This window comes from Oncorhynchus keta, chromosome 10, assembly GCF_023373465.1.
Source record: "Oncorhynchus keta strain PuntledgeMale-10-30-2019 chromosome 10, Oket_V2, whole genome shotgun sequence".
Lineage (NCBI taxonomy): Eukaryota > Metazoa > Chordata > Actinopteri > Salmoniformes > Salmonidae > Oncorhynchus > Oncorhynchus keta.
The window spans coordinates 76,930,454-76,997,347 of record NC_068430.1 but is presented as its reverse complement, the minus strand read 5'-3'; the positions used below and the strand labels follow the sequence as shown (position 1 = coordinate 76,997,347).

General features: G+C 39.4%; 3 long non-coding RNA genes across 7 annotated transcripts; 2 read left to right on the top strand and 1 right to left on the bottom strand.

Annotated features, from left to right (window-relative positions):
* The first annotated feature begins 5,482 nt into the window (after positions 1-5,482).
* On the top strand, positions 5,483-12,535 carry LOC118371349 (uncharacterized). 4 transcript variants are annotated; one of them, XR_008146377.1, is made up of 8 exons: positions 5,483-5,593; positions 9,659-9,736; positions 9,995-10,324; positions 10,532-10,935; positions 11,168-11,370; positions 11,676-11,939; positions 12,252-12,342; positions 12,496-12,535. It is a non-coding gene; the product is annotated as an uncharacterized LOC118371349 (long non-coding RNA). The 4 variants fall into 4 exon arrangements; XR_008146376.1 differs by having other exon boundaries at positions 9,995-10,382; positions 10,431-10,935; XR_008146375.1 differs by lacking the exon at positions 10,532-10,935.
* Positions 12,536-35,059: 22,524 nt separating this feature from the next.
* Positions 35,060-42,909, top strand: LOC127932406 (uncharacterized). Its single transcript, XR_008145150.1, has 3 exons — positions 35,060-35,284; positions 41,727-42,788; positions 42,870-42,909. It is a non-coding gene; the product is annotated as an uncharacterized LOC127932406 (long non-coding RNA).
* LOC127932405 (uncharacterized) lies at positions 38,429-41,700 on the bottom strand. Of its 2 annotated transcripts, none has more exons than XR_008145148.1 (3): positions 41,145-41,700; positions 39,138-39,225; positions 38,429-38,917 (listed from the first exon to the last, which is right to left on the bottom strand). It is a non-coding gene; the product is annotated as an uncharacterized LOC127932405 (long non-coding RNA). The 2 variants fall into 2 exon arrangements; XR_008145149.1 differs by lacking the exons at positions 39,138-39,225; positions 41,145-41,700 and adding an exon at positions 39,578-40,617 and having other exon boundaries at positions 38,429-38,655; positions 38,788-38,917.
* Positions 42,910-66,894: the final 23,985 nt, after the last annotated feature.

The following is a 66,894-nucleotide window of genomic DNA, read 5'->3' as shown; positions in this document are numbered from 1 at the left end:
CAGTGATGGTGTGTTGTGTTTAGGAGTAGTATTAACATGAGACACAGTGAGGTTGGGGGTATCAGGAATCTGTATAAACACATTAGACTGTACAGAATATAGTTCCCTGTAGCTCCGCTGGTAGAGCAATTTTTGTATTCCTATTACTTCCCAAATGAATGAGGACATCATGGCGAAGACTGGAGGCTGCAGTAATGTTGAGATGCCAGTAGGAGGATCTCTAGTCTAGAAAACTGGAACATTCTAACACTGATGCAGCTGATGAGAGTGATGGGGAATCCAGGTCACATTTTTCCTCTTTAAAAATGTATGGCCCACTCCTCAAATGAAGAAATACAACCTCTTCTGAGATGCTGTTTATGCATGTTAATGTCTTATCTCCTGTTTAAATTCACACTTACAGGAGGATACTTCTTGTTTCTCTGCACTGCCAGTAAGTGTTGTTGGTTCAGATCAGTGGTTCCCAAACTTTTTATAGTCCCGTACCCCGTCAAACATTCAACCTCCAGTTGTGTACCCCGCCTAGCACTCTCAAATATAGTTTTTTGCCATCATTGTAAGCCATATACACACACACACTATATGATACATTTATTAAAACATAGAATTATTATTATTATATTATTATATAAGAATGAGTGTGAGTTTTATCCGGCTCGTGGGAAGTGACAAAGAGCTCTTATAGGACCAGGGCACAAAAATACTATAATATTAGTGAATAATTTTTCTCATTATGTTGCCATCTTTCATGTAAAAACCTTATTTGTTCATTGTGAGTAACTCAGCACAGGTTAATGAGATGGGTGTGCATGAAAGGATGCATAACTCTGCAACGTTAGGTTGTATTGGAGAGTCTCAGTCTTAAATCATTTTCCACACAGTCTGTGCCTGTATTCAGTTTTCATGCTAGTGAGGGCTGAGAATCCACTCTCACATAGGTACAGTTGAAGTCGGAAGTTTACATACACTAAGTTGAGTCATTAAAACTTGTTTTTCAACCACTCCACAAATTTCTTGTTAACAAACTGTAGTTTCTAAGTCGGTTAGGACATCTACTTTGTGCATGACACAAGTAACTTTTCCAACAATTGTTTACAGACAGATTATTTCACTTATAAATAACTATCACAATTCCAGTGGGTCAGAAGTTTACATACACTAAGTTGACTGTGCCTTTAAACAGCTTGGAAAATTCCAGAAAATGATGTCATGGCTTTAGAAGCTTCTGATAGTCTAATTGACATGATTTGAGTCAATTAGAGGTGTATCTGTGGATGTATTTCAAGGCCTACCTTGAAACTCAGTGCCTCTGCTTGACATCATGGGAAAATCAAAAGAAATCAGCCAAGACCTCAGAAAACAAATTGGAGCCCTCCACAAATCTGGTTCATCCTTGGGAGCAATTTGGCCATAATGACCATTGTTATGTTTGGAGGAAAAAGGGGGAAGCTTGCAAGCTGAAGAACACCATTCAAACCGTGAAGCACAGGGGTGGCAGCATCATATTTTGGGGGTGCTTTGCTGCAGGAGAGACTAGTGCACTTCACAATATAAATGGCATCATGAGGAAGGAAAATGTGGATATATTGAAGCAACATCAAGACAGTCAGTAAGTTAAAGCTTGATCGCAAATGGGTCTTCCAAATGGACATTGACCCCAAGCATACTTCCAAAGTTGTGGCAAAATGGCTTATGGACAACAAAGGCAAGGTGGCCATCACAAAGCCCTGACGTCAATCCTATAGAAAATTTGTGGGCAGAACTGAAAAAGCGTGTGCGAGCAAGGAGGACTACAAACCTGACTCAGTTACACCAGCTCTGTCAGGAGGAATCGGACAAGAATCACCCAACTTATCGTGGGAAGCTTGAGGAAGGCTACCCAAAAGGTTTTACCCAAGTTAAACAATTTAAAGGCATTGCTACCAAATACACTCAATTAGTATGTAAACTTCAGACCGACTGGGAATGTGATGAAATAAATGAAAGCTGAAATAAATCATTCTCTCAACTATTATTCTGACATTTCACATTCTTAAATCAAAGTGGTGATCCTAACTGACATAAGACAGGATATTTTACTGGGATTAAGGAATTGTTAAAAACTGAGTTTAAATGTATTTGGCTAAGGTGTATGTAAATTTCCGACTTCAACTGTATATATGGACAACAGGCTACATTAGACCATATATGGACAACAGGCTCCATTAGACTATATATTGATAACAGGCTACATAAACCTACACATGGACAACAGGCTACCTAAACCTACACATGGACAACAGGCTACATAAACCTATACATGGACAACAGGCCTATGGTAACAGGCTACATTAGCCTATACATTCAACACAGAATCACAATGGTGATGATGGTATTGATCCCTCTACTACTACCGGTACTGTACAACGGAGGAGGCTGGTGGGCAGATATATAGAAGGACGGGCTCATTGTAAAGGCTGGAATGGAATAAATGGAACGATATCCCATAATTCTATTCCAGCCATTACAATGAGCCTCTCCTCCTATGTCTCTGCCCACCATCCTTCTCTATTGTACAAAATGCCCAACAGTGTAACAGAATATGATAGTGGCAAATTCTACTACAACAGTGTGTTTGCTAAATTTGGGATGCAATCCCGTTAACGGGATGATATGACAAAGCCAGTGAAAGTGCAGGGCGCCAAAATCAAAACAACAGAAATCTCAAAATTAAAATTCCTCAAACATACATGTATCCTATACTGTTTTAAAGGTAGTCTCGTTGTTAATCCCACCACAGTGTCCGATTTCAAATAGTCTTTACGGCGAAAGCACCACAAAAGATTATGTTAGGTCACCACCAAGCCACAGAAAAACACAGCCATTTTCCCAGCCAAAGAAAGGAGTCACAAAAAGCACAAATTGAGATTAAATGAATAACTAACCTTTGATGATCTTCATCAGATGACACTCGTAGGACACAATACATGTATGTTTTGTTTGATAAAGTTCATATTTATATAAAAAATATATATAAAAAAATCTGATTTTACATTGGCGCATTACATTCACTAGTTCCCAAAGAATCCATTGATTTTGCATAGCCACATCGATTCAACAGAAATACGCATCATAAATGTAGATGATAATACAAGTTATACACATGGAATAATAAATATACCTGTTCTTTTTAAATTTTTATTTTTACCTTTATTTAACTAGGCAAGTCAGTTAAGAACAAATTCTTATTTACAATGACAGCCTAGGAACAGTGGGTTAACTGCCTGTTCAGGGGCAGAATGACAGATGTGTACCTTGTCAGCTCGGGGGTTTGAACTTGCAACCTTCTGTTTACTAGTCCAACACTCTGACCACTAGGCTACCTGCCACCCCATGACTCCTCATTGTAGTTTTTCAATACAAAAGCATTCCCACAGTGGGATTATTAAGGAATGAATGCACTTCCTGTTTGTGAGATTTACCGGAAGAATACTGGTCAGATAGAAACTGCCGCCCCGTCCTTAATGCAACCGCTGTGTCCGATTTTTAAAAAACTTTATGGAAAAAGCAAACCATGCAATAATCTGAGACGGCGCTCAGAACAATCAAGTCAAAATAGCCACCATGTTGTGGTCAACATAAACCATAAATTACATGCTAAATATTCCCTTACCTTTGACGATCTCCATCAGAATGCACTCCCAGGAATCCCAGGTCCACAATAAATACTTGATTTGTTCGATAATGTACATTATTTATGTCCAATTAGCTACTTTTGTTAGCGCGTTTGGTATACATATCCATACGCTCGCTCTGGTCAGCGTTACGTCGGACAAAAACTTCAAAAAGTTATATTACAGGTCGAAGAAACATTTCAAACTAAGTACAGAATCAATCATTAGGATGTTTTTATCATTAATCTTCAATAAAGTTCCAACCGAGTAATCCTTTGTGTCTTGAGGAGTCATGGAACACAGGTCTCTCTATATCATGTGAAATGCACACTTGACCAGGAAATGGCTGACTGTCAGCGACACCTGATTCATTCTGCTGTCATTCAGTCCCACAACACAGTAGAAGCCCCGTTCAAATTTCTATAGACGCTTGACATCTAGTGGAAGACCTAGGAATGGGAACTGTGTTGAATACATACCAACCTCAGATTTTCATTCATTAATATCTCAAGGGGATTCCAATGGGAACTGTGTTGAATACATACCAACCTCAGATTTCTCACTTCATTAATATCTCAAGGGGATTCCAATGGGAACTGTGTTGAATACATACCAACCTCAGATTTCTCACTTCATTAATATCTCAACTGTGGGATTCCAATGGGAACTGTGTTGAATACATACCAACCTCAGATTTCTCACTTCATTAATATCTCAAGGGATTCCAATGGGAACTGTGTTGAATACATACCAACCTCAGATTTCTCACTTCATTAATATCTCAAGGGGATTCCAATGGGAACTGTGTTGAATACATACCAACCTCAGATTTCTCACTTCATTAATATTCCAATGGGAACTGTGTTTGAATTTGATTTTCTCCATTAATATCTCAAAGGGGATTTGGGAACTGTGTTGAATACATTGCAAGGGGATTCAAGACTGTGTTGCCATCAATGGGAACTGTGTTGAATACATACCAACCTCAGTTATAGTTTTTCAGCCTGCCTCTCACTTCATTAATACAGACATCATTCAACGTTTTAGAAACTTCAGAGTGTTTTCTATCCAATACTAATAATAATATGCATATATTAGCAACTGAGACTGAGGAGCAGGCCGTTTACTCTGGGCACCTTATTCATCCAAGCTACTCAATACTGCCCCCCATCCATAAGAAGTTAACTGTAACTTTGTCAAGTAAACAGTTTCGTTTTTCTACTAGTTTATCTAATGTATTTTCAGTTTGTTATGTTGTTATTAACCCAACATTATTGAGGACATTATTATTAGGATGGTGCAGTAATGTTGAGATACCAGTAGGTGGAGCTCTAGTCTAGAACACTGGAATCTTCAGTATTAAGTTGATACAGCTGATGAGGAGTGATGGTCATGGGTTTAAAATGGAATGGGTTCTACTTGAGTGACATCTTGGAAATTTGACCTGTATATACAGAACTCAGAAGGACAAGACAGCACATAAGAAATTGTAAACATTCTAAATAGTATAGAGGGCTTTTGGATACGTCAGAAATCACCTAGCAACCGCATCAAGCCCCCTGTAGTCGACACATTGTTTAAATGGTTCTCTGTGTAGTCAAAATATCACATAGAAAATTTGAAACATTTAGCTAATTTAAAAAATGTAGTCCCACTAATTAAAATGAAGGCAAGTAGATATGCAGTCTGTTGCACAATTTGTATTGAAATACAAGAACATCCCTTTTTCTGAGATGCTGGTCTGGTCATCATCCATGTTAACGTCTTAAAGAGGAAGGAAGGACAGTTAAATATGTGTCAACCACAGAATTCACACTAACTGCCAGTATGTTGACTCCCTGTACAATACCTCTCCCTTTCACTTCACTCTAAGTACTCTTAACAATATCTTGAAATATAGTTTCTGGTTATTTGTTTTCAGTCAAGTCATATTATTGAGGGTAATGTATCATTTTACTTGTTGTTACGTTTTGAGCTGTGGTTGTTACATCAGGGCCAGTATTCATAAAGTGTCTCAGTGTAGGAGTGTTGATCTACGTAGGGATGAGATGATTAACCAGGGTAAAAAAGACATGCAAACAAACATTGTAGCACTGCAGTGTGTGTGTGCATGTGGGCCTGTGTGTGTGTCTGCGTGTGACACAGTTGATTTATCTGAGGGCCCTTCAGGACCAGACTGATAGGGAGTAGAGTTGACATCTATACTGTATAGGATGTGTTTGAACTTTTCTACATCCATAACAACCAGCTCTCTAGACTTTGATACAGACTCCATGGGCTTATTTGCCTTCCCTACACATGGTCTCTCCTACAGATGGTATCCGTGTATGAGCATTATCAGCCAGAAGTCCCCACAAGAATAGTAAACGGACAAAAATGTTGTTAGTTCCCACAAGATCAAATGCATGTTCTAGGGGGTTTAGGGTTAAGTTGAATGAATGAATGAATGAGGTTTAGGAGCTAGGGTTAGTAGGTTTTGGGGTCAAGGTAAAGGAAAATAGGATTGTGAACAGGACTGAATTGTGTCCCCACAAGGTTTTAACACGGGGCGAGACACGTAATACACGGGGCGAGACATGTAATAACACGGGGCTAGACATGTAATAACACGGGGCGAGACACGTAATAACACGGGGCGAGACACGTAATACACGGGGCGAGACACGTAATAACACGGGGCGAGACACGTAATAACACGGGGCGAGACACGTAATAACACGGGGCGAGACACGTAATAACACGGGGCGAGACACGTAATAACACGGGGCGAGACACGTAATACCACGGGGCGAGACAGGTAATAACACGGGCGAGACATGTAATAACACGGGGGGCGAGACACGTAATACCACGGGGCGAGACACGTAATAACACGGGGCGAGACACGTAATAGACATGGGCGAGACACGTAATAACACGGGCGAGACACGTAATAACACGGGGCGAGACAGGTAATACACGGGGCGAGACACGTAATAACACGGGGCGAGACATGTAATACCAAGGGGGCGAGACATGTAATAACACGGGCTAGACACGTAATAACACGGGGCGAGACAGGTAATACACGGGGCGAGACACGTAATAACACGAGCACGGGGCGAGACATGTAATACCACGGGGCGAGACATGTAATACACGGGCGAGACATGTAATACCACGGGGCGAGACACGTAATACACGGCGAGCGAGACACGTAATAACACGGGGCGAGACACGTAATAACACGCACGGGCGAGACACGTAATAACACGGGGCGAGACACGTAATAACACGGGGCGAGACACGTAATAACACGGGGCGAGACACGTAATAACACGGGGCGAGACACGTAATAACACGGGGCGAGACACGTAATAACACGGGGCGAGACACGTAATACCACGGGGCGAGACATGTAATAACACGGGGCGAGACACGTAATAACACGGGGCGAGACAGGTAATAACACGGGGCGAGACACGTAATAACACGGGGCGAGACACGTAATACCACGGGGCGAGACATGTAATAACACGGGGCGAGACACGTAATAACACGGGGCGAGACACGTAATAACACGGGGCGAGACAGGTAATACACGGGGCGAGACACGTAATAACACGGGGCGAGACATGTAATACCACGGGGCGAGACATGTAATAACACGGGGCTAGACACGTAATAACACGGGGCGAGACAGGTAATACACGGGGCGAGACACGTAATACACGGGGCGAGACACGTAATAACACGGGGCGAGACACGTAATACCACGGGGCGAGACACGTAATACACGGGGCGAGACACGTAATACACGGGGCGAGACACGTAATAACACGGGGCGAGACAGGTAATACACGGGGCGAGACACGTAATAACACGGGGCGAGACACGTAATAACACGGGGCGAGACAGGTAATACACGGGGCGAGACACGTAATAACACGGGGCGAGACACGTAATAACACGGGGCGAGACACGTAATACCACGGGGCGAGACACGTAATACACGGGGCGAGACACGTAATACACGGGGCGAGACACGTAATAACACGGGGCGAGACACGTAATAAACGGGGCGAGACACGTAATAACACGGGGCGAGACACGTAATAACACGGGGCGAGACACGTAATAACACGGGGCGAGACACGTAATAACACAGGGCGAGACACGTAATAACACAGGGCGAGACACGTAATAACACAGGGCGAGACACGTAATACACGGGGCGAGACACGTAATACACGGGGCGAGACACGTAATAACACGGGGCGAGACACGTAATAACACAGGGCGAGACACGTAATACACGGGGCGAGACACGTAATACACGGGGCGAGACACGTAATAACACGGGGCGAGACACGTAATAACACGGGGCGAGACACGTAATAACACGGGGCGAGACACGTAATAACACAGGGCGAGACACGTAATAAACGGGGGCGAGACACGTAATAACACGGGGCGAGACACGTAATAACACGGGGCGAGACACGTAATAACACGGGGCGAGACATGTAATACCACGGGGCGAGACACGTAATAACACGGGGCGAGACACGTAATAACACGGGGCGAGACACGTAATAACACGGGGCGAGACACGTGAGACACGTAATAACACGGGGCGAGACACGTAATACACGGGGCGAGACACGTAATACACGGGGCGAGACACGTAATACACGGGGCGAGACACGTAATACACGGGCGAGACAGGTAATAACACGGGGCGAGACACGTAATACACGGGGCGAGACACGTAATAACACAGGGCGAGACACGTAATACACGGGGCGAGACACGTAATAACACGGGGCGAGACACGTAATAACACGGGGCGAGACACGTAATAACACGGGGCGAGACACGTAATACACGGGGAGAGACACGTAATAACACGGGGCGAGACACGTAATAACACGGGGCGAGACACGTAATAACACGGGGCGAGACACTTAATAACACGGGGCGAGACACGTAATAACACGGGGCGAGACACGTAATAACACGGGGCGAGACACGTAATAACGGGGCACGGGGCGAGACACGTAATAACACGGGGCGAGACACGTAATAACACGGGCGAGACACGTGAGACACGTAATAACACGGGGCGAGACACGTAATAACACGGGCGAGACACGTAATACACGGGCGAGCACACGTAACACACGGGCGAGACACGTAATACACGGGCGAGACAGGTAATAACACGGGGCGAGACACGCACGGGCGAGACACGTAATAACACGGGCGAGACACGTAATAACACGGGGGCGAGACACGTAATAACACGGGGCGAGACACGTAATACACGGGGCGAGACACGTAATACACGGGGCGAGACACGTAATACACGGGCGAGACAGGTAATAACACGGGGCGAGACACGTAATACACGGGGCGAGACACGTAATAACACGGGGCGAGACACGTGAGACACGTAATACACGGGCGAGACAGGTAATAACACGGGGCGAGACACGTAATACACGGGGCGAGACACGTAATACACGGGGCGAGACACGTAATAACACGTAGCACGAAAGCCAAAGGAACAATGCACAGGTACTCACAAGACCAACAGACATGGAAACAATACCTGACCAAGACAATGGTGAACAAAGGGCACATTTATATAATTGCTAATCAGAGGAAATGGGAACCAGGTGTGCGTAATTAGACAACTCAGTGATGCCTAGAAAGCCAGTGACGTAGACTTCCAGAACTGGTGCACAGAATGAGCAGCAGTACTGGAGGATCCCTGACATTTAGAAGCCTTTATAAACCTTGAATACACTACAAGTTTGCATTTCCAGGAAGCAGGAAAATTATCGACAACAAAAGAGTGATCAAATTAAGATCCACGTCTGTAGCACAATACAACACAACGCAATATGAGCCTGGTTCATTTTTAGTAATGAGGCCCTGTACCCCATTTACAGTTTCTACTTCAATGTATCAGGTGGAGTTATTCACCAGCTATAGAGTGAGTTGTTGTTTATGTTTCTAAGACTGCAGGGTGGGAGATGCAACAATGTCCTTGAGAACAGCAGGAAGTGTGTTGGTGGTCTTTCTCTGGTCTGTAGCAGGTATGGTCTCATTCTTATCTTTAAGTTGATCTGTTTAATAATCTACAAACACTTATAAAAGGTTAAGAATCATAATGTTATTCTAGTGTGTTCTGTTAGGCGTCTCCACTTCACTTAAATAGTTATCTGTGGTTTCCATTCACACTGAACTCAGGAACTATGGCAACAAAACCTGTGTGAACAAACCCTACAGTCAGTGTGAGCCAAAAGACCCCGTTCTCATTCTGATACCATTGTGTTGTGTGACTTGTGTTTCAGTGGTACTGGGTCAGGATGGCTGGAGTGTTACATACACCACTCAGAGTATCTGTACCTTGAAGGGGTCATCAGTGGATCTGTTCTGCTCTTACACATATCCCAGTGGTCATAAAGTCACAACAACCTTCTGGTTCACTGAAATTGTAAATCTGAGAGACGACCCAGACAACAAAGGTCGTGTGACGTACCGTAGTGATAGGATGAATGGCCACACCCTGAAAATCACAGACCTGAGAGAGAGTGACTCAGCTGAGTACAAGTTCACATTTATAACAGATCAGACTGGAGAGAAATATACTGGTGATCCTGGAGTCACTCTGTCTGTTACAGGTACAGTAACATTCTATATACTGGTGATCCTGGAGTCACTCTGTCTGTTACAGGTACAGTTACATTCTATATACTGGTGATCCTGGAGTCACTCTGTCTGTAACAGGTAACATTCTATATACTGGTGATCCTGGAGTCACTCTGTCTGTTACAGGTACAGTTACATTCTATATACTGGTGATCCTGGAGTCACTCTGTCTGTTACAGGTACAGTTACATTCTATATACTGGCGATCCTGGAGTCACTCTGTTACAGGTACAGTAACATTCTATATACTGGTGATCCTGGAGTCACTCTGTTACAGGTACAGTTACATTCTATATACTGGTGATCCTGGAGTCACTCTGTCTGTTACAGGTACAGTTACATTCTATATACTGGTGATCCTGGAGTCACTCTGTTACAGGTACAGTAACATTCTATATACTGGTGATCCTGGAGTCACTCTGTTACAGGTACAGTAACATTCTATATACTGGTGATCCTGGAGTCACTCTGTCTGTTACAGGTACAGTTACATTATATATACTGGTGATCCTGGAGTCACTCTGTCTGTTACAGGTACAGTAACATTCTATATACTGGTGATCCTGGAGTCACTTTGTAACAGGTACAGTAACATTCTATATACTGGTGATCTGTTTAATGACTCTGTTACAGGTACAGTGATATTATATATAGTGTTGATGTGTTTAATTGGTTCTGGAAAAGTGTCTTGATTTGTATTTAAATAATATAAATATGAAAGTATGCATTTAATAGGAATGTCTGAATTGATGATTGAGAACATCCACTAGACAACAAGTCATTATGGGTTTTATTTATTTTGTTATCTACTCCAGACCTGCAGGTGAAGGTGGCCACTACATGGTGGTCAACTACACTGACCTGTAGCACCACCTGTACTCTGACTGGTAACCCCACCTACACCTGGTACAGGAACAGTAAGATTGTACAAAAGGACCCCTCCCCTCGTACACATTCTACTTTAAAAGTGAAGACAGCTTCTACTGTGCTGTAAAAGGCATCAATTCTCCTGCAGTGTGTGAGTGTGACTAAAACACTTTTTAAAGTCTGTCAAAATTATCCAATCATTGGTTAGTGTTGATATGCAGTGGAACAGATATGAAATCTATCTATTATTTCAATCTTTGTCCAAGTTCCATGATTGTACTCATCTCATTACTGTAGTAACTACAAGTACTTCACAAACACTGTATTGTTACATTAATGTCTAATTTCCACATATTTATATGAATATTTAATTTATTTTAATCATAAATCCAAGTTCCATGATGCTCCTCATGTAAAGCTCTATGTATGAACAATGTGTTACATATTGTCCACCAGACGGCCCAAAGAAAACCTCAGTGTCAGTCAGTCCCTCTGGTGAAATAGTGGAGGGCAGTTCAGTGACTCTGACCTGCAGCAGTGATGCCAACCCACCTGTGGACAAATACACCTGGTACAAGAAGAACGTAACCTCACCAAAAGCATCAGGACAGAGTTACAGCATCACTAACATCATCTCTGAGGACAGAGGAGAATATTACTGTGAGGCCCAGAATACAATAGCTTCTAAGATCTCTACAGCTCAGATGATCATTGTAACAGGTAAAGTTACATCTTCAATACTTCAAAACAAAACTACATGGTTCATTCTAATGTTAATACTTTGAATTTGGCTTTTTTTAAACTTTGGTTTATCATTAAACATTGAGTGTACAAAACATTAAGAACACCTGCTCTTTCCATGACATAGACAGACTGACCAGGTGAATCCAGGTCCCCCTTTATTTGATGTCACTTGTTAAATCCTCTTCAATCAGTGTGGATGAAGGGGAGGAGACAAATTTGACCAAATTATATTTGTTTTTAGTTCATTATATCATGCCATTTACTCATATCATCCATATTTTATTATAGGGAAACAAACCTCAGTTCTGACTGCAGCTGTAGGGATCACAGTGTTTATTCTGGTTCTCATCCTCTTTCTCCCTTGCTTCATGTGGTTCAGGTGACATACATTTTGTTTTACCTTAGCACCCTGATTTGTTATGAATGCATTAATATATTCATTCATTCATTCATTAATGTGCAAAACTGTTTGTAACATGTCAACTTCCACTGGAGGTCAGTAGAGTAGAGCTCACTCTGTCCCTCATTACAGGAGATCCACAGGAGGAAGTGATGTCACAGCAGACACACAGGTGATGATATCAGCTATGCCTCCACACCTGGTGACATGAATTTACTATGTCATGACAGTCTCTCTCATACTGTTACCATGACAACTCTCTCTTTCTCTCTGCACAGAGTGTCCATCCCTGACCCTAACAGTGACTCCAACATGGACACGTACACAGCTCTGAACATGAAGACCAGGTCCCCAGAGTATGACACCCTGGCAGTACGTGTGTGTGTGTTTGTGTTTGTGTGTGTGTTTGTATCCATAAAAATGTTATATAGTGGTGTGTAATGTGACCATTCGTTTTCTTTCAGAATGTGAGGACTCCTCTAGTGACACAGTCCTTCAGATAGATGCTGAGCCCTCAGATTATGAGAACTGTAGAGAACCACCACATAACCTGGACTGAAGAGATCCACCACAGAACCTGAACTGAAGAGATCCACCACAGAACCTGGACTGAAGAGAACCACCACAGAACCTGGACTGAAGAGAACCACCACATAACCTGGACTGAAGAGATCCACCACAGAACCTGAACTGAAGAGATCCACCACAGAACCTGGACTGAAGAGAACCACCACAGAACCTGGACTGAAGAGAACCACCACAGAACCTGGACTGAAGAGAACCACTACAGAACCTGGACTGAAGAGCTTCAGCACCAAACCAAAGCTAGGATTTACACCTCTATTCTCCTATCATACTGCTATCATATCTAGAAGGGTTTCCAGATAATGAGCTTTAACTTTTTTTAAATGATGTCATTATTTTTATTTTCTTGTAAAGTTAAGGAAAGGGAAAGGGGATACCTAGTCAATTGTACAACTGAATGCATTCAACTGAAATGTGTCTTCCGCATTTAACCCAACCCCTCCTAAACTTTAACTTCTGAGTAAATGCTGGAGCTGAATTATCTTTCCTTGTAATGATAATTGTGTATATTGATGAGAAATAAGATCGATTATACTTCTGCTCTTTTCTATGGGATTTGACCATTTGTAGATTCTCTGTAACACATAAAGCTTCTCTGTTTACTCTCTGTAGATTAATATTATGTTTCTGCTCTTTTTCTATGGGATTTGCCTTTTCCAGATTTTACAACAAAAATAGGCCGACATTTCTCAGTGACTAAAATTGATTTACATTTACATTTACATTTAAGTCATTTAGCAGACGCTCTTATCCAGAGCGACTTACAAAATGGTGCATTCACCTTATGACATCCAGTGGAACAGCCACTTTACAATAGCGCATCTAAATCTTAAAGGGGGTGAGAAGGATTACTTTATCCTATCCTAGGTATTCCTTAAAGAGGTGGGGTTTCAGGTGTCTCCGGAAGGTGGTGATTGACTCCGCTGTCCTGGCGTCATGAGGGAGTGTGTTCCACCATTGGGGAGCCAGAGCAGCGAACAGTTTTGACTGGGCTGAGCGGGAACTGTACTTCCTCAGTGGTAGGGAGGCGAGCAGGCCAGAGGTGGATGAACGCAGTGCCCTTGTTTGGGTGTAGGGCCTGATCAGAGCCTGGAGGTACTGAGGTGCCGTTCCCCTCACAGCTCCGTAGGCAAGCACCATGGTCTTGTAGCGGATGCGAGCTTCAACTGGAAGCCAGTGGAGAGAGCGGAGGAGGCGGGGTGACGTGAAGAACTTGGGAAGGTTGAACACCAGACGGGCTGCGGCGTTCTGGATGAGTTGTAGGGGTTTAATGGCACAGGCAGGGAGCCCAGCCAACAGCGAGTTGCAGTAATCCAGACGGGGAGATGACAAGTGCCTGGATTAGGACCTGCGCCGCTTCCTGTGTGAGGCAGGGTCGTACTCTGCGGATGTTGTAGAGCATGAACCTACAGGAACGGGCCACCGCCTTGATGTTAGTTGAGAACGACAGGGTGTTGTCCAGGATCACGCCAAGGTTCTTAGCGCTCTGGGAGGAGGACACAATGGAGTTGTCAACCGTGATGGCAAGATCATGGAGCGGGCAGTCCTTCCCCGGGAGGAAGAGCAGCTCCGTCTTGCCGAGGTTCAGCTTGAGGTGGTGATCCGTCATCCACACTGATATGTCTGCCAGACATGCAGAGATGCGATTCGCCACCTGGTCATCAGAAGGGGAAAGGGAAGATTAATTGTGTGTCGTCTGCATAGCAATGATAGGAGAGACCATGTGAGGTTATGACAGAGCCAAGTGACTTGGTGTATAGCGAGAACAGCTTTTATTACTTCTAGCTCTTGGACCAGGTTTCTCCTAATTATTTACTTTGTATTCCTGTCAGACATTATTGCACATTTTATATTCACTATTTTAGATACATTAAATACGTTTACCTTTGCAGTTTTTACAATTTGGTTTGGTGTCAATACAGTATAAGTGCAATGTTGTAAATAAGCTCAAAGTTTAGGACAATAAATATATTAATTAGTTCATTAACTATTAATACATTGATTCATAACTATTTCCATTCTGCTGTTGTTTCTTGTATTTCTGTGTATTAGACACATTGAACAGAACAACACCCAGCACTGATCCTCACCAGTTACATTGGTTTACGCTCGCTAGTGGTGCGCGGGTCAGCTGTTTGTTAACCCGCAACCGCCCACAACTAATAACCCATCTGCAACCGCCCGACTGTGATAAAGTGAATCTCTGAGGCCTGCACCCAAACCTAACTCTAAAATATAGAACATGTACTGTAGGCTCCAGTCAAAGATGGCAGAACACATTTATTTGTATTTTTTTTAACAGAGTGGCTGATCTTTTTTTGCCTGATTTAATTATGTTTCTGCCTTTAATTTGTGACATTTTGGCAGGCTATTTGTTAGTCAACTTGTCTATAATTTCTAGATATATGTAGTTTCTCTTTTGTCATGTTGCCCTAGAAGACTAAAGCCTAAACAGAATAATGTAATTGATCAATAGAAGGAATTCTTCAATCTAGGTGACATCTACAGTTTAGGGACTGGGGAGAAACTACAATAATGCAAAAAAACAGGAAAGATATTCTGTGAAAAATGGCCAAATGACATCAGTTTGACCAGTTGTAAGGAAAAAAGAGAGCTGTGACAACATAGTATAGACAGACTGTACTACCAGACCCCACCACAGGGGCATAGTATAGACAGGCTGCACTACCAGACCCCACCACAAGGGGCATAGTAAAGACAAGCTGCACTACCAGTACCCACCACAGGGTGCATATAATATACAGACTGTACTACCAGACCCAACCACAGGGGATAGAGTATAGACAGGCTGTACTACCAGACCCCACCACAGGGGGCATAGTAAAGACAAGCTGCACTACCAGACCCCATCACAGGGATCCTAGTATTGACAGAATGTACTACCTTTTTGGACAATGCTATTGGTTCCACTGTACTTTTGGGACTTTGCTATTGGTTCCATTGTACTTTTGGGACACTGTTATTGATTTCATTGTATGTATTTGGACTGTGCCTGCTGATCGTCTTACTGCTCAGGGGGTGGTGCTGGAGAGCACCCAGACAGCTAGATGCAGAGAACCCCTACCTCTTAACCCCCCTCCCCAGTCCCCCAATAAGTCTCCACAGGGGTAAAGAAACCTGTCTTTGTCAAAACATCAACTATCATTAATAAACATATATAAGCAAGTTTTACGAATCAACTCATAACTTGATAAAAAAATAAATAACAGACAAATGCCGGATTGTGCAGGCAGGAGCACAGGCATGAGTACGCAGTTGTTTTCATATGTCCATAGAGATGGATAGATGGATAGAGGACTCTAGTGCCCAAAAGCTAGTTCTAGCATGGGCAGCACCATTGAGGACTTTCACATTCAAGGTTCTCTCTCTCTCTCTCTCTCTCTCTCTCTCTCTCTCTCTCTCTCTCTCTCTCTCTCTCTCTCTCTCTCTCTCTCTCTCTCTCGACCTCTCTCTCTCGACCTCTCTCTCTCGACCTCTGAATGTTCGGTTTTGAAAAGCCAACTGAAATGTACTCCTGAGGTGCTGATCTGTTCCACCCTCTATAATCACTGTGATTATTATTTGACCCTGCTGGTCATCTATGAACCTTTGAACATCTTTGGCTCCTGAGTGGTGCAGCAGTCTAAGGCACTGCGTCTCAGTACTACAGACCCTGGTTTGATCCCAGGCTGTATCACTACCGGCCGTAATCGGGAGTCCAATAGGGCGGTGCACAATTGGCCCAGCGTCGTCCGGGTTAAGGTAGGGTTTTGCCAAGGTAGACCGTCATTGTAGAATACGATTTTTCTAAATGTACTTGCCTAGTTAAATAAAGGTTAAAAAAATAAATACAAATAACGATCTGGCTTTAATGGCAATGTACTGTTATAATCTCCACCCATCACAGCCAGAAGAGGACTGGCCACCCCTCAGAGGCTAGTTCGTCTCTAGGTTTCATCCTAGGTCCCCTGTCTTTCTAGGGAGCGTTTCCTAGCCACCGTGCTTCTACATCTGCATTGCTTGCTGTTTGTGGATTTAGGTTGTGTTTCTGTATAAGCACGTGGTGACATCTGCTGATGTAGAAAGGGCTTTATAAATACATTTTATTTTATTTGAATGTGATTTTAGCTGTTAAATCATGGCCTGTGTTTGAGCTGTTATTTCAGGGCCTGTGTTTTTAGGTTCAAAGTTTGGTTTATTTGTCATATATATATATATATATAAATACATTGCACTGCTCAATGACAAGCGACCTCACCATACAATACATCAAATAATGAAGGCCTAAGCTACGGTCAAAGTACATCTATGTGTTTAATTCATAAAGGTCATCTTAACTGACTGATCTTAACTGACTGATATTAACTGACTGATCTTAACTGACTGATCTTAACTGACTGATCTTAACTGACTGATATTAACTGACTGATCTTAACTGACTGATATTAACTGACTGATATTAACTGACTGATATTAACTGACTGATCTTAACTGACTGATATTAACTGACTGATATTAACTGACTGATATAAACTGACTGATCTTAACTGACTGATATTAACTGACTGATATTAACTGACTGATATTAACTGACTGATATAAAAAGACTGATATTAACTGACTGATATTAACTGACTGATATTAACTGACTGATCTTAACTGACTGATATAAACTGACTGATATTAACTGACTGATATTAACTGACTGATCTTAACTGACTGATATTAACTGACTGATCTTAACTGACTGATCTTAACTGACTGATCTTAACTGACTGATATTAACTGACTGATATAAACTGACTGATCTTAACTGACTGATATTAACTGACTGATATTAACTGACTGATATAAACTGACTGATATTAACTGACTGATATTAACTGACTGATATTAACTGACTGATATTAACTGACTGATCTTAACTGACTGATATAAACTGACTGATATTAACTGACTGATATTAACTGACTGATATTAACTGACAGATATTAACTGACTGATCTTAACTGACTGATATTAACTGACTGATCTTAACTGACTGATATAAACTGACTGATATTAACTGACTGATATTAACTGACTGATATTAACTGACAGATATTAACTGACTGATCTTAACTGACTGATCTTAACTGACTGATATAAACTGACTGATATTAACTGACTGATATTAACTGACTGATATTAACTGACTGATATAAACTGACTGATATTAACTGACTGATATTAACTGACTGATCTTAACTGACTGATATAAACTGACTGATATTAACTGACTGATATTAACTGACTGATATTAACTGACAGATATTAACTGACTGATCTTAACTGACTGATATTAACTGACTGATCTTAACTGACTGATATAAACTGACTGATATTAACTGACTGATATTAACTGACTGATATTAACTGACAGATATTAACTGACTGATCTTAACTGACTGATCTTAACTGACTGATATTAACTGACTGATATAAACTGACTGATATTAACTGACTGATATTAACTGACTGATATTAACTGACAGATATTAACTGACTGATATTAACTGACTGATATAAACTGACTGATCTTAACTGACTGATATTAACTGACTGATATTAACTGACTGATATAAACTGACTGATATTAACTGACTGATATTAACTGACTGATATTAACTGACTGATCTTAACTGACTGATATAAACTGACTGATATTAACTGACTGATATTAACTGACTGATATTAACTGACTGATATAAACTGACTGATATTAACTGACTGATATTAACTGACTGATATTAACTGACTGATCTTAACTGACTGATATAAACTGACTGATATTAACTGACTGATATTAACTGACTGATATTAACTGACTGATATTAACTGACAGATATTAACTGACTGATCTTAACTGACTGATATTAACTGACTGATCTTAACTGACTGATATAAACTGACTGATATTAACTGACTGATATTAACTGACTGATATTAACTGACTGATATTAACTGACAGATATTAACTGACTGATCTTAACTGACTGATCTTAACTGACTGATATAAACTGACTGATATTAACTGACTGATATTAACTGACTGATATTAACTGACAGATATTAACTGACTGATATTAACTGACTGATATTAACTGACTGATATTAACTGACAGATATTAACTGACTGATATTAACTGACTGATATTAACTGACTGATATTATTTGACTGATATTAACTGACTGATATTAACTGACTGATTTTACTGATATTAACTGACTGATATTAACTGACTGATATTAACTGACTGATATTAACTGACTGATTTTACTGATATTAACTGACTGAAATTAACTGACTGATATTAACTGACTGATATTATTTGACTGATATTAACTGACTGATATTAACTGACTGATATTATTTGACTGATATTAACTGACTGATATTAACTGACTGATTTTACTGATATTAACTGACTGATATTAACTGACTGATATTAACTGACTGATATTAACTGACTGATTTTACTGATATTAACTGACTGAAATTAACTGACTGATATTAACTGACTGATATTAACTGACTGATATTATTTGACTGATATTAACTGACTGATATTATTTGACTGATACTAACTGACTGATATTAACTGACTGATATTAACTGACTGATATTAACTGACTGATATTAACTGACTGATATTAACTGACTGATTTTACTGATATTAACTGACTGATATTATTTGACTGATATTAACTGACTGATATTAACTGACTGATCTTAACTGACTGATCTTAACTGACTGATATTAACTGACTGATATAAACTGACTGATCTTAACTGACTGATATTAGCTGACTGATATTAACTGACTGATATAAACTGACTGATATTAACTGACTGATATTAACTGACTGATATTAACTGACTGATCTTAACTGACTGATATAAACTGACTGATATTAACTGACTGATATTAACTGACTGATATTAACTGACTGATATTAACTGACTGATATAAACTGACTGATATTAACTGACTGATATTAACTGACTGATCTTAACTGACTGATATAAACTGACTGATATTAACTGACTGATATTAACTGACTGATATTAACTGACTGATATTAACTGACAGATATTAACTGACTGATCTTAACTGACTGATATTAACTGACTGATCTTAACTGACTGATATAAACTGACTGATATTAACTGACTGATATTAACTGACTGATATTAACTGACAGATATTAACTGACTGATCTTAACTGACTGATCTTAACTGACTGATATAAACTGACTGATATTAACTGACTGATATTAACTGACTGATATTAACTGACTGATATTAACTGACTGATATTATTTGACTGATATTAACTGACTGATATTAACTGACTGATTTTACTGATATTAACTGACTGATATTAACTGACTGATATTAACTGACTGATATTAACTGACTGATTTTACTGATATTAACTGACTGAAATTAACTGACTGATATTAACTGACTGATATTAACTGACTGATATTATTTGACTGATATTAACTGACTGATATTATTTGACTGATACTAACTGACTGATATTAACTGACTGATATTAACTGACTGATATTAACTGACTGATATTAACTGACTGATATTAACTGACTGATTTTACTGATATTAACTGACTGATATTATTTGACTGATATTAACTGACTGATATTAACTGACTGATATTAACTGACTGATTAACTGACTGATATTATTTGACTGATATTAACTGACTGATATTAACTGACTGATATTAACTGACTGATATTAACTGACTGATTTTACTGATATTAACTGACTGATATTAACTGACTGATATTAACTGACTGATATTAACTGACTGATTTTACTGATATTAACTGACTGATATTAACTGGCTGATATTAACTGACTGATATTAACTGACTGATATTAACTGACTGATTTTACTGATATTAACTGACTGATATTATTTGACTGATATTAACTGACTGATATTATTTGACTGATATTATTTGACTGATATTAACTGACTGATATTAACTGACTGATATTAACTGACTGATATTAACTGACTGATATTAACTGACTGATTTTACTGATATTAACTGACTGATATTAACTGACTGATATTAACTGACTGATTTTACTGATATTAACTGACTGATATTAACTGACTGATATTAACTGACTGATATTAACTGACTGATTTTACTGATATTAACTGACTGATATTAACTGACTGATATTAACTGACTGATATTAACTGACTGATTTTACTGATATTAACTGACTGATATTAACTGACTGATATTAACTGACTGATATTAACTGACTGATTTTACTGATATTAACTGACTGATATTAACTGGCTGATATTAACTGACTGATATTAACTGACTGATTTTACTGATATTAACTGACTGATATTAACTGACTGATATTAACTGACTGATATTAACTGACTGATATTAACTGACTGATTTTACTGATATTAACTGACTGATATTATTTGACTGATATTAACTGACTGATATTATTTGACTGATATTATTTGACTGATATTAACTGACTGATATTAACTGACTGATATTAACTGACTGATATTAACTGACTGATATTAACTGACTGATTTTACTGATATTAACTGACTGATATTAACTGACTGATATTAACTGACTGATTTTACTGATATTAACTGACTGATATTAACTGACTGATATTAACTGACTGATTTTACTGATATTAACTGACTGATATTAACTGACTGATATTAACTGACTGATATTAACTGACTGATTTTACTGATATTAACTGACTGATATTAACTGACTGATATTAACTGACTGATATTAACTGACTGATTTTACTGATATTAACTGACTGATATTAACTGATTGATATTAACTGACTGATTTTACTGATATTAACTGACTGATATTAACTGACTGATATTAACTGACTGATATTAACTGACTGATTTTACTGATATTAACTGACTGAAATTAACTGACTGATTTTACTGATATTAACTGACTGATATTAACTGATTGATATTAACTGACTGATATTAACTGACTGATATTAACTGACTGATTTTACTGATATTAACTGACTGAAATTAACTGACTGATTTTACTGATATTAACTGACTGATATTAACTGATTGATATTAACTGACTGATTTTACTGATATTAACTGACTGATATTAACTGACTGATATAAACTGACAGATATTAACTGACTGATATTAACTGACTGATATTAACTGACTGATATTAACTGACTGATATTAACTGACTGATATTAACTGACTGATATTAACTGACTGATATTAACTGACAGATATTAACTGACTGATATAAACTGACTGATATTAACTGACAGATATTAACTGACTGATATTAACTGACTGATATTAACTGACTGATATAAACTGACTGATATAAACTGACTGATATTAACTGACTGATATTAACTGACTGATATAAACTGACTGATATTAACTGACTGATATAAACTGACTGATATTAACTGACTGATATAAACTGACAGATATTAACTGACTGATATTAACTGACTGATATTAACTGACTGATATTAACTGACAGATATTAACTGACTGATATTAACTGACTGATATAAACTGACTGATATTAACTGACTGATATTAACTGACTGATATAAACTGACTGATATTAACTGACTGATATAAACTGACAGATATTAACTGACTGATATTAACTGACTGATATTAACTGACTGATCTTAACTGACTGATCTTAACTGACTGATATTAACTGACTGATATAAACTGACTGATCTTAACTGACTGATATTAGCTGACTGATATTAACTGACTGATATAAACTGACTGATATTAACTGACTGATATTAACTGACTGATATTAACTGACTGATCTTAACTGACTGATATAAACTGACTGATATTAACTGACTGATATTAACTGACTGATATTAACTGACTGATATTAACTGACTGATATAAACTGACTGATATTAACTGACTGATATTAACTGACTGATCTTAACTGACTGATATAAACTGACTGATATTAACTGACTGATATTAACTGACTGATATTAACTGACTGATATTAACTGACAGATATTAACTGACTGATCTTAACTGACTGATATTAACTGACTGATCTTAACTGACTGATATAAACTGACTGATATTAACTGACTGATATTAACTGACTGATATTAACTGACAGATATTAACTGACTGATCTTAACTGACTGATCTTAACTGACTGATATTAACTGACTGATATTAACTGACTGATATTAACTGACTGATATTAACTGACAGATATTAACTGACTGATATTAACTGACTGATATTAACTGACTGATATTATTTGACTGATATTAACTGACTGATATTAACTGACTGATTTTACTGATATTAACTGACTGATATTAACTGACTGATATTAACTGACTGATATTAACTGACTGATTTTACTGATATTAACTGACTGAAATTAACTGACTGATATTAACTGACTGATATTAACTGACTGATATTATTTGACTGATATTAACTGACTGATATTATTTGACTGATACTAACTGACTGATATTAACTGACTGATATTAACTGACTGATATTAACTGACTGATATTAACTGACTGATATTAACTGACTGATTTTACTGATATTAACTGACTGATATTATTTGACTGATATTAACTGACTGATATTAACTGACTGATATTAACTGACTGATTAACTGACTGATATTATTTGACTGATATTAACTGACTGATATTAACTGACTGATATTAACTGACTGATATTAACTGACTGATTTTACTGATATTAACTGACTGATATTAACTGACTGATATTAACTGACTGATATTAACTGACTGATTTTACTGATATTAACTGACTGATATTAACTGGCTGATATTAACTGACTGATATTAACTGACTGATATTAACTGACTGATTTTACTGATATTAACTGACTGATATTATTTGACTGATATTAACTGACTGATATTATTTGACTGATATTATTTGACTGATATTAACTGACTGATATTAACTGACTGATATTAACTGACTGATATTAACTGACTGATATTAACTGACTGATTTTACTGATATTAACTGACTGATATTAACTGACTGATATTAACTGACTGATTTTACTGATATTAACTGACTGATATTAACTGACTGATATTAACTGACTGATATTAACTGACTGATTTTACTGATATTAACTGACTGATATTAACTGACTGATATTAACTGACTGATATTAACTGACTGATTTTACTGATATTAACTGACTGATATTAACTGACTGATATTAACTGACTGATATTAACTGACTGATTTTACTGATATTAACTGACTGATATTAACTGGCTGATATTAACTGACTGATATTAACTGACTGATTTTACTGATATTAACTGACTGATATTAACTGACTGATATTAACTGACTGATATTAACTGACTGATATTAACTGACTGATATTAACTGACTGATTTTACTGATATTAACTGACTGATATTAACTGACTGATATTAACTGACTGATTTTACTGATATTAACTGACTGATATTAACTGACTGATATTAACTGACTGATTTTACTGATATTAACTGACTGATATTAACTGACTGATATTAACTGACTGATATTAACTGACTGATTTTACTGATATTAACTGACTGATATTAACTGACTGATATTAACTGACTGATATTAACTGACTGATTTTACTGATATTAACTGACTGATATTAACTGATTGATATTAACTGACTGATTTTACTGATATTAACTGACTGATATTAACTGACTGATATTAACTGACTGATATTAACTGACTGATTTTACTGATATTAACTGACTGATATTAACTGACTGATATTAACTGACTGATATTATTTGACTGATATTAACTGACAGATATTAACTGACTGATATAAACTGACTGATATTAACTGACAGATATTAACTGACTGATATTAACTGACTGATATTAACTGACTGATATAAACTGACTGATATAAACTGACTGATATTAACTGACTGATATTAACTGACTGATATAAACTGACTGATATTAACTGACTGATATAAACTGACTGATATTAACTGACTGATATAAACTGACAGATATTAACTGACTGATATTAACTGACTGATATTAACTGACTGATATTAACTGACAGATATTAACTGACTGATATTAACTGACTGATATAAACTGACTGATATTAACTGACTGATATTAACTGACTGATATAAACTGACTGATATTAACTGACTGATATAAACTGACAGATATTAACTGACTGATATTAACTGACTGATATTAACTGACTGATATTAACTTACTGATATAAACGGACTGATATTAACTGACTGATATACACTGACAGATATTAACTGACAGATATTAACTGACTGATATTAACTGACTGATATTAACTGACTGATATAAACTGACAGATATTAACTGACTGATATTAACTGACTGATATTAACTGACTGATATTAACTTACTGATATAAACGGACTGATATTAACTGACTGATATACACTGACAGATATTAACTGACAGATATTAACTGACTGATATTAACTGACTGATATTAACTGACTGATATTAACTGACTGATTTTACTGATATTAACTGACTGATATTAACTGACTGATATTAACTGACTGATTTTACTGATATTAACTGACTGATATTAACTGATTGATATTAACTGACTGATTTTACTGATATTAACTGAGTGATATTAACTGAGTGATATTAACTGACTGATTTTACTGATATTAACTGACTGATATTAACTGACTGATATTAACTGACAGATATTAACTGACTGATATAAACTGACTGATATTAACTGACTGATATTAACTGACTGATATTAACTGACTGATATTAACTGACTGATATAAACTGACTGATATTAACTGACAGATATTAACTGACAGATATTAACTGACTGATATTAACTGACTGATATTAACTGACTGATATTAACTGACTGATTTTACTGATATTAACTGACTGATATTAACTGATTGATATTAACTGACTGATTTTACTGATATTAACTGACTGATATTAACTGACTGATATTAACTGACTGATATTATTTGACTGATATTAACTGACAGATATTAACTGACTGATATTAACTGACTGATATTAACTGACTGATATTAACTGATTGATATTAACTGACTGATTTTACTGATATTAACTGACTGATATTAACTGACTGATATTAACTGACTGATATTATTTGACTGATATCAACTGACAGATATTAACTGACTGATATAAACAGACTGATATTAACTGACTGATATTAACTGACTGATATTAACTGACTGATATTAACTGACTGATATTAGCTGACTGATATAAACTGACTGATATTAACTGACAGATATTAACTGACTGATATTAACTGACTGATATTAACTGACTGATTTTACTGATATTAACTGACTGATATTAACTGATTGATATTAACTGACTGATTTTACTGATATTAACTGACTGATATTAACTGACTGATATTAACTGACTGATATTAACTGACTGATATTAACTGACAGATATTAACTGACTGATATTAACTGACTGATATTAACTGACTGATATTAACTGACTGATTTTACTGATATTAACTGACTGATATTAACTGACTGCTATTAACTGACTGATATTATTTGACTGATATAAACTGACTGATATTAACTGACAGATATTAACTGACTGATATTAACTGACTGATATTAACTGACTGATATTAACTGACTGATATTAACTGACTGATATTAACTGACTGATATTAACTGACAGATATTAACTGACTGATAACTGACTGATATAAACTGACTGATATTAACTGACTGATATTAACTGACTGATATAAACTGACTGATATAAACTGACTGATATAAACTGACTGATATAAACTGACAGATATTAACTGACAGATATTAACTGACTGATATTAACTGACTGATATTAACTGACTGATATTAACTGACTGATATAAACTGACTGATATTAACTGACTGATATTAACTGACGGATATTAACTGACAGATATTAACTGACTGATATTAACTGACTGATATTAACTGACTGATTTTACTGATATTAACTGACTGATATTAACTGACTGATATTAACTGACTGATATTAACTGACTGATATTACTGATATTAACTGACTGATATTAACTGACTGATATTAACTGACTGATATTAACTGACTGATATTACTGATATTAACTGACTGATATTAACTGACTGATATTAACTGACAGATATTAACTGACAGATATTAACTGACTGATATTAACTGACTGATATTAACTGACTGATATTAACTGACTGATTTTACTGATATTAACTGACTGATATTAACTGACTGATATTAACTGACTGATATTAACTGACTGATATTAACTAACTGATATTATTTGACTGATATTAACTGACTGATTTTACTGATATTAACTGACTGATATTAACTGACTGATTTTACTGATATTAACTGACTGATATTAACTGACTGATATTAACTGACTGATATTAACTGACGGATATTAACTGACGGATATTAACTGACTGATATTAACTGACTGATATTAACTGACTGATATTAACTGACTGATTTTACTGATATTAACTGACTGATATTAACTGACTGATATTAACTGACTGATATTAACTGACTGATATTAACTGACTGATTTTACTGATATTAACTGACTGATATTAACTGACTGATATTAACTGACTGATATTAACTGACGGATATTAACTGACTGATATTAACTGACTGATATTAACTGACTGATATTAACTGACTGATTTTACTGATATTAACTGACTGATATTAACTGACTGATATTAACTGACTGATATTAACTGACTGATATTAACTGACGGATATTAACTGACGGATATTAACTGACTGATATTAACTGACAGATATTAACTGACTAATATTAACTGACTGATATTAACTGACTGATTTTACTGATATTAACTGACTGATATTAACTGACTGATATTAACTGACTGATATTAACTGACTGATATTAACTGACTGATGTTAGCTGACTGATTTTACTGATATTAACTGACTGATATTAACTGACTGATTTTACTGATATTAACTGACTGATATTAACTGACTGATATTAACTGACTGATATTAACTGACTGATGTTAACTGACTGATTTTACTGATATTAACTGACTGATATTAACTGACTGGTATTAACTGACTGATTTCACTGATATTAACTGACTGATATTAACTGACTGATATTAACTGACAGATATTAACTGACAGATATTAACTGACTGATATTAACTGACTGATATTAACTGACGGATATTAACTGACTGATATTAACTGACGGATATTAACTGACTGATATTAACTGACTGATATTAACTGACGGATATTAACTGACGGATATTAACTGACTGATATTAACTGACTGATATTAACTGACTGATATTAACTGACTGATATTAACTGACGGATATTAACTGACTGATCTTAACTGACTGATATAAACTGACTGATATTAACTGACTGATATAAACTGACAGATATTAACTGACTGATATTAACTGACTGATATAAACTGACAGATATAAACTGACAGATATTAACTGACAGATATTAACTGACAGATATAAACTGACAGATATTAACTGACAGATATTAACTGACTGATATTAACTGACAGATATAAACTGACAGATATTAACTGACTGATATTAACTGACTGATATAAACTGACAGATATAAACTGACAGATATTAACTGACTGATATTAACTGACGGATATTAACTGACTGATATTAACTGACTGATATTAACTGACTGATATAAACTGACTGATATTAACTGACTGATATTAACTGACTGATTAACTGACTGATATTAACTGACTGATTAACTGACTGATATTAACTGACTGATATTAACTGACTGATATAAACTGACTGATATTAACTGACTGATATTAACTGACTGATATAAACTGACTGATATTAACTGACTGATATTAACTGACTGATATAAACTGACTGATATTAACTGACTGATATTAACTGACTGATATTAACTGACTGATATTAACTGACTGATATAAACTGACTGATATAAACTGACTGATATTAACTGACTGATATTAACTGACTGATATTAACTGACTGATCTTAACTGACTGATATAAACTGACTGATATTAACTGACTGATATTAACTGACTGATATTAACTGACAGATATTAACTGACTGATATAAACTGACTGATATTAACTGACGGATATTAACTGACTGATATTAACTGACTGATATTAACTGACTGATATAAACTGACTGATATAAACTGACTGATATTAACTGACAGATATTAACTGACTGATATTAACTGACTGATATTAACTGACTGATATAAACTGACTGATATTAACTGACTGATATTAACTGACTGATATTAACTGACTGATATAAACTGACTGATATAAACTGACTGATATTAACTGACTGATATTAACTGACTGATATTAACTGACTGATCTTAACTGACTGATATAAACTGACTGATATTAACTGACTGATATTAACTGACTGATATTAACTGACAGATATTAACTGACTGATATAAACTGACTGATATTAACTGACGGATATTATCTCATAGAACAAAACGTATAAGATCACCTAAGCCTGTCGTAACCTCAGACCTTACTTTCGGCATGTATCTCAAAACCCAATTCCCTCCCCATTAATTTTCCCTACAGGCAGAAAAAAACAGAGATAACTAAATTCTAGTTTTTAGGACTAAAGACTGTTGAGCTCTATTATGTACAGTTTAAGTCGGAAGTTTGCATACACTTAAGTTGGAGTCATTAAAACTCGTTTTTCAACCACCACAAATTTCTTGTTAAAAACTATAGTTTTGGCAAGTCGGTTAGGACATCGACTTTGTGGATGACACAGGTAATTTTTCAAACAATTATTTACAAACAGATACTTTCACTTATAATTCACTGTATCACAATTCCAGTGGGTCAGAAGTTTACATACACTAAGTTGACTGTGCCTTCAAACAGCTTGGAAAATTCCAGAAAATTATGGCATGGCTTTAGAAGATTCAAATAATTGACATAATTTGAGTCAATTGGAGGTGTACCTGTGGATGTATTTCAAGGCCTACTGTCAAACTCAGTGCCTCTTTGCTTGACATCATTGGGAAATCAAAAGAAATCAGCCAAGACCTCAGAAAAAAAATGTAGAACTCCACAAGTCTGGTTCATCCATTTGCAAACACCAGAAGATACCACATTCATCTGTACAAACAATAGAATGCAAGTATAAACACCATGGGACCACGCAGCCGTCAGACCGCTCAGGAAGGAGACGCGTTCAGTCTCCTAGAGATGAACGTACTTTGGTGCGAAAAGTGCAAATCAATCCCAGAACAACAGCAAAGGACCTTGTGAAGATGCTGGAGGAAACACGTACAAAGATATCCACAGTAAAACAAGTCCTATATAAACAACCTGAAAGGCTGCTCAGCAAGGAAGAAGCCACTGCTCCACAACCGCCATAAAAAACTGCACATGGGGACAAAGATCATATTTTTTGGAGCAATGTCCTCTAGTCTGATGAAACAAAAATAGAACTGTTTGGCCATAATGACCATCGTTATGTTTGGAGGAAAAGGTGGAGGCTTGCAAGCCGAAGAACATCATCCCAACCGTGGAGCACGGGGTGGCAGATTCATGTTGTGGGGTTGCTTTGCTGCAGGTGGGACTGGTGCACTTCACAAAATAGATTGCATCATGAGGGAGGAAAATTATGTGGATATATTGAAGCAACATCGCAAGACATCAGTCAGGAAGTTAAAGCTTGGTCGCAAATGGGTCTTCCAAATGGACAATGACCCCAAGCATACTTCCAAAGTTGTGGCAAAATGACTTAAAGAGAACAAAGTCAAGGTATTGGAGTAGCCATCACATAGCCCTGACATTAATCATTAACATTAATCTGAAAATTTGTGGGCAGAACTGAAAAAATGTGTACCAGCAAGGAGGCCTACAAACACCAGCTCTGTCAGGAGGAATGGGCCAAAATTCACCCAACTTATTGTGGGAGGCTTGTGGAAGGCTACACGAAACATTTGACCCAAGTTAAAGTCAATTTAAATGCTACCAAATACTAATTGAGTGTATTAAACTTCTGACCCACTGGGAATGTGATGAAAGAAATAAAAGCTGAAATATATCACTCTCTATTAATATCCCGATTTCCGATTTCAACTGTACACTTTCAGTATTTTACAGTATTCTACATTCAAGCAAAAGAGACAGGTCTTACTTACCAATCATCATTATAGATCTAAATATATTTATTTTCCTCATTGTTAATATTATGTTGACAATCCATTTACATCAGATAAACCAAAGACCACAGTGTCAGTCAGTCCCTCTGTTAAAATAGTGGAGGGCAGTTCAGTGACTCTAACCTGCAGCAGTGATGCCAACCCACCTGCGGACAAATACACCTGGTACAAGAAGAATGTTACCTCACCAAAAGCATCAGGACAGAGTTACAGCATCACTAACATCATCTCTGAGGACAGAGGAGAATACTACTGAGAGGCTGAGAGTATATATGGACGTCTCATCTCCTCTTCTGTGTTTGTGTATGTTCAGTGTAAGTACACCTAATCTTCATATATTCATTGATAATCACACAGGTCAACAACCATAAATAATCATGAACAATGTTACACAGTTATCATACCATAAGATACAATTTGTAGGTCTCTATTTAAATAAATATTGTTTCATTTTCTTCTTTCCTGTTTCCCCATTCATATCTCCATCTCCGTATTCAACAGCCTGTGTCCAGCTCTCCAGACTCCAGTGTTTCTCTGGGTTCCTGTGGTTGGGGTGAGGCTTTCCTGACTGTTGGAGCTCTCCTCATTACCATCTCCTGCACGCTGAAGAGGTCAGTGTTCCCTAGCCAGGTTTAAATGTGATATATATCAACTTCCACTAGAGGTCACTAGAGAGCAAAACTCACTCTGTCCCTCTTAGCAGTTGATCCATAGGAGGAAGGGATGCCACAGCAGACACACAAGTGATTATATCAATTAAAATTCCACCCCCACACCTGGTGACTTGAATTTACTGTGCCATAATAGTCTCTTTTCGACAATGTTCACTGTCACCTTGGCACAGCTCTCTCTCTCTGTCTCTCTTTCTATCTCCATATTGTCCATCCTGACCCTATCAGTGACTCTGAAAATGAGAACCAAGGGCCCTGACTATGAAACACTGGCAATACGTATGTTTTATTGTATTAATGTATGTGTTTATTTTGTATATAGTATTTATGTGTGTGTGAGAGTGTGTGAGAGGGAGAGAGAGAGAGTAAGGAGGAGGAGAGATAGAGAGAGAGTAAGGAGGAGAGAGATTAAGGAGGAGAGAGAGATAGAGGAGGAGGAGAAGAGAGAGAGAGAGAGCGAGTAAGGAGGAGGAGAGAGAGGACAGAGAGATAGTAAGGAGGAGGGGAGAGAGAGTAAGGCAGAAGAGGAGGAGGAGAGAGAGTGTAAGGAGGCGAGAGAGAGAGAGAGAGACAGACAGAGACAGGAGGAGGAGGAGAGAGATGGACACAGAAAGTAGAAGTGAGAGAGAATACTATAGAGCAGTGTGTAAAGTGCTCATACTGTGTTTCCTGTGTCGCTGTCTCTCTCTCAGAGTGTGAGGGACTCGCCCAGTGACACGTTCACAGCTCTTCAGAGAGATGCTCAGCACTCTGTTTATCAGACCATCTAGGGGAGAAAACCACCACTGAACCTGGACTGAAGAGAACCACCACAGAAACTGGATTGAAGAGTATCATCACAAAATCTGGCCTGAAGACAACTAACATATTGTTATGATATCTAGAATGTTTTCCCGAAAATTAGCTTTAGAGAGATAATTCACCCAAATGACAAAATGGCACAGACTGCTTACAGGGTAAGGAAACCAATGGACATGGTATGACAGCAATCCATGCTTTGGTTTAGTTTCCATTGGCACAGTTTCCACTTGCAAATCCCATTCAAGCCATGCGACCAATATTAGCATTTTCGCGTATCTTTGAAGCTCAACAAAGTCACTTATAGAGGATTTGAACATGATGTGCGATTGTTAATATGTGAAATACTAATATCGGTCACATGACTTGAATGGGATTTTTGCTACAAAGGCTATAATGTTAGCTGACTTCATAGGCGAGTCGAGATCTACAAATCACCTTGCTTGATGAATAACTACTCAATATTATTTATAGATCACTCAGTCAGTCACAATTTACCCATTATACATCACAGTCTTGATGCTCTCAAACAATGTCTGTGTGACTGCGGAAGGAAGCCCCCCCTTCTTGGTCCCTGACATAGAGTTGGGTAGAGGGTACATTTTTGCACCTTTGTCATGATGTCTTCTGTGACAGAATGAGCAGCATCATTGAGGGCTATTTCCATTTTAAAGTAGTTCATCTATTCTTCAACTTCCACAAGTTAAATGACAGTCGGTAAATCAGCTGAAATGGTGTATTCAATGGCTTTGAAGCAATTGTGCCAACTATTCAACTCTATTGTCCCTGACTAGTTCAAAGTTGGCCAACCACAGACCTCAAACCTCCAACCTCACACTCAGTGTCTATTTATATAGACTGATAGTAAGTTAACTTACAACACATCTCCCCTTCACTCTGTAAGTATGCTTGACGATATCTTACAATATTTATATTTTACAATTTGTTTGTAACCACGAACACCTAAATCCTGTTATGCGCATGGTGATGCTAATGTAATGTATGTTGTTTTGTTTTTCTGTTATGTACAGTACATTTTGTAGATGTATTTTTGCATATTAATCTGATGTTGTTTCACATACAATACTTTAGCATGCTATTTTAAGGTCTCTGAGAGTAATAGATTGTTATGAGGCATTTTTAAAAATGGTCTAAAGTAGGAGTAATAGTGATTGGGTGGATGCTTCATAAGAGCTTTAGGAGTAGTATTAACATGAGACAGTGATGGTGGGTTGTGTTTAGGAGTAGTATTAACATGAGACAGTGATGGTGGGTTGTGTTTAGGAGTAGTATTAACATGAGACAGTGATGGTGGGTTGTGTTTAGGAGTAGTATCAACATGAGACACAGTGATGGTGGGTTGTGTTTAGGAGTAGTATCAACATGAGACAGTGATGGTGGGTTGTGTTTAGGAGTAGTATTAACATGACACACAGTGATGGTGGGTTGTGTTTAGGAGTAGTATCAACATGAGACAGTGATGGTGGGTTGTGTTTAGGAGTAGTATTAACATGAGACACAGTGATGGTGGGTTGTGTTTAGGAGTAGTATGAACATGAGACACAGTGATGGTGGGTTGTGTTTAGGAGTAGTATTAACATGAGACAGTGATGGTGGGTTGTGTTTAGGAGTAGTATTAACATGAGACAGTGATGGTGGGTTGTGTTTAGGAGTAGTATTAACATGAGACACAGTGATGGTGGGTTGTGTTTAGGAGTAGTATTAACATGAGACACAGTGATGGTGGGTTGTGTTTAGGAGTAGTATTAACATGAGACACAGTGATGGTGGGTTGTGTTTAGGAGTAGTATTAACATGAGACACAGTGATGGTGGGTTGTGTATAGGGTTGTGTAGTATTAACATGAGACACAGTGATGGTGGGTTGTGTTTAGGAGTAGTATTAACATGAGACACAGTGATGGTGGGTTGTGTTTAGGAGTAGTATTAACATGAGACACAGTGATGGTGGGTTGTGTTTAGGAGTAGTATTAACATGAGACACAGTGATGGTGGGTTGTGTTTAGGAGTAGTATTAACATGAGACACAGTGATGGTGGGTTGTGTTTAGGAGTAGTATCAACATGAGACACAGTGATGGTGGGTTGTGTATTAGGACACAGTGATGGTGGGTTGTGTATTAACATGATACACAGTGATGGTGGGTTGTGTTTAGGAGTAGTATTAACATGAGACACAGTGATGGTGGGTTGTGTATAGGAGTAGTATTAACATGAGACACAGTGATGGTGGGTTGTGTTTAGGAGTAGTATTAACATGAGACAGTGATGGTGGGTTGTGTTTAGGAGTAGTATTAACATGAGACAGTGATGGTGGGTTGTGTTTAGGAGTAGTATTAACATGAGACACAGTGATGGTGGGTTGTGTTGTAGTATTAACATGATACACAGTGATGGTGGGTTGTGTTTAGGAGTAGTATTAACATGAGACACAGTGATGGTGGGTTGTGTATAGGAGTAGTATTAACATGAGACACAGTGATGGTGGGTTGTGTTTAGGAGTAGTATTAACATGAGACAGTGATGGTGGGTTGTGTTTAGGAGTAGAATTAACATGAGACACAGTGATGGTGGGTTGTGTTTAGGAGTAGTATTAACATGAGACACAGTGATGGTGGGTTGTGTTTAGGAGTAGTATTAACATGAGACACAGTGATGGTGGGTTGTGTTTAGGAGTAGTATTAACATGAGACACAGTGATGGTGGGTTGTGTTTAGGAGTAGTATTAACATGAGACACAGTGATGGTGGGTTGTGTATAGGAGTAGTATTAACATGAGACACAGTGATGGTGGGTTGTGTTTAGGAGTAGTATTAACATGAGACACAGTGATGGTGGGTTGTGTATAGGAGTAGTATTAACATGAGACACAGTGATGGTGGGTTGTGTTTAGGAGTAGTATTAACATGAGACACAGTGATGGTGGGTTGTGTTTAGGAGTAGTATTAACATGAGACACAGTGATGGTGGGTTGTGTTTAGGAGTAGTATTAACATGAGACACAGTGATGGTGGGTTGTGTTTAGGAGTAGTATTAACATGAGACACAGTGATGGTGGGTTGTGTTTAGGAGTAGTATTAACATGAGACACAGTGATGGTGGGTTGTGTTTAGGAGTAGTATTAACATGAGACACAGTGATGGTGGGTTGTGTTTAGGAGTAGTATTAACATGAGACACAGTGATGGTGGGTTGTGTTTAGGAGTAGTATTAACATGAGACACAGTGATGGTGGGTTGTGTTTAGGAGTAGTATTAACATGAGACACAGTGATGGTGGGTTGTGTTTAGGAGTAGTATTAACAAGACACAGTGATGGTGGGTTGTGTTTAGGAGTAGTATTAACATGAGACACAGTGATGGTGGGTTGTGTTTAGGAGTAGTATTAACATGAGACACAGTGATGGTGGGTTGTGTTTAGGAGTAGTATTAACATGAGACACAGTGATGGTGGGTTGTGTTTAGGAGTAGTATTAACATGAGACACAGTGATGGTGGGTTGTGTTTAGGAGTAGTATTAACATGAGACACAGTGATGGTGGGTTGTGTTTAGGAGTAGTATTAACATGAGACACAGTGATGGTGGGTTGTGTTTAGGAGTAGTATTAACATGAGACACAGTGGTGGTGGGCTGTGTTTAGGAGTAGTATTAACATGAGACACAGTGGTGGTGGTGGGCTGTGTTTAGGAGTAGTATTAACATGAGACACAGTGGTGGTGGGCTGTGTTTAGGAGTAGTATTAACATGAGACACAGTGGTGGTGGGCTGTGTTTAGGAGTAGTATTAACATGAGACACAGTGGTGGTGGTGGGCTGTGTTTAGGAGTAGTATTAACATGAGACACAGTGGTGGTGGGCTGTGTTTAGGAGTAGTATTAACATGAGACACAGTGGTGGTGGTGGGCTGTGTTTAGGAGTAGTATTAACATGAGACACAGTGGTGGTGGGCTGTGTTTAGGAGTAGTATTAACATGAGACACAGTGGTGGTGGGCTGTGTTTAGGAGTAGTATTAACAAGACACAGTGATGGTGGGTTGTGTTTAGGAGTAGTATTAACATGAGACACAGTGATGGTGGGTTGTGTTTAGGAGTAGTATTAACATGAGACACAGTGATGGTGGGTTGTGTTTAGGAGTAGTATTAACATGAGACAGTGATGGTGGGTTGTGTTTAGGAGTAGTATTAACATGAGACACAGTGATGGTGGGTTGTGTTTAGGAGTAGTATTAACATGAGACACAGTGATGGTGGGTTGTGTTTAGGAGTAGTATTAACATGAGACAGTGATGGTGGGTTGTGTTTAGGAGTAGTATTAACATGAGACACAGTGATGGTGGGTTGTGTTTAGGAGTAGTATTAACATGAGACACAGTGATGGTGGGTTGTGTTTAGGAGTAGTATTAACATGAGACACAGTGATGGTGGGTTGTGTTTAGGAGTAGTATTAACATGAGACACAGTGATGGTGGGTTGTGTTTAGGAGTAGTATTAACATGAGACAGTGATGGTGGGTTGTGTTTAGGAGTAGTATTAACATGAGACACAGTGATGGTGGGTTGTGTTTAGGAGTAGTATTAACATGAGACACAGTGATGGTGGGTTGTGTTTAGGAGTAGTATTAACATGAGACACAGTGATGGTGGGTTGTGTTTAGGAGTAGTATTAACATGAGACACAGTGATGGTGGGTTGTGTTTAGGAGTAGTATTAACATGAGACACAGTGATGGTGGGTTGTGTTTAGGAGTAGTATTAACATGAGACAGTGATGGTGGGTTGTGTTTAGGATGGTGGGTTGTGTAGTATCAACATGAGACACAGTGATGGTGGATTGTGTTTAGGAGTAGTATTAACATGAGACACAGTGATGGTGGGTTGTGTTTAGGAGTAGTATTAACATGAGACAGTGATGGTGGGTTGTGTTTAGGAGTAGTATTAACATGAGACACAGTGATGGTGGGTTGTGTTTAGGAGTAGTATTAACATGAGACACAGTGATGGTGGGTTGTGTTTAGGAGTAGTATTAACATGAGACAGTGATGGTGGGTTGTGTTTAGGAGTAGTATCAACATGAGACACAGTGATGGTGGGTTGTGTTTAGGAGTAGTATTAACATGAGACACAGTGATGGTGGGTTGTGTTTAGGAGTAGTATTAACATGAGACACAGTGATGGTGGGTTGTGTTTAGGAGTAGTATTAACATGAGACACAGTGATGGTGGGTTGTGTTTAGGAGTAGTATTAACATGAGACACAGTGATGGTGGGTTGTGTTTAGGAGTAGTATTAACATGACACAGTGATGGTGGGTTGTGTTTAGGAGTAGTATTAACATGAGACACAGTGATGGTGGGTTGTGTTTAGGAGTAGTATTAACATGAGACACAGTGATGGTGGGTTGTGTTTAGGAGTAGTATTAACATGAGACACAGTGATGGTGGGTTGTGTTTAGGAGTAGTATTAACATGAGACACAGTGATGGTGGGTTGTGTTTAGGGTGGGTTGTGTAGTATTAACATGAGACACAGTGATGGTGGGTTGTGTTTAGGAGTAGTATTAACATGAGACACAGTGATGGTGGGTTGTGTTTAGGAGTAGTATTAACATGAGACACAGTGATGGTGGGTTGTGTTTAGGAGTAGTATTAACATGAGACACAGTGATGGTGGGTTGTGTTTAGGAGTAGTATTAACATGAGACACAGTGATGGTGGGTTGTGTTTAGGAGTAGTATTAACCTAAGACACAGTGATGGTGGGTTGTGTTTAGGAGTAGTATTAACCTAAGACACAGTGATGGTGGGTTGTGTTTAGGAGTAGTATTAACCTAAGACACAGTGATGGTGGGTTGTGTTTAGGAGTAGTATTAACCTAAGACACAGTGATGGTGGGTTGTGTTTAGGAGTAGTATTAACATGAGACACAGTGATGGTGGGTTGTGTTTAGGAGTAGTATTAACATGAGACAGTGATGGTGGGTTGTGTTTAGGAGTAGTATTAACCTAAGACACAGTGATGGTGGGTTGTGTTTAGGAGTAGTATTAACCTAAGACACAGTGATGGTGGGTTGTGTTTAGGAGTAGTATTAACCTAAGACACAGTGATGGTGGGTTGTGTTTAGGAGTAGTATTAACCTAAGACACAGTGATGGTGGGTTGTGTTTAGGAGTAGTATTAACCTAAGACACAGTGATGGTGGGTTGTGTTTAGGAGTAGTATTAACATGAGACACAGTGATGGTGGGTTGTGTTTAGGAGTAGTATTAACCTAAGACACAGTGATGGTGGGTTGTGTTTAGGAGTAGTATTAACCTAAGACACAGTGATGGTGGGTTGTGTTTAGGAGTAGTATTAACCTAAGACACAGTGATGGTGGGTTGTGTTTAGGAGTAGTATTAACATGAGACACAGTGATGGTGGGTTGTGTTTAGGAGTAGTATTAACATAAGACACAGTGATGGTGGGTTGTGTTTAGGAGTAGTATTAACATGAGACACAGTGATGGTGGGTTGTGTTTAGGAGTAGTATTAACATGAGACACAGTGATGGTGGGTTGTGTTTAGGAGTAGTATTAACATGAGACACAGTGATGGTGGGTTGTGTTTAGGAGTAGTATTAACATAAGACACAGTGATGGTGGGTTGTGTTTAGGAGTAGTATTAACATGAGACACAGTGATGGTGGGTTGTGTTTAGGAGTAGTATTAACATGAGACACAGTGATGGTGGGTTGTGTTTAGGAGTAGTATTAACATGAGACAGTGATGGTGGGTTGTGTTTAGGAGTAGTATTAACATGAGACAGTGATGGTGGGTTGTGTTTAGGAGTAGTATTAACATGAGACACAGTGATGGTGGGTTGTGTTTAGGAGTAGTATTAACATGAGACACAGTGATGGTGGGTTGTGTTTAGGAGTAGTATTAACATGAGACACAGTGATGGTGGGTTGTGTTTAGGAGTAGTATTAACATGAGACACAGTGATGGTGGGTTGTGTTTAGGAGTAGTATTAACATGAGACACAGTGATGGTGGGTTGTGTTTAGGAGTAGTATTAACATGAGACACAGTGATGGTGGGTTGTGTTTAGGAGTAGTATTAACATGAGACACAGTGATGGTGGGTTGTGTTTAGGAGTAGTATTAACATGAGACACAGTGATGGTGGGTTGTGTTTAGGAGTAGTATTAACATGAGACAGTGATAGTGGGTTGTGTTTAGGAGTAGTATTAACATGAGACAGTGATAGTGGGTTGTGTTTAGGAGTAGTATTAACATGAGACAGTGATAGTGGGTTGTGTTTAGGAGTAGTATTAACATGAGACACAGTGATGGTGGGTTGTGTTTAGGAGTAGTATTAACATGAGACACAGTGATGGTGGGTTGTGTTTAGGAGTAGTATTAACATGAGACACAGTGATGGTGGGTTGTGTTTAGGAGTAGTATTAACATGAGACACAGTGATGGTGGGTTGTGTTTAGGAGTAGTATTAACATGAGACACAGTGATGGTGGGTTGTGTTTAGGAGTAGTATTAACATGAGACACAGTGATGGTGGGTTGTGTTTAGGAGTAGTATTAACATGAGACACAGTGATGGTGGGTTGTGTTTAGGAGTAGTATTAACATGAGACACAGTGATGGTGGGTTGTGTTTAGGAGTAGTATTAACATGAGACACAGTGATGGTGGGTTGTGTTTAGGAGTAGTATTAACATGAGACACAGTGATGGTGGGATGTGTTTAGGAGTAGTATTAACATGAGACACAGTGATGGTGGGTTGTGTATAGGAGTAGTATTAACATGATACACAGTGATGGTGGGTTGTGTTTAGGAGTAGTATTAACATGAGACACAGTGATGGTGGGTTAAGAGTAGACTAGTATTAACATGAGACAAAGTGATGGTGGGTTGTGTTTAGGAGTAGTATTAACATGAGACACAGTGATGGTGGGATGTGTTTAGGAGTAGTATTAACATGAGACACAGTGATGGTGGGTTGTGTTTAGGAGTAGTATTAACATGAGACAGTGATGGTGGGTTGTGTTTAGGAGTAGTATTAACATGAGACACCGTGATAGTGGGTTGTGTTTAGGAGTAGTATTAACATGAGACAGTGATGGTGGGTTGTGTTTAGGAGTAGTATTAACATGAGACACAGTGATGGTGGGATGTGTTTAGGAGTAGTATTAACATGAGACAGTGATGGTGGGTTGTGTTTAGGAGTAGTATTAACATGAGACACCGTGATAGTGGGTTGTGTTTAGGAGTAGTATTAACATGAGACACAGTGATGGTGGGTTGTGTTTAGGAGTAGTATTAACATGAGACACAGTGATGGTGGGTTGTGTTTAGGAGTAGTATTAACATGAGACACAGTGATGGTGGGTTGTGTTTAGGAGTAGTATTAACATGAGACACAGTGATGGTGGGTTGTGTTTAGGAGTAGTATTAACATGAGACAGTGATGGTGGGTTGTGTTTAGGAGTAGTATTAACATGAGACACATTGATGGTGGGTTGTGTTTAGGAGTAGTATTAACATGAGACACAGTGATGGTGGGTTGTGTTTAGGAGTAGTATTAACATGAGACAGTGATGGTGGGTTGTGTTTAGGAGTAGTATTAACATGAGACACAGTGATGGTGGGTTGTGTTTAGGAGTAGTATTAACATGAGACACAGTGATGGTGGGTTGTGTTTAGGAGTAGTATTAACATGAGACACAGTGATGGTGGGTTGTGTTTAGGAGTAGTATGAGACACAGTGATGGTGGGTTGTGTTTAGGAGTAGTATTAACATGAGACACAGTGATGGTAGGTTGTGTTTAGGAGTAGTATTAACATGAGACAGTGATGGTGGGTTGTGTATAGGAGTAGTATTAACATGAGACAGTGATGGTGGGTTGTGTCACAGAAAAACACAGCCATTTTTCCAGCCAAAGAGTGGACTCACAAAAAGCAGAAACAGAGAATTAATCAAATTAATCACTAACCTTTGATGATCTTCATCAGATGACGTTCATAGGACTTCATGTTACACAATACATGTATGTTTTGTTCGATAAAGTTCATATTTATATCCAAAAATCTCAGTTTACATTGGCGCGTTATGGTCAGAAATGCATTGTCTCAAACAAACATCCAGTGAAAGTGCAGAGAGCCACATCAAATTAAAGAAATAATCATCACAAACATTGATAAACAATACAAGTGTTAAACATACAAATAAAGATAAACTTCTCCTTAATGCAACCGCTGTGTCAGATTTCAAAAAGTCGTTACGGAGAAAGCACACTTTGCGATTATGTTAGGTCTGCACCTAGCCACAGAAACCCATACAGCCATTTTACAGCCAAGGACAGTGTCACAAAGTCAGAAATAGCATTAAAATTAATCACCTACCTTTGATGATCTTCATCTGGTGGCACTCCCAGGTCTCCATGTTAGACAATAAATGTTTGTTTTGTTCAATAATGTCCCTCTTTATGACCAAATACCTCCTTTTTGTTTGCGTGTTTTGTCCAGTAATCCGAATGCTTAAATTAAGGTGTGTGCACTAATTCCAGTCGAAAAGTTTTTAAAAAGTACAATAAAAGTTAGTAGAAACATACCAAACAATGTTAAAAATTAATCCTCCGGTTGTTTTTGTCATAAATAATCAGTAATATTTCAACCGGACAAAAGCTTTGTCAATAGGAAAGGAGGAACCAGAAAGGCGCGTTCCCGATCAGGGCGCATGGCTGATGAATGGACATTTCCACTGGCCTCTCATTGAAACCCATGATCCTGCAGCAGTGTTTCCCTGGGTTCCTGTAATGGGGGTGTGGGCTGCCCTGACTGTTGGAGCTCTTCTACTCACCATCTACTGCACTCCGAAAAGGTGAGGATTTAAATATAAAAAATGTATTAACCTCTACCAGAGATCAGCAGAGAGCTGAACTCACTCTGTCCCTCTTTACAGGAGATCCAGAGCAGGAAGTGATGCCACAACAGACACACAGGTAATAATGTTAAAAAAATACAAAAATACCAGACATTCCTTCAGTTACACCTCCACACCTGGAGACATTAATTTACTTTGTCATGACAGTGTCTTTTGTATTTTTTTTCACTGTTACCATGACTATAATCTCTCTCTCTCTACAGTGTGCATCCTGACCCTAACATTGACACATACACAGGTCTGAACATAAGGACCATCTCCCCTGACTACGACACATTGGCAGTAAGTCTCTTATTATAAAATGATGAGTGTGTTTCTGTCTGTCTGTCTGTCTGTCTGTCTGTCTGTCTGTCTGTCTGTCTGTCTGTCTGTCTGTCTGTCTGTCTGTCTGTCTGTCTGTCTGTCTGTCTGTCTGTCTCAACCACCACAGAACCTGGACTGAAGACGAACACAGGCCAAACCCTTCGAACGCTACTGTACATATGATTTTGTGAGAAGACCGATTTTCGGGATATCCCATGATCTGACAAACATCGCTCTAGCTCTGGCACCTTTCAGCACAGATGCGGAAGGGCGATATCGGTGGATGTGGTGGATTGACACGCAGCCTATCAACAAAAAAAGATATCTCTATTGTTAACAGACGGATTTTGATATTATGTTAATTACATAATTGTATGCTCTTTAATACAGTATTTTAGGCCCAGCTGTTGGAACTTTGTCTTTCCTGGATATAGCCACTATAGTGATCACTGTATCCAAAGGGTACAGATACACTGCAGCCAATGCTTCTACACTATTAGTCAAAATGTGACCGATACATGTGGATGATCTTGTTCCTGTAGTGTTTGTAAACACCCTGGTAGGTTGATTAATAACCTGAACCAGATTACAGGCACTGGTTACAGTGAGAAGCTTCCTCTTGAGTAAACAGCTTGATGAAAACCAGTCAATATTCAGGTCCCAAGAAAGTAGACCTCTCTGTTTATATCACATACACTATCAAGCATTTCACACATATTATTTAGATACTGACTGTTAGCACTTGGTGGCCTATAAAAACACCCCAAAATAAAAGGCTTTACATGAGGCAGATGAACCTGCAACCACAACACTTCAATAACACTTGACATCAGATCTTCTCTAAGCATTACAGGGATATGGCTCTGAATATATACAGCAACACCTCCCCCATAAGCATCCCTGTCTCTTCTATAGATGCTATATCCTTGTATTGCTACTGCTGTATCATCAAATGAATTCAAATGAAAGTGGGTCGAAGAAATGGCTAATATATGAATGTTATCTGATGGTAGCAAGTTATTGATTTCATGAACCTTATTTCTAAGGTTACATATATTAATATGGGCTATTTTCAGCCCTTTCCTGGGTAGCTTATCAGAAATAGACATAATATGGAAAACAGCAAACAAAGCTACATTTAAAAAAATGTACATTCAGCAGTCCATTAATCAGTAAGTGTGTGTGTTTGCTGTGAGGTTGAAGCTACGAACCCATAGGCTTGGCTCTCTCATCCCTTCCAGGCTCATATTTTACAGACTTTAACTTTAACGTTTTAGTTGAATTCTCTTAACTTGTAATTATAATTATGTATATTGGTGAAAAATGGGTTGGTTTATGCTTCTGCTCTTTTTCTGTGTGATTTTACCAATTTCATGATTTGTGATCACATTCTCAGTGATTAATATGGATAATATTGATAACAGTTTTTTAATATATTCTGCTCCTGGACCAAGTTGCTCCTGATGTGATTAATGATGTTTTACTTTTTATTGCTGTCAGTCATTACTGGTCATTTTATATTTTATATTATGTAATACCATATTGTTCAGTGTCATGATATTGCTTGTTTTATTATCACATTTGTAATTATTACCTATTTTAGATGCATTAAAGACAATTTTACATGTGCATTTCTTACATTGTGGTTAATTGTCAATAGAGTATAAACATAATGTTGTAAATAAGTTCAAAGTAAGACAATAAATGAACCAAACAATAAATGGACTATTTGATGAACTATTAATACATTGATTCATAACTATTTCCACTCTGTTGTTTCTTGTATTTCTGCCTATTGGACACATGATGTCACCATTGAACCATATAAACCTGAGTGGCGAGGCTGTATGCTAGCCAGGGATCCTCCACTGCCCTTACCTAGAACTAACTGTTCATCAGCACACACACACACGTGTGCGTCCATGTGTGTGTAATGGGTGTGCCGCCCCCTCAGCCAGGGCAGCACATCATAGGCTATAGTATAGACTCTGATGACAGAGAAACTAAAAACAATTAGAAACGTCCCCCGACACATACTGACCCAAAGTGTAAAAGCTTGGTAATAGGTGAAAGATATAGAGAATTAAGTTGAAGACTTTCATTGTTCAGGACTTGTTAGTCACTTAGCAGTGTATCAGAGCCAAGAATGAATGTCTGTTTGTCTGTCTGCTCCTCTTCCTCCTCCCCTTCCTCCCCTCGTCCTTTTCCTCATCCTCATCATCCACCTCCTTTTTCTCCTCCTTCTCCCCCCACCCTCCTCCCCTTCCTCCACTCTTCCACCTCCTCCTCCACTCTTCCTCCTCCTCCCACTCCTCACCCCACCTCCTCCCTCTCCCCTTCCTCTCCTCTTCCACCTCCTCCTCATCTTCCTCTCCTCTTCCTCTTGCTCCTCTTCCTCAATTTTCAAACAAAATAATAACAAAACGGTTGTGAGACTTACGTTTGATCTTGAAAGAGATCTTTCATATGTGTATAAACTACAATTAGGGCCATCCAGATACAAACCTCTACCCTTGAAGAGGTTTCTCTGGTCGGAACTACAGAACAACCCAACCGATTTCTGCTATTGTTGTGGTATACATCCTCTTCTAGGGCTCTTCTGAGGCTCCTAGCCCCATCAAAGATCATGGGGGAGGGGGGCATCTGTGTGTGTTAACTGTGTGTGTTAACTGCTTAACTATTTGCTGTACACTGTACTGTGTGATTGTACACATTGATTCTTGGTTAGTTTGAGTAATTATGTTGACTATGACATTAGCTAATATGGTGACAACGATGTTTAACATTTGTTCAACTAAAGTAAACGGAATGAAACGGGGTACGACCTGAATTTGTCTAATTTAATTATATCACCCTAGTTCAAGTGAATGTGTCACTGTTTGCCACATTGGTTACTCACATTTTACTACAGTAGGCCTCAACACATACAATAATCTATATTCCTACAGTAGGCCTCAACACATACAATAATCTATGTCACCTACAGTAGGCCTCAACACATACAATAATCTATATTACTACAGTAGGTCTCAACACATACAATAATCTATATTACTACAGTAGGCCTCAACACATACAATAATCTATATTACTACAGTAGGTCTCAACACATACAATAATCTATATTACTACAGTAGGTCTCAACACATACAATAATCTATATTACTACAGTAGGCCTCAATACATACAATAATCTATATTACTACAGTAGGCCTCAACACATACAATAATCTATATTACTACAGTAGGTCTCAACACATACAATAATCTATATTACTACAGTAGGCCTCAACACATACAATAATCTATATTACTATAGTAGGTCTCAACACATACAATAATCTATATTACTACAGTAGGCCTCAACACATACAATAATCTATATTACTACAGTAGGTCTCAACACATACAATAATCTAATCTATAGGTCTTACAATAATCTATATTACAGTAGGCCTCAACACATACAATCTATATTCTAGGTCTATTAACTATATTACAGTAGGTCTCAACACATACAATAATCTATATTACTATAGTAGGTCTCAACACATACAATAATCTATATTACTACAGTAGGCCTCAACACATACAATAATCTATATTACTACAGTAGGTCTCAACACATACAATAATCTATATTACTATAGTAGGTCTCAACACATACAATAATCTATATTACTATAGTAGGTCTCAACACATACAATAATCTATATTACTACAGTAGGCCTCAACACATACAATAATCTATATTACTATAGTAGGTCTCAACACATACAATAATCTATATTACTACAGTAGGCCTCAACACATACAATAATCTATATTACTACAGTAGGTCTCAACACATACTGTAACGGCGTTCGTCTGTTGAAGGAAGAGAGTCGGACCGAAATGCAGCGTGTTTGTTACTCATGATCTTTAATGAATGAAAACGTGATACATGAAATAACTCAATACAAAAACAACAAACGGAATGAGAAACCTATTACAGCCTATCTGGTGAACACTACACAAAGACAGGAACAATCACCCACAAAATACACAGCGAAACTCAGGCTCCCTAAATACGGTTCCCAATCAGAGACAACGAGAATCACCTGACTCTGATTGAGAATCGCCTCAGGCAGCCAAGCCTATACAACACCCCTAATCAGCCGCGATCCCAAATACTACAAACCCCAATACAAAAAACAACATATAAACCCATGTCACACCCTGGCCTACCCAAACATATAACAAAAACACAAAATACAATGACCAAGGCGTGACACATACAATAATCTATGTCACCTACAGTAGGCCTCAACACATACAATAATCTATATTACTACAGTAGGCCTCAACACATACAATAATCTATATTACTACAGTAGGCCTCAACACATACAATAATCTATATTACTACACTAGGCCTCAACACATACAATAATCTATATTACTACAGTAGGCCTCAACACATACAATAATCTATATTACTACAGTAGGCCTCAACACATACAATAATTTATATTACTACAGTAGGCCTCAACACATAAAATAATCTATATTACTACACTAGGCCTCAACACATACAATAATCTATGTCACCTACAGTAGGCCTCAACACATACAATAATCTATATTACTACACTAGGCCTCAACACATACAATAATCTATGTCACCTACAGTAGGCCTCAACACATACAATAATCTATGTCACCTACACTAGGCCTCAACACATACAATAATCTATGTCACCTACACTAGGCCTCAACACATACAATAATCTATATTACTACAGTAGGCCTCAACACATACAATAATCTATATTACTACAGTAGGCCTCAACACATACAATAATCTATATTACTACAGTAGGCCTCAACACATACAATAATCTATATTACTACACTAGGCCTCAACACATACAATAATCTATATTACTACACTAGGCCTCAACACATACAATAATCTATATTACTACACTAGGCCTCAACACATACAATAATCTATGTCACCTACAGTAGGCCTCAACACATACAATAATCTATATTACTACACTAGGCCTCAACACATACAATAATCTATGTCACCTACACTAGGCCTCAACACATACAATAATCTATATTACTACAGTAGGCCTCAACACATACAATAATCTATATTACTACAGTAGGCCTCAACACATACAATAATCTATATTACTACACTAGGCCTCAACACATACAATAATCTATATTACTACACTAGGCCTCAACACATACAATAATCTATATTACTACACTAGGCCTCAACACATACAATAATCTATGTCACCTACACTAGGCCTCAACACATACAATATCTATATTACTACAGTAGGCCTCAACACATGCAATAATCTATATTACTACAGTAGGCCTCAACACATACAATAATCTATATTACTACAGTAGGCCTCAACACATACAATAATCTATATTACTACAGTAGGCCTCAAATCATACAATAATCTATGTCACCTACACTAGGCCTCAACACATACAATAATCTATATTACTACACTAGGCCTCAACACATACAATAATCTATGTCACCTACAGTAGGCCTCAACACATACAATAATCTATATTACTACACTAGGCCTCAACACATACAATAATCTATATTACTACAGTAGGCCTCAACACATACAATAATCTATATTACTACAGTAGGCCTCAACACATACAAGAATCTATATTACTACAGTAACACATACAATAATCTATATTACTAAGGCCTCAACTATATTACTACAGTAGGCCTCAACACATACAATAATCTATATTATACATACAATAATCTATATTACTACAGTAGGCCTCAACACATACAATAATCTATATTACTACAGTAGGCCTCAACACATACAATAATCTATATTACTACAGTAGGCCTCAACACATACAATAATCTATATTACTACAGTAGGCCTCAACACATACAATAATCTATATTACTACAGTAGGCCTCAACACATACAATAATCTATATTACTACAGTAGGCCTCAACACATACAATAATCTATATTACTACAGTAGGCCTCAACACATACAATAATCTATATTACTACAGTAGGCCTCAAATTACAATAATCAGTAGGCCTCAACACATACAATAATCTATATTACTACAGTAGGCCTCAACACATACAATAATCTATATTACTACAGTAGGCCTCAACACATACAATAATCTATATTACTACAGTAGGCCTCAACACATACAATAATCTATATTACTACAGTAGGCCTCAACACAACAATAATCTATATTACACAGTAGGCCTCAACACATACAATAATCTATATTACTACATAGGCCTCAACACATACAATAATCTATATTACTACAGGTAGTAGGCCTCAACACATACAATAATCTATATTACTACAGTAGGCCTCAAATCATACAATAATCTATATTCCTACAGTAGGCCTCAACACATACAATAATCTATATTACTACAGTAGGCCTCAACACATACAATAATCTATATTACTACAGTAGGCCTCAACACATACAATAATCTATATTACTACAGTAGGTAGGCCTCAACACATACAATAATCTATATTACTACAGTAGGCCTCAACACATACAATAATCTATATTACTACAGTAGGCCTCAACACATACAATAATCTATATTACTACACTAGGCCTCAAACATACAATAATCTATATTACTACAGTAGGCCTCAACACATACAATAATCTATATTACTACAGTAGGCCTCAAATCATACAATAATCTATATTACTACAGTAGGCCTCAACACATACAATAATCTATATTACTACAGTAGGCCTCACACATACAATAATCTATATTACTACAGTAGGCCTCAACACATACAATAATCTATATTACAGTAGGCCTCAACACATACAATAATCTATATTACTACAGTAGGTCTCAACACATACAATAATCTATATTACTACAGTAGGCCTCAACACATACAATAATCTATATTACTACAGTAGGCCTCAACACATACAATAATCTATATTACTACAGTAGGCCTCAAATCATACAATAATCTATATTACTACAGTAGGCCTCAACACATACAATAATCTATATTACTACACTAGGCCTCAACACATACAATAATCTATGTCACCTACAGGAGGCCTACATACAATAATCTATATTACTACAGTAGGCCTCAACACATACAATAATCTATATTACTACAGTAGGCCTCAACACATACAATAATCTATATTACTACAGGCCTCAACACATACAATAATCTATATTACTACAGTAGGCCTCAACACATACAATAATCTATATTACTACAGTAGGCCTCAACACATACAATAATCTATATTACTACACTAGGCCTCAACACATACAATAATCTATATTACTACAGTAGGCCTCAACACATACAATAATATATTACTACAGTAGGCCTCAACACATACAATAATCTATATTACTACAGTAGGCCTCAACACATACAATAATCTATATTACTACAGTAGGCCTCAACACATACAATAATCTATATTACTACAGTAGGCCTCAACACATACAATAATCTATATTACTACAGTAGGCCTCAATACATACAATAATCTATATTACTACAGTAGGCCTCAACACATACAATAATCTATATTACTACAGTAGGTCTCAACACATACAATAATCTATATTACTACAGTAGGCCTCAACACATACAATAATCTATATTACTACAGTAAGCCTCAACACATACAATAATCTATATTACTACAGTAGGCCTCAACACATACAATAATCTATATTACTACAGTAGGCCTCAACACATACAATAATCTATGTCACCTACAGTAGGCCTCAACACATACAATAATCTATATTACTACAGTAGGCCTCAACACATACAATACTCTATGTCACCTACAGTAGGCCTCAACACATACAATAATCTATGTCACCTACAGTAGGCCTCAACACATACAATAATCTATATTACTACACTAGGCCTCAACACATACAATAATCTATATTACTACAGGAGGCCTCAACACATACAATAATGTATATTACTACAGTAGGCCTCAACACATACAATAATCTATATTACTACACTAGGCCTCAACACATACAATAATCTATGTCACCTACAGTAGGCCTCAACACATACAATAATCTATATTACTACACTAGGCCTCAACACATACAATAATCTATATTACTACAGGAGGCCTCAACACATACAATAATGTATATTACTACAGTAGGCCTCAACACATACAATAATCTATATTACTACAGTAGGCCTCAACACATACAATAATCTATATTACTACAGTAGGCCTCAACACATACAATAATCTATGTCACCTACAGGAGGCCTCAACACATACAATAATCTATATTACTACAGTAGGTCTCAACACATACAATAATCTATATTACTACAGGAGGCCTCAACATTTACATTTTACATTTAAGTCATTTAGCAGACGCTCTTATCCAGAGCGACTTACAAATCATACAATAATCTATATTACTACAGTAGGTCTCAACACATACAATAATCTATATTACTACAGTAGGCCTCAACACATACAATAATCTATATTACTACAGTAGGCCTCAACACATACAATAATCTATATTACTACAGTAGGTCTCAACACATACAATAATCTATATTACTACAGGAGGCCTCAACACATACAATAATCTATATTACTACAGTAGGCCTCAACACATACAATAATCTATATTACTACAGTAGGCCTCAACACATACAATAATCTATATTACTACAGTAGGCCTCAACACATACAATAATCTATATTACTACAGTAGGCCTCAACACATACAATAATCTATATTACTACAGTAGGCCTCAACACATACAATAATCTATATTACTACAGTAGGCCTCAACACATACAATAATCTACACACACACACACACACACACACACACACACACACACACACACACACACACACACACACACACACACACACACACACACACACACACACATACATACATACATACATACATACATACATACATACATACATACATACATACATACATACATACATACATACATACATACATACATACATACATACATACAATAATCTATGTGACTACAGTAGGCATCCAACTCAAAACTAACTCAAAGGGCCAGTTTCCCAGACACACATTTTGCAAAGTCCTAGATTTAAAACTACATCTCTGTAGAACACGGTTTTTAGTCCAGGACCTGGCTGGATTACATTTCCACTTGAGTCATTAAACAGACGCCCTTTTCCAGAGCGATTTACAGGAGTAATTAGGGTTAAGTGCCTTGCTCTGCGTTGGATTGTGATAAATCACTGGTTCTTCTACCCTTCGTGTGTTGCTCCAGCAACACAAGGTTGATACACAGAAGCCATATTGCACAATGCACCTGAGGTCTCACTACATGAAGGGGCTTCCCCAGACATGTCCCTCCTGTGTAGACCACATCCATGTTGTCTACACATGTCTTACAACAGAGCATTTTATGTCTTCTAGACCAAATCAAGTCGAAATCAATCTAAATAGTATTTTATTTCTCACATGTGTCAAACACAATGGGTGTGGACTTAACCGTGAAATGCTTGCTTACGTGCCCTTCCCAATGATGCAGAGTTAAACAATTATAATAACAATGAAAATAGTAACAGAATGGAGCTATATACAGGAGTACCCATATCTGTGTGCAGAGGTACAAGGTATTTGAGGCAGATATGTACATGAAGGCAGATTTTGGGACAGTCTACAAAGTGAAGATTCCCTAACTAAGGTTTTGGACACAGACCTCTGGCTAGACAAACCAACAATGCACTTTGGTCGTACAGATTCTATTGTACCGGGCTCATTCCATTGGTGGGCCAAACACTCTAGTCCTTCGAAAGCCCAACGGTCGCAGCCGCGACCTTCAGATGACCTTCAGATGAACTTCCAATGACCTTCTATTATGGTTCCCTTTTACCTTCAGGAGGTGACCTTTGAACTTTGTGAAGACTGGTATATTATGTAAAATAATCCAACCCACTGTTCTTTGATCCTGGTTTTAGAGAACCACAATATGGTTTTGTTCCAGCCCAGGACCAACACACCTGAATCCATGAATCAATCTGGAGTTAGGATTATCATTGTTATCAGTTATGAAATCATAACAAAGACATTACAGTCAAATCCCACTGACTACCCAGCTAACTCAACGTCCAGAATACATCCAGGCTACAGGACTAAGACGTCAGGGGATTTTCTGGGAGCCATTTTTTTTTAAGTGCCCAGAAAAGTGCTTGGTATTTCCTGGTTGTTCCATATTTGATAAATAAAGGCCTATCAGCCGTGCAGACCAGACCCCATGACCTATGAGCTAAACTGGTCCTCGGTGTGTGTGTGTGTCTCGAGCCCATTGTCTCGGAATCTGTTATCATTATACAGCAGTTTCCTCTGTCAGCCTTGAGAGAGAGAGGGGGAGAGAGAGGTGAGAGAGAGAGAGAGAGAGAGAGAGAGAGAGAGAGAGAGAGAGAGAGAGAGAGAGAGGGAGAGAGAGAGAGAGAGAGAGGAGAGAGAGAGAGAGAGAGAGAGAGAGAGAGAGAGAGAGAGAGAGAGAGAGAGAGAGAGAGAGAGAGAGAGAGAGGAGAGAGAGAGAGAGAGAGAGAGAGAGAGAGAGAGAGAGAGAGAGAGAGAGAGAGAGAGAGAGAGAGAGAGAGAGAGAGAGAGAGAGAGAGAGAGAGAGAGAGAGAGAGAGAGAGATTAATAAGAATAGTAACAAAATTGTAGACCTTTGGAATACACATTTTAGATAAACAGATTGCATATAAAGGCAACTGACAAAATAAAATAAACTTGAGGGAGGGGGAACAGTGTATTGAAAGCAGGTGCTTCCACACAGCTGTGGTTCCTGAGTTAATTCAACAATTAACATCCCATCATGCTTAGGGTCATGTATAAAATGTCATTATTTTGCCCATAATTTTGGCTACAATGGCTATGCCACCATAGGATGACAATGTCCCCTTTCTCATGGACACGAGGGGTCACTGAATGGTCTGTAAACCTTATGCCATGACCGCCTCAGTCACCAGATCGCAACCCAACTGAACACCTATGGGAGACTCTGGAGCAGTGACTGAGACAGTGTTATCCACCGCCATCAACAAAACACCACATTTATTGTGGAAGAATGTTGTCGCATCCCTCCAATAGAGTTCCAGACACTTGTAGAATCTATGTCAAGGTGCATTGAAGCTGTTCTGTCTCGTGGTGCCCCAGCACCCCATAATGACACTTTATGTTGGTGTTTCCTTTATTTTGGAAGTTACCTGTAAATTGACAGTACAAAGTTTTTATGAAAGTAACATCACATAAAAATGTTTTTACATTTTTTATCTACGGGCAAGTGAGTTATCTACAAAGTAAATGTTGTTGTTGGTTGCTGTTGGTTGACCCAGACCTAACGCCAGAAAACACAAACACATGATGTCATAGGGAGGAGGGGAGGAGGGGAAGAGAGGAGGGGAGGAGAGGAGAGGAGAGGAGATGAGAGGAGAGGAGAGGATGTTTGTTTTTAAAATCAGAAAGGGGGACGGAGAGAGTGAAAATAGAGAGAGAAACACAGACGTGTTGAAATAGACAGACTGTTATTTCAGACACATTACGTGCTTGACTCACACACACTGGCACACATTGATGCACACACATATACACCCTGGCACACGCACACACAAACACATGCGCGTGCACGTTCAGACACAGTGACACAAGCACACAGACGGTGACACACACAGTCATAACACTCCTAGTGACTCATTCTACAACCATTCACTGATCCACGGTGTTAATGATCTACTTATACACTCGACTATACCTCAGACTAAGGCTGAGTCCCTAACAGTACCTCATTCCCTATATGGTGCACTACATTTCACCAGACCCACGGGGGGCTAGCCAAGAGTAGTGCTCTATATAGGGAATAGGGTACCGACTTAGACCAAAGCCACTGTCAAACACATTAGGTCACTGATCTCAGACCAGTGTGAGGGTTATTCTGTATCAAGTGTTACTGCTGATCTCAGACCAGTGTGAGGGTTAGTAGTATCAGTGTTACTGCTGATCTCAGACCAGTGTGAGGGTTAGTAGTATCAGTGTAACTTCTGATCTCAGACCAGTGTGAGGGCTATTCTGTATCAGTGTTACTTCTGATCTCAGACCAGTGTGAGGGCTATTCTGTATCAGTGTAACTTCTGATCTCAGACCAGTGTGAGGGCTATTCTGTATCAGTGTTACTTCTGATCTCAGACCAGTGTGAGGGTTATTGTGTATCAGTGTTACTTCTGATCTCAGACCAGTGTGAGGGTTATTGTGTTTCAGTGTAACTGCTGATCTCAGACCAGTGTGAGGATTATTGTGTATCAGTGTTACTGCTGACCGTAGACCAGTGATATTTTTATCAGTGGACTGGACAGTATGAGTTATGGTTTCATTAGATGCACTATGCAGGAATCACTCCGTCATTTCCTGGTCGCCAAAGTCGGCCTAATTTCAGTTGATGTGACAAAACAAGAAATTATAGTGTAGAAAATCATTGCACCGTCTAAACTGCGGTGAAATATATTTTCCAGAACCAATGTTGTATTTTCTACTGTTTGAATCTGGTGTAAAAGATGACAGAACTTAATAGAAATAGCGCAAATACATCAGATCTAGCGCTTCTTAGACTTGCTTTCAATGAGAATGACAGATCTATAACTCACATTTCTATGTGATTTTAGTTACATGTTGCAGCTGTAAATACATCACCGTAACATAGTTTCTGCTCTCAGAATGACCACCGGCTGACTACTCATCTGATACAACGTGAGGACGAGGAAGTGGTTAGAAACACGCGGGAGAGTTAAATCAGGAGATTCACTGATGTCCTTATCTGGCGGTGTTCTGTCAGAAACATCCCTCACGTAAAGCGGGACACCTTGTCAGCTGTACAACTGAATGCATTCATTATGCATTTAACCCAACCTCTCTGAATCAGAGAGGTGCATCATCAGCGCCCGGGGGAACTGAGGGTTAAATGCCTTGCTCAGGGACTCTGGACACCTGTGATGTCACAGATAAGGAATTCCCCTCCGGCGAGAGAGCGGGGGGGTTAATGTGTGACACAAGGAAAACAGAAAGGTCTCACACACACTGCAGACAGAGTGGGTCAGAGTTGCTATTTATTTATTTGTTACCTTTATTTAACTAAGCAAGTCAGTTAAAGAACAAATTCTTATTTACATTGACAGCCTAGGAACAGTGGGTTACCTGCCTTGTTCAGGGGTAGAACGACAGATTTTTACCTTGTCAGCTAAGGGGATTTGATCTTGCAACCTTCCAGTTACTAGTTCAAGACTCTAACCACTAGGCTACTTGCTAGGTGAGACTTTAACTACAACACAACTTAGTAGACTGAAGAGACTCACGCCATACAATCAAAGGATTCATTGATAGATGAGAAGGGTGTGTGTGTGTGCGTGTGCATGTGTGTGTGTGTGTGTGAGCAAGAGAACACATCAGACAGATGTACAGACAGACAATGTTCACAGAGTCATGTTTGTCGGTGTTCGAAGGTTGCGACCTCCAAAAGAGAGCGATTTCTCGATGGTTAGTGCAATCCGGGATCCTTGGGACATCCCTAAACCCTAGCCTTGACCCATGCCCTTAACTATTTAAAATGTCAACTTAAATAGGATGATATCAGAGTTGTTTCCATTTCTCTATAGGCAACCTTCTATAACATATCTATCTCTCCTCTCAATTCTCTCTCCTTTTTCTGTCTATTTTTTCCCTCCATCATTTCTCTCTTGTTGTCTTTCTTTCTATCATTTTCTTTCTTTACTTTCTACCTCCTTCTCTCTCTATGTCCCAAGTCCTGTCATGTCTCTCTCTCTCCTTCTCTCTCTATATCCCCTCTTGCCCTGTCTCTCACCTCTCCTTCTCTCTCTATATCCCCTCTTGCCCTGTCTCTCACCTCTCCTTCTCTCTATATATCCCCTCTTGCCCTGTCTCTCACCTCTCCTTCTCTCTCTATATCCCCTCTTGCCCTGTCTCTCACCTCTCCTTCTCTCTCCATGTCCCAAGTCTTGCCCTGTCTCTCTCTCTCCTTCTCTCTCTATATCCCCTCTTGCCCTGTCTCTCACCTCTCCTTCTCTCTCTATATCCCCTCTTGCCCTGTCTCTCACCTCTCCTTCTCTCTCTATATCCCCTCTTGCCCTGTCTCTCACCTCTCCTTCTCTCTCTATATCCCCTCTTGCCCTGTCTCTCACCTCTCCTTCTCTCTCTATATCCCCTCTTGCCCTGTCTCTCACCTCTCCTTCTCTCTCCATGTCCCAAGTCTTGCCCTGTCTCTCACCTCTCCTTCTCTCTCTATATCCCCTCTTGCCCTGTCTCTCACCTCTCCTTCTCTCTCCATGTCCCAAGTCTTGCCCTGTCTCTCACCTCTCCTTCTCTCTCCACGTCCCAAGTCTTGCCCTGTCTCTCACCTCTCCTTCTCTCTCCACGTCCCAAGTCTTGCCCTGTCTCTCACCTCTCCTTCTCTCTCCATGTCCCAAGTCTTGCCCTGTCTCTCACCTCTCCTTCTCTCTCCATGTCCCAAGTCTTGCCCTGTCTCTCACCTCTCCTTCTCTCTCCATGTCCCAAGTCTTGCCCTGTCTCTCACCTCTCCTTCTCTCCATGTCCCAAGTCTTGCCCTGTCTCTCACCTCTCCTTCTCTCCATGTCCCAAGTCTTGCCCTGTCTCTCACCTCTCCTTCTCTCTACATGTCCCAAGTCTTGCCCTGTCTCTCACCTCTCCTTCTCTCTCCATGTCCCAAGTCTTGCCCTGTCTCTCTCTCTCCTTCTCTCTCTATATCCCCTCTTGCCCTGTCTCTCTCTCTCCACGTCCCAAGTCTTGCCCTGTCTCTCACCTCTCCTTCTCTCTCCATGTCCCAAGTCTTGCCCTGCTCTCACCTCTCCTTCTCTCTCCATGTCCCAAGTCTTGCCCTGTCTCTCACCTCTCCTTATCTCTCTTATCTCTTCCCCTTCTACAATATCTCTCCCAGGTCTCTGTGGAAACACCATACAGTAAATTCACCTATCCATGATGCCGAGCAGCTGTTGTTATTGTTCCGATTTGCACTTGTTACTCTCTGTTGACTCTGTTTCAAATGACACTTTTATCAAACAAGACCACACAGATAACCGTGTGTGTGTGTGTCTGTGTGTGTGTGTGTTTGTCTGTCCGTGTCCGTGTCCGTGTGTGTGTGTGTGTGTGTGTGTGTGTGTGTGTGTGTGTGTGTGTGTGTGTGTGTGTGTGTGTGTGTGTGTGTGTGTGTGTGTGTGTGTGTGTGTGTGTGTGTGTGTGTGTGTGTGTGTGTGTGTCTGTCTGTGTGTGTGTGTTGTCTGTCCGTGTGTGTGTGTGTGTGTGTGTGTGTGTGTGTGTGTGTGTGTGTGTGTGTGTGTGTGTGTGTGTGTGTGTGTGTGTGTGTGTGTGTGTGTGTGTGTGTGTGTGTGTGTGTGTGCGCGTGTGTGTGTGTGTGTGTGTGTGTGTGTGTGTGTGTGTGTGTGTGTGTGTGTGTGTGTGTGTGTGTGTGTGTGTGTGTGTGTGTGGGTGTGTTTGTGTGGGTGTGGGTGTGGGTGTGTGTGGGCTGCTAAAGCAGTGAGATGAATACCCCTGCAATCAGATTAAAAACAGATTAAAAAGACACTGTGGTCAGAGTTGTGAAAGCATTCAGTGTGTTTCTCTAGGTGTGGCTGTACCCAGATCAGGTAGTGTGTGAGAGTATCTAGATTCTACAACATCCTCTTGGTTCCAACCATCAAAGCCTTAACTTCTCTATTGTTCCTTGTTCTGAGGAGAAACAGAAGTCGTACTGCGTTAGGTTTTGAAGTCCGGATAGAGAGAAGGATGGAGGGAGAGAGAGGGGGATGATGGTGTGTTGGATGAGGGAGGAGGGGGGTTGTGGGGATACTGCCAGTACCTGAGTCACATCGGAAGAGAGACTTAGTTGATTCTTCTCCGAAGCCAGAACGTCAGAACATGCCGGTCGGAACAGGAAAGGGAAGACACCTGGGAATGAGAATGAAAACAGAGGGAAGGAGGGAGAGGAGAGGAAAGGGTGATCGCTTAAGACATGGGATACAGACCGGAGGTGTGGAGGTGTGAGTGTGTGTGGGTGTGTGTGTGTGTGTGTGTGTGTGTGTGTGTGTGTGTGTGTGTGTGTGTGTGTGTGTGTGTGTGTGTGTGTGTGTGTGTGTGTGTGTGTGTGTGCGTGCGTGCGTGCGTGCGTGCGTGCGTGCGTGCGTGCGTGGGTGGGTGGGTGCGTGCGTGCGTGTGTGTGTGTGTGTGTGTAGTAAATCAAATCAAATCAAATCAAATCAAATCAAATCAAATTTATTTATATAGCCCTTCGTACATCAGCTGATATCTCAAAGTGCTGTACAGAAACCCAGCCTAAAACCCCAAACAGCGCAGGTGTAAAAGCACGGTGGCTAGGAAAAACTCCCTAGAAAGGCCAAAACCTAGGAAGAAACCTAGAGAGGAACCGGGCTATGTGGGGTGGCCAGTCCTCTTCTGGCTGTGCCGGGTAGAGATTATAACAGAACATGACCAAGACGTTCAAATGTTCATAAATGACCAGCATGGTCGAATAATAATAAGGCAGAACAGTTGAAACTGGAGCAGCAGCATGGCCAGGTGGACTGGGGACAGCAAGGAGTCCTCATGTCAGGTAGTCCTGGGACATGGTCCTAGGGCCCAGGCCAGTTGAAACTGGAGCAGCAGCATGGCCAGGTGGACTGGGGACAGCAAGGAGTCATGTCAGGTAGTCCTGGGGCATGGTCCTAGGGCTCAGGTCCTCCGAGAGAGAGAAAGAAAGAGAGAAGGAGAGAATTAGAGAACGCACACTTAGATTCACACAGGACACCGAATAGGACAGGAGAAGTACTCCAGATATAACAAACTGACCCTAGCCCCCGACACAAACTACTGCAGCATAAATACTGGAGGCTGAGACAGGAGGGGTCAGGAGACACTGTGGCCCCCTCCGAGGACACCCCGGACAGGGCCAAACAGGAAGGATATAACCCCACCCACTTTGCCAAAGCACAGCCCCCACACCACTAGAGGGATATCTTCAACCACCAACTTACCATCCTGAGACAAGGCCGAGTATAGCCCACAAAGATCTCCGCCACGGCACAACCCAAGGAGGCGCCAACCCAGACAGGATGACCACAACAGTGAATCAACCCACCCAGGTGACGCTCTATATCCCCCAGGGACGGCACGAGAGAGCCCCAGCAAGCCAAGTGACTCAGCCCGTAACAGGGTTAGAGGCAGAGAATCCCAGTGGAAAGAGGGGAACCGGCCAGGCAAAGACAGCAAGGGCGGTTCGTTGCTCCAGAGCCTTTCCGTTCACCTTCCCACTCCTGGGCCAGACTACACTCAATCATATGACCCACTGAAGAGATGAGTCTTCAATAAAGACTTAAAGGTTGAGACCGAGTTTGCGTCTCTGACATGGGTAGGCAGACCGTTCCATAAAAATGGAGCTCTATAGGAGAAAGCCCTGCCTCCAGCTGTTTGCTTAGAAATTCTAGGGACAATTAGGAGGCCTGCGTCTTGTGACCGTAGCGTACGTGTAGGTATGTACGGCAGGACCAAATCAGAGAGGTAGGTAGGAGCAAGCCCATGTAATGCTTTGTAGGTTAGCAGTAAAACCTTGAAATCAGCCCTTGCTTTGACAGGAAGCCAGTGTAGAGAGGCTAGCACTGGAGTAATATGATCAAATTTTTTGGTTCTAGTCAGGATTCTAGCAGCCGTATTTAGCACTAACTGAAGTTTATTTAGTGCTTTATCCGGGTAGCCGGAAAATAGAGCATTGCAGTAGTCTAACCTAGAAGTGACAAAAGCATGGATTAATTTTTCTGCATCATTTTTGGACAGAAAGTTTCTGATTTTTGCAATGTTACGTAGATGGAAAAAAGCTGTCCTCGAAATGGTCTTGATATGTTCTTCAAAGAGAGATCAGGGTCCAGAGTAACGCCGAGGTCCTTCACAGTTTTATTTGAGACGACTGTACAACCATTAAGATTAATTGTCAGATTCAACAGAAGATCTCTTTGTTTCTTGGGACCTAGAACAAGCATCTCTGTTTTGTCCGAGTTTAATAGTAGAAAGTTTGCAGCCATCCACTTCCTTATGTCTGAAACACATGCTTCTAGCGAGGGCAATTTTGGGGCTTCACCATGTTTCATTGAAATGTACAGCTGTGTGTCATCCGCATAGCAGTGAAAGTTTACATTATGTTTTCGAATAACATCCCCAAGAGGTAAAATATATAGTGAAAACAATAGTGGTCCTAAAACAGAACCTTGAGGAACACCGAAATGTACAGTTGATTTGTCAGAGGACAAACCATTCACAGAGACAAACTGATATCTTTCCGACAGATAAGACCTAAACCAGGCCAGAACATGTCCGTGTAGACCAATTTGGGTTTCCAATCTCTCCAAAAGAATGTGGTGATCGATGGTATCAAAAGCAGCACTAAGGTCTAGGAGCACGAGGACAGATGCAGAGCCTCGGTCCGATGCCATTAAAATGTCATTTACCACCTTCACAAGTGTCGTCTCAGTGCTATGATGGGGTCTAAAACCAGACTGAAGCATTTCGTATACATTGTTTCTCTTCAGGAAGGCAGTGAGTTGCTGCGCAACAGCCTCTCTAAAATCTTTGTGAGGAATGGAAGATTCGATATAGGCCGATAGTTTTTTATATTTTCTGGGTCAAGGTTTGGCTTTTTCAAGAGAGGCTTTATTACTGCCACTTTTAGTGAGTTTGGTACACATCCAGTGGATAGAGAGCCGTTTATTATGTTCAACATAGGAGGGCCAAGCACAGGAAGCAGCTCTTTCAGTAGTTTAGTTGGAATAGGGTCCAGTATACAGCTTGAAGGTTTAGAGGCCATGATTATTTTCATCATTGTGTCAAGAGATATAGTACTAAAACACTTGAGCGTCTCTCTTGATCCTAGGTCCTGGCAGAGTTGTGCAGACTCAGGACAACTGAGGTTTGGAGGAATACGCAGGTTTAAAGAGGAGTCCGTAATTTGCTTTCTAATAATCATAATCTTTTCCTCAAAGAAGTTCATGAATTTATCACTGCTAAAGTGAAAGTCATCCTCTCTTGGGAATGCTGCTTTAGTTAGCTTTGCCACAGTATCAAAAAGGAATTTCGGATTGTTCTTATTTTCCTCAATTAAGTTAGAAAAATAGGACGATCGAGCAGCAGTAAGGGCTCTTCGGTACTGTACGGTACCGTCCTTCCAAGCTAGTCGGAAGACTTCCAGTTTGGTGTGGCGCCATTTCCGTTCCAATCTTCTGGAAGCTTGCTTCAGAGCTCGGGTATTTTCTGTGTACCAGGGAGCTAGTTTCTTATGAGACATTTTTTAGTTTTTAGGGGTGCAACTGCATCTAGGGTATTGCGCAAGGTTAAATTGAGATCCTCAGTTAGGTGGTTAACGGATTTTTGTCCTCTAGCGTCCTTGGGTAGGCAGAGGAGTCTGGAAGGGCATCAAGGAATCTTTGTGTTGTCTGTGAATTTATAGCACGACTTTTGATGTTCCTTGGTTGGGGTCTGAGCAGATTATTTGTTGCAATTGCAAACGTAATAAAATGGTGGTCCGATAGTCAGGATTATGAGGAAAAACATTAAGATCCACAACATTTATTCCATGGGACAAAACTAGGTCCAGCGTATGACTGTGACAGTGAGTGGGTCCAGAGACATGTTGGACAAAACCCACTGAGTCGATGATGGCTCCAAAAGCCTTTTGGAGTGGGTCTGTGGACTTTTCCATGTGAATATTAAAGTCACCAAAGATTAGAATATTATCTGCAATGACTACAAGGTCTGATAGGAATTCAGGGAACTCAGTGAGAAACGCTGTATATGGCCCAGGAGGCCTGTAAACAGTAGCTATAAAAAGTGATTGAGTAGGCTGCATAGATTTCATGACTAGAAGCTCAAAAGAAAAACGTCATTTTTTTTTGTAAATTGAAATTTGCTATCGTAAATGTTAGCAACACCTCCGCCTTTGCGGGATGCACGGGGATATGGTCACTAGTGTAGCCAGGAGGTGAGGCCTCATTTAACACAGTAAATTCATCAGGCTTAAGCCATGTTTCAGTCAGGCCAATCACATCAAGATTATGATCAGTGATTAGTTCATTGACTATAATTGCCTTTGAAGTAAGGGATCTAACATTAAGTAGCCCTATTTTGAGATGTGAGGTATCATGATCTCTTTCAGTAATGACAGGAATGGAGGTGGTCTTTATCCTAGTGAGATTGCTAAGGCAATGTGTGTGTGTGTGTGTGTAGTAGTAGTAGTATTCTCTCTTTCTATTCCATAGAGTAGCGGATACAACTCTCTGGTGTGATGTGGTCTGGAATGATAACACAGGCTTCAATACTATCCCAGGTGAGACTGTGGGGAAATTCCCAACCCTAACCATAACCCACTACTAAGATGTACAACAGGAGAGAGAGGACATTTAAACAAGCATAGCCCAGAGGTTTTCATGACATATAACTGGTCTATAACTAGGAACCAGAGGTTGTCATTACATATAACTGGTCTATAACTAGGAACCAGAGGTTTTCATGACATATAACTGGTCTATAACTAGGAACCAGAGGTTTTCATGACATATAACTGGTCTATAACTAGGAACCAGAGGTTTTCATTACATATAACTGGTCTATAACTAGGAAACCAAAGGTTTTCATGACATATAACTGGTCTATAACTAGGAACCAGAGGTTGTCATTACATATAACTGGTCTATAACTAGGAACCAGAGGTTGTAAGACATATAACTGGTCTATAACTAGGAACCAGATGTTTTCATGACATACAACTGGTCTATAACTAGGAACCAGATGTTTTCATGACATATAACTGGTCTATAACTAGGAACCAGAGGTTTTCATGACATATAACTGGTCTATAACTAGGAACCAGAGGTTTTCATGACATATAACTGGTCTATAACTAGGAACCAGAGGTTTTCATGGCATATAACTGGTCTATAACTAGGAACCAGAGGTTTACATTACATATATGTGCAGGTAGGGAGAGATGGAGGGAGGGAGATGTGGAGGGATTTGAATGGCTGGCCATGGCTGGTGTGGCTGCCTTCCGAGAATTCATAGACGATCCAATAAACCTCCACTGCCTTCCATTTTGCTAGCAAACGTGCAATCTTTGGAAAATCAAATTGATGACCTACGCAGAAGATGAAACTACCAACGGAACATACACAACTCTAATATCTTATGCTTCACGGAGTCGTGGCTGAACGACGACATTATCAACATACAGCTGGCTGGTTATACGCTGTATCGTTTGTATAGAACAGCGGCGTCTGGTAAGACAAAGGGCGGCAGACTATGCATTCTTGTAAATAAAAGCTGGTGCACGATATCTAAGGAAGTCTTGAGGTTTTACTCGCCTGAGGTAGTGTATCTCATGATAAGCTGTAGACCACACTATCTACCAAGAGAGTTTTAATCTGTATTTTTCATAGCTGTCTACATACCATCACAGACTGATGCTGGCACTAAGACCACACTGAATGAGCTGCATTCCGCAAACAGGAAAACGCTCACCCAGAGGCGGCGCTCCTAGTGTCCATGGACTTTAACGCAGGGAAACTTAGTCCGTCTTACCAAATTTCTATCAGCATGTTAAATGTGCAACCAGAGGGAAAACAACTCTGGACCACCTTTACTCCACACACAGAGACTACAGCTACAGGGCTGTTTTACTAGCACAGACTGGAATATGTTCCGGGATTCCTCCGATGGCAATGAGGAGTACACCACATCAGTCATTGGCTTCATCAATAAGTGCACCGATGACATCGTCCCCACAGTGACCGTATGTACATACCCCAACCGAAGCTTAAAATAAATCCCGAACCATCAAACAGGCAAAGCGACAATACAGGACGAAGATAGAGTTGTACTACACCGGCTCTGACGCTCGTCGGATGTGGCAAGGCTTGGAAACCATTACAGACTACAAAGGGAAGCACAGCCGAGAGCTGCCCAGTGACACGAGCCTACCAGACGAGATAAACTACTTCTAAGTTTGCTTCGATGCAAATAACACTGAAACATGCATGAGAGCACCAGCTGTTCCAGAAGACTGTGATCACGCTCTCCGCAGCCGATGTGAGTAAGACCTTTAAAATGGTCAACATTCACAAAGCTGCAGGGTTGACGGATTACCAGAACGTGTACTCCGAGCATGTACTGACCAACTCGCAAGTGTCTTCACTGACATTTTCAACCTCTCCCTGTCTGAGTTTGTAATACCAACATGCTTCAAGCAGACCACCATAGTCCCTGTGCCCAAGAACACTAAGGTAACCTGCCTAAATGACAACCAACCTGTTGCACTCACATCTGTAGGCATGAAGTGCTTTGAAAGGCTGGTCATGGCTCACATCATCACCATTATCCCAGAAACCCTAGACACACTCCGATTTACATACTGCACTAACAGATCCACAGATGATCAAATCAAATCAAATGTATTTATATAGCCCTTCTTACATCAGCTGATATATCAAAGTGCTGTACAGAAACCCAGCCTAAAACCCCAAACAGCAAGAAATGCAGGTGTAGAAGCACTGTGGCTAGGAAAACCTCCCTAGAAAGGCCAAAACCTAGGAAGAAACCTAGAAAGGAACCAGGCTATGAGGGGTGGCCAGTCCTCTTCTGGCTGTGCCGGGTGGAGATTATAACAGAACATGGCCAAGATGTTCAAATGTTCATAAATTACCAGCATGGTCAAATAATAATAATCACAGTAGTTGTCGAGGGTGCACCTCAAGAGTAAATGTCAGTTGGCTTTTCATGGCCGATCATTAAGAGTATCTCTACCGCTCCTGCTGTCTCTAGAGAGTTGAAAACAGCAGGTCTGGGACAGGTAGCACATCCAGTGAACAGGTCAGGGTAACATAGCCGCAGGCAGAACAGTTGAAACTGGAGCAGCAGCATGGCCAGGTGGACTGGGGACAGCAAGGAGTTATCATTCCAGGTAGTCCTAAGTTATGGTCCTAGGGCTCAGGTCCTCCGAGAGAGAGAAAGAACGAAAGAAAGAAAGAAAGAGAGAAAGAAAGAGAGAATTAAAGAGAGCATACTTAAATTCACACAGGACACCGGATAAGACAGGAGAAGTACTCCAGATATAACAAACTGACCCTAGCCCCCCGACACATAAACTACTGCAGCATAAATACTGAGGCTGAGACAGCAGGGGCTGAGACAGGAGGGGTCAGGAGACACTGTGGCCCCATCCGATGATACCCCCGGACAGGGCCAAATAGGAAGGATATAACCCCACCCACTTTGCCAAAGCACAGCCCCCACACCACTAGAGGGATATCTTCATCCACCAACTTACCATCCTGAGACAAGGCCGAGTATAGCCCACAAAGATCTCCCCCACGGCACAACCCAAGGGGGGGCGCCAACCCAGACAGGAAGATCACGTCAGTGACTCAACCCAATCAAGTGACGCACCCCTCCTAGGGACGGCATGGAGGAGCACCAGTAAGCCATAGGGTTAGAAGCAGAGAATCCCAGTGGAGAGATTAGAACCGGCCAGGCAGAGACAGCAAAGGCGGTTCGTTG